General features: G+C 34.6%; 5 protein-coding genes across 16 annotated transcripts; 2 read left to right on the top strand and 3 right to left on the bottom strand.

The window, feature by feature from the left end:
* Positions 1-10,760: 10,760 nt before the first annotated feature.
* Positions 10,761-13,822, bottom strand: LOC123888318 (heat stress transcription factor B-3). The gene is made up of 2 exons (XM_045937329.1): positions 13,135-13,822; positions 10,761-11,557 (listed from the first exon to the last, which is right to left on the bottom strand). Exons 1-2 carry the CDS (start codon positions 13,375-13,377, stop codon positions 11,096-11,098), a joined length of 705 nt encoding a protein of 234 aa, XP_045793285.1. The 5' UTR covers positions 13,378-13,822; the 3' UTR covers positions 10,761-11,095.
* Positions 13,823-25,548: 11,726 nt separating this feature from the next.
* Positions 25,549-28,222, top strand: LOC123888317 (ubiquinol oxidase 1, mitochondrial). The gene is made up of 3 exons (XM_045937328.1): positions 25,549-25,955; positions 27,332-27,654; positions 27,803-28,222. The coding sequence occupies exons 2-3, from the start codon at positions 27,451-27,453 to the stop codon at positions 27,860-27,862; spliced, it is 264 nt and encodes an 87-aa protein (XP_045793284.1). The 5' UTR covers positions 25,549-25,955; positions 27,332-27,450; the 3' UTR covers positions 27,863-28,222.
* Positions 28,223-29,984: 1,762 nt separating this feature from the next.
* LOC123888315 (cysteine-rich receptor-like protein kinase 3) lies at positions 29,985-33,398 on the bottom strand. 11 transcript variants are annotated; one of them, XM_045937319.1, is made up of 9 exons: positions 33,205-33,398; positions 32,873-33,102; positions 32,246-32,368; positions 31,883-32,010; positions 31,239-31,366; positions 31,104-31,207; positions 30,974-31,016; positions 30,460-30,547; positions 29,985-30,340 (listed from the first exon to the last, which is right to left on the bottom strand). In XM_045937319.1, exons 5-9 carry the CDS (start codon positions 31,338-31,340, stop codon positions 30,159-30,161), a joined length of 519 nt encoding a protein of 172 aa, XP_045793275.1. In that variant the 5' UTR covers positions 31,341-31,366; positions 31,883-32,010; positions 32,246-32,368; positions 32,873-33,102; positions 33,205-33,398; the 3' UTR covers positions 29,985-30,158. The 11 variants fall into 11 exon arrangements, 8 of the variants coding, with proteins under 8 accessions (XP_045793275.1, XP_045793279.1, XP_045793276.1 ...); XM_045937323.1 differs by having other exon boundaries at positions 30,460-30,525; positions 30,985-31,016; XM_045937320.1 differs by having other exon boundaries at positions 32,888-33,102.
* Positions 33,399-35,180: 1,782 nt separating this feature from the next.
* Positions 35,181-36,221, top strand: LOC123891818 (pre-mRNA-splicing factor CWC22 homolog). Its single transcript, XM_045941701.1, has one exon. The coding sequence runs from the start codon at positions 35,181-35,183 to the stop codon at positions 36,219-36,221; it is 1,041 nt and encodes a 346-aa protein (XP_045797657.1).
* Positions 36,222-39,497: 3,276 nt separating this feature from the next.
* LOC123888314 (ABC transporter G family member 15-like) lies at positions 39,498-49,617 on the bottom strand. Of its 2 annotated transcripts, none has more exons than XM_045937317.1 (9): positions 49,376-49,617; positions 46,426-46,508; positions 42,981-43,442; positions 42,356-42,469; positions 42,122-42,253; positions 41,248-41,523; positions 40,869-41,141; positions 40,681-40,788; positions 39,498-40,128 (listed from the first exon to the last, which is right to left on the bottom strand). In XM_045937317.1, exons 1-9 carry the CDS (start codon positions 49,593-49,595, stop codon positions 39,781-39,783), a joined length of 2,016 nt encoding a protein of 671 aa, XP_045793273.1. In that variant the 5' UTR covers positions 49,596-49,617; the 3' UTR covers positions 39,498-39,780. The 2 variants fall into 2 exon arrangements, with proteins under 2 accessions (XP_045793273.1, XP_045793274.1); XM_045937318.1 differs by having other exon boundaries at positions 39,498-40,122.
* Positions 49,618-50,551: the final 934 nt, after the last annotated feature.

The following is a 50,551-nucleotide window of genomic DNA, read 5'->3' as shown; positions in this document are numbered from 1 at the left end:
AACGAGGAGGTTTTCTGCGAAGCGCAGCTTTTTGCTTGAAGACTTGCTCGAGTGAAATTCGAGCATCCTCTTTCATTGGGGACGTGAAAGGGTGCATTTACTGCTTTGATTTTTACGAGGGGGTGTAAGGACCATTGGATCAAAGCGTCTCTTCACTTTCCTGGCTTGATCTATATAATAGAGGAGAGTGAACTTCATTTTTACTTTTCACTCTCTCTCTTCACTTGTGGATTTCTCTGAAGTTTAAACATCCTAGTCAAATCGCTCCAGATTTCCCTTACATTCAAGGTAATTCTTCCAAATTTTCTTGCTTAGATCTATCTTTTGTCATTTCTGCCCAGTTTTGGGCGTTTTTTTTTACATGAAGAATGTATGAATTTATGAACATTAGGATGAACGTGCCGGGCACCATATGGATTTAGTGCCGGGGAGCTTTCCTCCCTTTTGAAACTTTAGATTAGACGACTAGTGACGGGGAGCCTATCTCCCCGTTTGAAACTTTGGATAGTTTATTAAGAGCCGGGGAGCCTATCTCCCCGTTTGAAACTTTGGATAGTTTGTTTGGGTGACGGGGAGCCTATCTCCCCGTTTGAAACTTTAGATAGTTTGACTTCGTGACGGGGAGCCTATCTCCCCCCTTTTTAACTTAGAAAATTTTTCATGAAATTTGCTGTTTAAACTTCATGCCGGGGAGCTTACCTCCCCGTTTTTAACTTAGAAATTTTTACATGAAATTTGTTGTCAAAATTTCATGCCGGGGAGCTTACCTCCCCGTCTTTAGAGAAAATTTCACGAAATTTGTTGTTTAAATTTCATGCCGGGGAGCTTATCTCCCCGTCTTTATTTGCCTTATCCTCCTCGGAAACGATTTTGATTGCCATTTGAAAAGGGCTTTGGTCGGGGACAGCGTCCTCGTCCTATCCTGCGCCCTTTCACTTGAATTGCGGTGAAAGGGTGGATTTGATCATCGAATTCACTTTGTTTTTGCTGCATTTCAGGTTGTAAAATGTCAGAGTCCGAGGAGGTTGTGGAAAGCCAGGGTGCGGAGAAGTATACATTGGTCGACTGCATAACCGATCCTGCGCTGGATTGGGTTGCTCCAGAACCCCGGGGAATAGCCTCGGCGCTTAGTTTCCAGGATCCAAGATTATATATGACCGTCGAGCAGCAGAGAGCAGACGGGCTTCAAAATTGGTCGACCCGTATACCCGGGGAGGGTGAACGGGTGTGCTCGTCTTTTGACGGGCATGATTTCGCTATGTACGAATTTGTATTTAAGGAGATGGGGCTCAGGTTGCCGTTCAGCCCCTTTGCGGCCAGCGTACTTAAAGCCTTGCAGGTGGCTCCGTCGCAGCTGCATCCAAACTCGTGGTCTTTTATTATGGGGTTCGAGCACCTCTGTACGTATAAAGGCGTTCTTCCCACTCTTCCCCTTTTCTTTAGAATCTTCAAAATTCAACGTAAGCCGACGAGGGAGGTTGGGCGAGCACCTCGTCAGAATTGGGTTTCATTAAAGCATCACGAGGATGTTAAATTATTCAAAATGTTTGTGGATTCCGTTAAGGATTTCAAGGAGAGGTACTTTGTTGTCCGTCCAGAGTCTCCATCTGCCCGGGAGAGTTTACTGGAGCTGGAGGAAGATAGGGACGAGCAAGGTGTTGCTCGGGCAGTCCCTAAGTTCCCGTTAAGCTGGTCGTACACCCATTTCCTGAAGGAGCCCAAGGAATATACAACCGGGGACGCAGACTTGTCTCCCGAGGACATGGCTGCCTTCGAAAGTCTGAAGACCTTTGTGGCCGGTTTTACTCCCGGGGTCTGGACGACTCGTAAGGGAGTTACCATAAGAGATGAACGCGGGGAGCCTAAGGCCTCTCCTCGTTTTATTAATACTAGGACCCTCCTTAAGTGCAAAAATGCCGGGGAGGTTAAACTGTGCTTGGGTATTGCTTTCTTTCCTTTTAACTTAGAAAAATTTTCTGTTATTTTGGTATGTATTCCTCGTCCTTTACTAATGTGCTCGTTATTTTTTTTTTTTTTTCAGACGAAATGGAATCTATTGCCGAGCGCATGCTGAAGGCCAAGCAGGATGAGAAGGCGAGCAGGTCTGGCCGAGGGAAGAAGAAGGTTGTTACCAGAGCTTCCCAGGAAGTGAGACCGGGGACCCCCTCCGTGCAAGTTATTGGGACGTCGGCGGGCACCCCTTCCTCAGCTCCCCGGCCTCCTCCAGCAAAGAGGATAAGAGAAGGAGATTCCCCGGTTGAAGATGCGGGCATGGGAGGATGCAGCAAGTTTCCTGTTCCTCGGTGCTTTACCGTGGACAGATTTTTTGAGAAGTATCCTCCGGAGGTTTTTGAAGCTGAAAGGGCTGCTATTCTCAACCAAGAGCCTGAGGTCCGTAAGGAGCAGCATGCTCGTGACATGGCTGCTGTGGTGCGAATGATTTCGAGCTCCCTAGTTCTCGATGACGAGCGGGAATCCTTAGTCGAGCAGCTGAACACTGCCCAGGCCAGGCACGAGCGGGCCAAAGGTCGGATCAACCAGCTCAAAATTGCTGTGGATGACCTCAAGGAGAAGCAACAACACTGGGGTGACCAGCTGGATGAGCACCGTAAAAGGGGAGAGGAGTTGGAAGCTGCTCGGGTTGAGATTGAAAGGCTTAATGCTGCCATGGCTCCGGGCGAGAATGAGCACAAAGCCGCTGAGGGATTGACCACCCGAGCAGACTTGGTCAGGGTGATTGCTCAACTGTCCCATGATTTTGTAGAGGGCACTGAGTACGCTTTTGAGAATGCCGTGCAGCAAATTAAGTGTCTTAATCCTGACGTGGAGCTGGTGACCCGGGGGATGCATGTGAACGGGCAGGTCAAGGATGGCCAGATTGTTATCCCGGCTGGCCTGGCCGACTCTGATGAAGAGGAGGAAGATGCTGAGGGGGTGTTCGAGGAGGGTCAAGAAGACGAGCAAGCCGACGGGCATGAGCAGGAGGATAGGTGCGAGGAGTAGATGTCCCCGGCCTTTGTAATTTTGTCTTTTTGAATTTTGGGGCCTTTGAGCCATGGTTTGTAATATTGGAACAAGTGGGCTTTTGTCCCCGTACGATTTTTATGACAATTCCGGGCAGGTGCCCGTTTTATTTATCTATGTTTCTTTATAACTGCTCGTCTATATCTGCTCGCATGTATGTTTACATTTTCTGCTCGCGTGTATGTTTCCTCCTTTTTTAACTTAGAAAATTTTACAAAATTTTGTTGTTTAAAATTTCAACCGGGGAGCCTCCCCGTCTAATGACTTAGAAGAGTTTTGATGAAATTTTATTGTTAAAAATTTCAACCGGGGAGCCTCCCCGTCTAATGACTTAGAAGATTTTTGATGAAATTTTATTGTTAAAAATTTCAACCGGGGAGCCTCCCCGTCTAATGACTTAGAAGATTTTTGATGAAATTTTATTGTTTAAAATTTCAACCGGGGAGCCTACCCGTTTTTTTAACTTAGAAAATTTTTCATGAAATTTGTTGTTAAAAATTTCAACCGGGGAGGTCTGGTCCCTACTTTTAACTTAACCAAATTTTATGCTAATTTATTGCTCAAAATCTGAGCCGGGGAGCTTGTCCCCATTTTAACTTAACGAAATGTGTTGTTTAAATTTCGTGCCGGGGAGGTTACCTCCCCGTTATTGAGGTGCTCGTCTGGCATGCTGGTATGCTCATTCGAGCAAGTTGGTGTGCTAAGTTTTGCCTGTTTATTTTTATGTATACTTATCATATTTTCGCATGTATGAATGCTGCGCTCGTTGTTATTTTGCCGGGGATGTTTCCCCTGCTTGATACTGAGCATGTCTTATTGAGGGTAGTCTCCTCTGTTTTGACTTAAACAGTTTGGGGAACTGTATAAGCACTTAGAGTTGTTTCTAAGTTACGCGAATACAAGCACGCTAGTGTACCCTTCTTCGCAACCTGAACCTCCCATCGCGAGCTGGGTGCTAGGTCGTGGCACGGGGACGATGGGCTCGTTTCGAGAGTTATCCTCGTCTAGCAGGAGTTCCATTTCCCTTATGGCGAATTAGTTCCCCTGCTATGGTTTTAGATGAGCACGTGTGCCATGGTGCCCTCCGTTGTTTAAGGTGCTCGATTCGTTGTGTTCTGAAGTGCGAGCAGCCTTTTAGTGTGGCAATAACTTAGCTGTAATATTGTTTCAACTTCTGGGCATTCCAAGGTCGAGGAAGTTTCTTTCCTCGAAGGTCCTCGAGATAGTATGCACCATTCTCTGTTTTGTCAATGACGCGATATGGTCCTTCCCAATTGGGTGCAAGTTTGCCATCCTGGGAGTCTGCATTGCGTCTTAGGACGAGGCTGCCCACCTCGAATTCTCTTTTGATGACTTTGGTGTCATGTCGGGCAGCTATTTTCTGCTTCAGGGTGGCCTCCTTTAAAGAAGCTCCTGTTCGAATTTCTTCGACGAGGTCAAGCTCCTCTCGAAGTGCTTCGTCATTTTGCTCCTCGTCAAGAGGCTGCTCAGTCCGACGAGATGGTTCCCCAATCTCTACGGGGATAACTGCCTCCGTTCCATATACCATTCGGAAGGGGGTTTCTCCAGTTGTGGAGTGTGGGGTTGTTCGATAGGCCCAGAGTACATTGTCAAGCTCTTCGACCCATTTCTTTTTGTTCTGGTCAAGTCTTCTTCGTAACCCTCTTAGGATTATTCTGTTGGCTGCTTCAGCCTGCCCGTTGGTTTGGGGGTGCTCGACCGATGTGAAGTGCTGCTTGGTGCCCAGGGCAACAAGGAATGCTTGAAAATCTTTGTCTGTAAACTGTGTTCCGTTGTCTGTGACTACCACCTGTGGTATTCCGAATCTAGCTAGCACATTTCTTTTGAAGAAGCGCAGGACTCTGAGTGATGTGATGTCGGAGAGGGGTTCGGCTTCCACCCACTTTGTGAAGTAGTCCACTGCTACTATCAGGTAGCGATTTTGATAAAGTCCTTTGGTAAAAGGACCAAGTAAGTCCATGCCCCACCAGGCGAAGGGCCAGGGGGAAGACAAAGATTTTAGTTCTCGAGGGGGGGCTAAGTGCATATCCCCATGCCTTTGGCATTTGTCACATTTTTTGACGTGGTCTTTGGCGTCCTGTTGCATAGTAGGCCAATAGTACCCTGCTCGTAGAGCTTTCCTGGCAAGTGACCTTCCTCCCAGGTGTTGGGCGTTAATGCCTTCATGGACTTCGCGCAGTATGTAATCTGCTGTGTCCTCGTCCACACATTTTAGGAGAGGAATGGAAAATCCTCTCCTGTATAATTTTCCATCAAGGATGACATAGGAGCAGGCTCTTCGTCTGACTACAGTTGCTTGTTTCTGGTCGTCAGGGAGAGTTCCGTGCTCGAGGAAGTTGTATACTGGAGTCATCCAGCTGTCTTTGTCGCCAATGACGTTTATGTCCACAACCATGCTTGGTTTTTCTATGCTTGGACGAGGGAGTATCTCTTGGATGACAGATTTGTTTCCGCCCTTCCTTTTTGTGCTTGCCAGCTTGGACAGGATATCTGCCCTTTTGTTATGCTCGCGGGGAACATGTAATATTTCAATAGAGTTGAACTTGGTGATCTTTTCCTTTACTAGCACTAGGTATTCAGAGAGGTTATCATTCTTGGTCTGATACTCTCCTAGCACCTGTGAGGCGACCAGTTGCGAATCTGTGTAGATTTTTATCTCCTTGGCTTGCAAGTCCTCGGCCAAACGTAGTCCAGCGAGGAATGCTTCATACTCTGCTTGGTTGTTTGAAGTTGGGAAGGATAGTGCTAGGGAGACCTCGATTAGTAAGCCATTCTCATTTTCAAGAATGATGCCTGCACCTGCTCCTGTAGCGCTTGATGCTCCGTCCACAAAGATTGTCCACTTATCTGCTCCGTCCACTGTAGGGGAGGAGCTCGTCATCTCTGCGACGAAGTCAGCTAGGACTTGGGCTTTTAGAGCTTTTCTGCTCTCGTAACGAATGTCGAATTCTGAGAGTTCGAGGGACCATTTAAGCATCCTGCCCGCCATATCTGGTCGGCCAAGCAAAGACTTGATTGGTTGGTCTGTTCGGACCACAATTGTATGAGCCAAGAAATAATGTCTTAGTCTCCTCGCAGCATAAACTAGTGCAAGTGCTATTTTTTCAATTTGTTGGTATCTTAGTTCAGGACCCTGCAAGGCTTTACTCGTAAAGTATACTGGTTTCTGCCCTTCATTTGTCTCACGAATAAGAGCTGCACTTACAGCCTCTGAGGCGACGGAAAGGTACAGGTATAATACCTCCTCGTCACTTGGTCGTGAGAGGACAGGTGGCTCTGATAAGGCCTTTTTCAGATGTTGGAGAGCTTGCTCGCATTCATCTGTCCATTCGAAGACTGCTTCTTTCTTTAGTAGTTTGAAAAAGGGGAGTGCATGTTGTGCTGATTTGGATACAAATCTGGAAAGCGATGTTAGCATTCCATTAAGAGTTTGTATGGACTTCTTATCGCCCGGAGTGGGGAGCTCGGCAAAAGCTCTGCACTTGTCAGGGTTGGCTTCAATTCCTCGCTCGGTTAGGTAAAATCCCAGGAATTTACCTGCTCGGACCCCGAAGGTGCACTTCTCTGGGTTGAATCTCATGTTGTATTTCCTGGCCTGCTCGAACACCTTTCGAAGGTGCACGACGTGGTCGAGTTCCTCGGGGGATTTTACGATCATGTCGTCCATGTATACCTCGAGCATGTCTCCTATTTGTCCTCGGAAGACTTTGTTCATCATTCGCTGGTATGTAGCTCCTGCATTTTTGAGGCCGAAGGGCATTACGTTGTAGTAATAGTTGCCCGACTCGGTCATGAAAGCTGTTTTTTCTCTATCTGCTACTGCCATTGGAATTTGGTTATAACCTGAATAAGCATCCATAAAAGACAATAATTTAAAGCCAGAAGAATTATCAACAAGTCTATCAATGCAAGGTAAGGGATAAGAGTCCTTAGGGCAAGCCCTGTTAAGATCGGTATAGTCGCAACACATCCTCCACTTTCCATTAGATTTTTTGACGAGTACAACGTTGGACAGCCAGGTTGTATACCTGGCCTCCGAAATAAAATTTGCCTCTAGGAGGTCTTTTACACATTTTTCTGCAGCCTCCGATTTTTCAGGAGACTGCCTACGTCTACGTTGTACAATGGGAAGTGCAGTGGGATCAATAGTCAGCTGGTGACAAGCTATGTTGGGGTCCAAGCCGGGCATCTCAGAAGCGTGCCAGGCGAACAGATCAGCATTTTCCTTCAAGCAGGCTTCAAGTTGCTTCCTAGCAAGTTCGGGGAGCCCAGTCCCAATCTTCACTGCCCTGTTCGGGTCTTCTCCGAAGGGCATCAGCTCGAACTCGCCGTCTGGAACTGGACGACGGTGCTCTTGGCTTGCCTCGTCGTCTTCCTTCTTCTCCTTGCGGAGCTTCTTCTCATCTTTATTTTCCTGTTTGGAAAAGCGGCTGTCGAGGTCAATGGAGCTGATTTCTGGCAAGGGCAGGGAAGTTGTTGCCTTGGACTTCTTGGACTCGGGGAGCTGCCCGATATACTCATTTCCTTTGGAGGATGCATTGAAGACTCTCCTTGCAGCTTCAATGTCTCCATGCAGTGTTGCAACTTGGCCTTTATGAGTATAATACTTCATCTTGAGGTGGGCGGTTGAAGGGACAGCCATTAAATCAGCAATAGCTGTTCGGCCCAGGATGCACTGGTAGAGAGAAGGGCAGTCTACTACCAGGAATTTCACTTTGATAGTTTTTGCAGTTTCTTCAGAGCCAACGGTGACTAGCAGGTCTACATAGCCCCATGGCTTAGTTGTTGCTCCATTAAATCCGGAGAGATCAGATCCAAAATAAGGTGTGAGGTAGGTTTCATCTAGTTGCAGAGTCTTGAAAAGTTGGGAATACATGATATCACAGGAGCTTCCTTGGTCGACCAGTACCCTGCGGACGTCCATATTTGCCATGTCCACTCTGATGAGCAGGGGTATCTGGGAGTTTGCAGTTCCACCGGGCAGCTCTTCCATGTAGAAGGCTAAGGGCTTTGATTGCCCTTTCGGTTTATCTAGAGTTGCGCTCAGGTTGGAGGAGCCATCTATCAATTCTTCAAATTTTCTCTTGATGGACCCCACCGTCTGTTTGTCAAAACCTCCACCAGAGATAACCATAGCGTGGGCAAGTGCGTCCCATTTGCTCAGCGTGGGAGCAACATAGGTGTCGTCCAAGTAGTCAGGGACAAAGAAGTCTTCAGCTCTGGAGATGGCAAGGGCAACTGGCTTGTGCCCGGATCGTTCTGGTGCAGCTTCTTCAGTGTTGCTGGTCTCAGCAGCTTCTGCCCGGGGAGCATTGCTCCTCTTCACGTATTGTTTCATTTGGCCATTTCTAATAAGAATTTCAATGGCGTCTTTAAGTTGTATGCAATCGTCAGTCAGATGGCCGTAACCTTTGTGATACTTGCAGTACCTGCTCTTGTCTTGGCCAGGCTTTGTGGGTTGTTGTCTTGGAAATTTAATTCCTGCTTTAGTGAACTCAGCTGAGTTGCACTCTTTCCAAATTTCTTCCTGGGATTTGCTAAGGGGAGTATAGTTGCTGAACGTGCTAGGAGGTCCACGGGGTTCCCTAGGCCTTTCGCCTCTTCGTCTTCCTCCTCCTCGGCTGGACTGTTCAGCATTCGAACGAGGAGCAGGTTGACTGTTTCCTGCTCGCCCATAACGGGCAGCGTCTGCAGCTTGTTGCTCTTCATATTGGATATAGGGTTGAGATTTGAGAAGGAGGTCGCCAAAGGTGCGCGGTTTTTCGATGCCAACGGCTTTTGCAAAGTCAGAGTTTGGCCTAAGGCCCCTTTGGAGCAGGTATTTCTTCATGTCATCAGTTGTTTCTACCTGGACGGCTTCCTTGTTGAACCTCTCTATGAAACTGCGGAGAGATTCATTATCAGCCTGGAAGATGGCGTCTAGGACTGCTTCAGTCTTTGGTTGCTTGCGGGAAGCAGTGAAGTGCCTGCGGAATTGGTCGGACAGATCCATCCATGAGGTTATGGAGCGAGGAGCTAGGCTGTGGTACCAAGCCATAGCTCCCTTTCTAAGAGTAGTTGGAAATATTCTGCATCTAATTGCTCCACTAACCCTCAAGAAGTTCAGGGTAGCATTGACTGATGCAATGTGTTCATCTGGGTCAGAAAGTCCATCATAAGCTGGGAGAGGAGGTGGTCGCTCACATCCCTTTGGAACGGGTGCTTGAAGTATGTCGTGAGATAAAGGGCAGCGGGGATCGTCCTCGTCACTCTCATGTGAGTTTAGGGGAGGTGAGGCCTCACGATCAGGAGTTGGGCTCCTGGAGAATTGGTCAGTGTGATGGCTGCGGCTTGCTGGCTGCCCTTGTTTGGTCATCAAGCTGAGTCCCTGGGGAGAATGACGACGAGGAGATGTTCGGTCCACAATTTTTCCTTTCTTCACATTCGGAGAAGATATACCCTCGCGGGGAGGGGAGACATGGTCTCTTTTCCTGCCAGGTTGCTCGATCCTCTCAAGGGCAGGTCGTCGTTGTCTGACAGTTTCCTGACGAGGAGGGGATGGAGAAGTAGGAGCTCTCCTTGGGGGAGAGTTATTCCTTGAGAATCGCTGGTTCCTTTCCAAGCGATCAAGTCTCATATTCTGCTCGTCCATTCGGCGATTCTGGCCCTGGAGAGCTTCGGTGGTTTGCTTTAGGGCAGCTATGAGTGCTGCTAGTTCAGCATTGGTAACTGAAGCAGTGGACAAGTCGGTTTCTGCTGATCTGCCCTGCTCGGACTGAGGGCGCTTCCCTGCCTGCTTCTCAGTCAAGACGACCAGGTCGCCGTCCTCAGAAGTCCAGGAAGTTTCCTGCCCGTCTCTAGGGTCAGACTCGGGGAGGGCCTGGAGGTCAGTGATGAGAACAGGAGACAGACGGGGAGAAGAAGGAGGAGCAGCGTCCTCAACGTCATTGTTGAAATGAGATGCACTGGCCATGATGAAAAAGTGATTGATTGGTTTTGTTCTTTGGTTTACTTGCTCGAAACAAAGAAGGGGAGAACTCAGATCCCCACAGTCGGCGCCACTGATCTTAACTGTTGATCAGAACAGGTAGAAGGCCAGCTGGAAGTCCGTTGAGCAGGTGATAGGCAGCAGGTCCGAGCAGATGATCCACGGAGGGGGGGGTTGTACCTGCAGGTGCTCCGATGCCTAAGTCAGTAAAGGTAGAGAGCAAAAGAGATACTAGAGAGAAGTTAGAGAGAGAGAGTAATTGTGATAATGAATAGTGTTCTACCTTGCTCTCCCAAGAGGGAGAGTATTTATAGCCCCCAGCTCTGGGCCAAAGGTCCTCTTAGTGGGCTGGACTAGCCAAGGCCCATTAAGAGGGACTGCCAAGATATCACCCTTAGATAGTGGGTAGAGTAGTAATTTTACCCTATCTTGGTGGAGAGGTTGTGCCATGCTGACATGGAGGTGATTAGGCAAGCCATGTGGACTTTGTGAGGGTCTAGGTGGACTAGCATTAGTCTAGTCCAGAACAGTTATCTTGTTTTATTATGGGGAGTTACATTACATATATCACTGTTGATGTTAATTTGATTAGCGCATGAATCTGCCATACTTTATAGTTTTTCTTTCACTAGAATTTTTTAATTTCCTGATTTTTAAATTACTGTAATTAAACAACTTTTGTCACCATTTCTTATTTGAAATATATAGCAATGAACACATAAACTATACTAAACGCTACAAGATAACATTTCTCACAAGTCACAATTTAGTCAATTTTATTTTACAATACACATCACAATAAACTCAGTAACAATTGAACCTGTTATGAAAAAAACCTTGAAATATAATCTAATTATCCAGCACTAATATAACAGATTGGTATCTAGTTTTATCGGATAACTCTACGGAGACATCCGATAAAATTGGAACGATACATAGATTGGTAGCAGATTGGGAGAGATGGAACTTGCAGGCCTATCTAATTAACCCAATATGTATGATTTCCAAATTTGATTATTACTTTAATTTACAGTAGCTATGTATAAATTTATGTTTTCAGGCTTCTATTTATTATTTATATTTCTATTTGCATGATTGAGACAACAAAATACTTGCGTTTTCACCAATCTCAGCTCTATTCCTCTTTATCCTTCTATCTCCTTGTTGAACATCTAGTCTCACTCCAAACAGCATTGGCCTTTTATCATTCTCATTAGCTTCATCCTCTTCCTTTTTTTGGTTATAAATTGAAACCAAATCAACTAGCTCCTTACACTTCCATTTCATGCTTGTTAGTTCAGAATTCAACACCGCATTCTCCTTCTTCAGTCGCTTATTTTCATCCACCAGATTAATATAACCGGACGATGATGAGGTTGATGATGACCTTTGATCTTCATCAGAATCTTGGTTTTGTACGGTGTGATGTTGCTTGTTGTTGTTCCAAGCTCTTCTTCGCCGAATCTCGGATAGCAATTCTCTTTCACCTTTCTTGAACTTTTCGTTGCAAAATTCCCATCTATTTGTTGCAACTTTACGAAACCCCTATACACATATACCACAAATAAGTATAATAAGTATAATTTTACTAATGAATTAAATATAAAAATTGTCTCTTAAGTACATTATGAAAGAACAAATACCATTAGCATTTTTTAAGGAAGAATTCATATTTGGTGGATCGAAATGCACTAGTAAATTAATCTTAATAATTTTGTTAAATTTAATGTTATCATTAAATTTTAAAGGAGGATTGCAAATCATAGTTTGTACAATTTCACACATCAAAACTTTGTCAAGTTGGTTCATTTGGGGGGAGAGTATACATATTCTCTAATTTTGTCTTTTTAGATTGGTTTTGTACATAGCGTGGAGTACTAATTATTGTCACAAAAAAGGTTAGTTTGTGTTTTTATCGATAAGTCTAACTACCAGAATTCAACTCTTATGCTAAATAATAAGTGAGGTGTCGGAGCTCGAATCTCGATTTATGAATATAAAATACGATGTTCTTTTTTGTCTTAGATGAAATGGTCACCCACTGAAATTAAACTCACATATAATTGTGAAATTCCGGGTTCGAACCTGGGTCACAACGTCCGGCCTAACAATTTCGGCATTTTTACCCGTCCTATGGGACATTAGTGTACTTATATTTAATATTATTGATATAATTTGTTTTTCTTATAAATAAATAAAAACAGATATTTTTCGTTGACTAAGTCATATAGCACACTAACATTGAACTTCTATGTGCTTTGACTTGTAATAGTTTGAATTTAAGGTATGAAACTTGGCCAATTCTTTCCTAGGCACGTACTCAAATAAAAAATATTTGGGCACATATACACAATTGAAAAAAATTAAATGCAAAATAGATTAGTCACATCATATGACATCATTTAATCATCTTTTTTATTATTTTTTATTTATTTTTGTATGTGTGCCTAAATGAAAAATATTTAGGGTTGTGTCTAAGTAAGAGTAAACTAAGATGGTTGGGTATTGAATAGAGGCAACATATTTTACACTATCAATTACTTCATTTATTAAGAAAACCTAAACTAGGTCAAACAGATATTGTTAACCTGTTTCATACTCAAGAAAATGAATGCTTTTTTTCTTCTTCTATCTTTTTCTTAACAAAACTTTACGTCGTCAAACTATCTATTATTTTCTCTATTTATTATTTCAAATTTGGGGAATTCATATTCACACTATTTGCAACATGGTTTTTAAGTAAATTTTATTAAAGTATTAATTTAAATTTCGTCTAAATATACCATAATAAATCGTTCGGGAGAATCTGAGCTCAAGTAGTTAACGAGCTCTCCAAAGGACAAATTATTCGGGAGAATCCGAGTTCAATTTCTGGTGAGAATAATTCTTAATACCAAAAAATTAAATATACCATCAATATGGAATGATATATTTTTCTTCTATTAATAAAAACATGTCCTTAAAATTAATATATATTACTTTTCTTGGTTGTAATTTTTTTTTATAATAAGATGGTTATTTTTATTTTATTACAGGATTAAAGGACAAGAAAAAAAAATGATATCTAGAAAATGAGACAAGTGAATCTAATTAACAAAATCAATAGATGTAAATATACGTACATAGGTATTGAGCTGGCGTACAAAGCTAGAGAAATTGCTATGCTTGAAGAGTGTTGGCAGAAGATCACGAGCAAATTCCGCCGGTTGCCACACCACGAACGCCGTTCCTTCTTCGTTCCATGATATCACATCATCGGTGGCCAGATCCTCCACCAACATATATGTCTTCAACAAGAAAGGTGATGGAGTGCACTTTCTTCCACATTCCAACAATCCCTTCTCACTAATCACTACTCCTTCCATTTTTTTTTTTTTGTATTTGAATTAATATTTCTCTAGCAACTTTGTATATATGTGTAAGAGAAAATTTGTTTCTTATAAGAAATATGAAGATGAGAATATATATATATAAGAGAGTACTAATTAATTAATTAATTAATATAGAAGGTAATGAAAATATTTAAGATTGATAGAAGAAGAGAGAAGAGAAGAGAAGAAGGGCAGTTAAGAACTCCCAACCCCAACAATAGAAACCCAACACGACTCCACAGTTCATGAGAAATGCAAGAGCTAACTATAGATAGATAGCTTAATGTTCCTTCTTTCCTAATTATATTTCTATCATGTAATGAATAATTAGTTGAAACGTAAATACTAAGCTTGTCTCTCTTTTTATATAGTCACAAAAGAATTATTTCAAGGTATTTATGCATGAATTTTCATCACTCTTTTCTTTAATCTATTTTACTTATTATGTTTCAAAACTTTCTATTATCTATACACAACAAAACGACACGTATGATAGCCAAATATAATATTCTTTAAAAAAAGAAGAAGAAGAGAAATACACATGCACGAATGACATAAAGCAACTTGACTAACTTGAATACATAGTTAAGATATTATGAATGTTGAATTGGACAATTAAGTTGAATGATGCACGTGGGAGTGTTTGGTGGGATTGTATAAAATTAATATACAATTTTTCCTAAGAAAATAATATATGTTAGTTTAAGTCATTTAGGTGCTCAGTCAATATTTTCTTGTATATAATATTTTCTTTTGTTTCTAAATCTTTCATGCAACCGATGGTACGTTAGAGTAAAACTAAACTTAAATTGCGAAAGCCTGAAATCACTTAATGGCAGGATCGATCTCCGAACTAAATTAGGTGGTCAAGTGGACCAAATACTAGTGGTGGAAGAAAAAAAAACAAAAATTAAACTCAAATCTTTTAATTTGAAATAAAATTTTTAATTTGCCTCTTGTGAATAAAGAAAAATAGAGATCAAAATATCTCACTAAAAATAGTCAATCAAGCTCCTCGACAGAAATTAATCATTAAAAAATGAGTAAATACGTTGCATCATTAATATATAGATTATACTGTAATTTATAATTTTAAAAAAATTCTTTCATACAAACTCCTCCATCCAAGGCTTTAATTTCACTAGATGTTGAGATTGATTTCTTCCTCTAACATGACCTAATCCTTTTGGAAGGTTTTTTCTATGAAATAAGTAACTTTAGTTGACTTTTTGTGCTATTTTCCAAGTACAAATTTTCTTCCATTCAAATATGACTGTATCTTCTATACATATTATATTACTATTTATAAAACCAACCGCGTGCATATATAATATGATGACATGCATGTTGCTCCAATTAATTATGGAATTATTGGGTAGGTGACATTTTTCTTTTGTCTAACAGTGAAAAATACCATGGCATAATATGCATGAGATTTAATAGTGATGTTTTTTTGTCTGTTTGCTTAAACCATTCTCCACTATGGCAGATAAGAGTGTGCACTGTTCACAGGAACTTTTGAAAATTAAACTTACTTTTCTATTTATTTCTATTTTGATCATCTTGAATGTTTAATTCTGTATTTTGCACCAAAACATAGTTAGTATTTGGAGTTGGGCTTAACTCAACTTTATAAAACGGACTCGTAAGGTGAGACTCTCTATAAATTATAGTAAGGTTTTATCTTTAATCAATATGGGATTTCGTTTTTCCAATATATATATATATATCCTCTCACACCTAACACTATTGGACTTTGTGTGTGTATATAAATAGTGTGTGACCCGAAACAATACACTATGATATCATGTTATAATTGAGAGTTAAGCCTAATTCAACCTTATAAAACCGACTTATAAGATAAGGGGTGTCACTCTTTATAAACTTTAGTTAGACTTTATCTTTAATCAAATTCGGTACTTGATTTTTTCAAACACTAACCTTTTATTAATTTTAGTTGAATTCTTTCACATTTTCTAGCTAAATTTTATGGGATTCAAATTCGGTACAGTCAAAAACCCATAAAGTCGGTGCTCTTAAAGCCTTTCGATCAAGATCAGACGATTCAGATTTCAAACTCAAATTTTATATATTAAATAAAAAATTAAAAACTATCTTATGATATGAACCATCTGAAATTGGTAAAATGGTTTAGGTGCATCGTTCATATACTGAAATAATATGAAAACACTCGACAATTAAAACTTTATCACAAACAAAAATAATCTTCAAACCCCAGTTTTGAGAATTGAAGAAAATCAAACTAGCGGCATTACTATTCTATAGACTGAAGACGTTTGAATGATTGAATGAGTGCATCATCGTCTGTGGCTTTCGAAACTGAATAATACTTGTCAGCATCATCTTCTGCACTTACTTTGGTAAAAATCATGAATAAATAGCATTTCCCCACCATATTTGAAAATGACTCAGGTACATAGGCAGACACTGCATCCTATATATAACAAAAATATTGACGTAATTAGATTAAAAAACAAACAATTGTTTTTAGTGGTATATGTCCAATGCAACTTTTTCATTTTTTATAATTTCTCTCACCTTTCCATCATATTTCAGCATTTGACTACATGACATTCAAAAAAATTCTGCCGCCATACGATCATGCATTACAAATGTAGCCGATCCCGTGGGGTCACTCACACAAAGCCTTATCATATATCTATAAGTAGACAGTACAGAAAACTAATTATAAGTCATGCGCGCAACCATTTAAAATCGCAACTTTGCTATTAGTATGTTTTGAAAAATTACACCATTAAAACATGCCTATTACACCGCTCACAATAATACCTGTGATCGTCAGGAATCACTTTCATATTGCATACACAGGATAGATACCACTTTCGTAAAAAAAATGTATATCACATTAAAAAAATTTAAAAATAAATCTTGACTAAATATATTGAAATTTTTTTCCTATTATGTATGGAGTTACTTATTGCCTAATTTTTAGGATTTGTGTTTGTTGTGCCAGTAGAAATCACGAATAACTATCTTTAATGAAAGGATAAACTTTACTAATGATGGAAATATTACAGCAAATTTGGGAATATTTTAATAATAAATTCCGACAGCAAATTTGGGAATATTACAGCAAATTCTATATGGATGGTTGAGCACATTTTTACAATTGGCACAAATCAATTTTAGGAAGGTAATTAATTGCAAGATTAATGGTCATTCTTGCAGATCACTTGGATATTGATCAAATCAGTTGAGACCTGCTATACATCAATACACTAATGGGCTGTACTGGATAGTTTGTTGCAAAAAAAAATGCAAATGGGTTGGACTGGACAGTTTTTTCTACTTTAATTCATTTTCGTTTTTCAACATCACTTTGGACGGATTTTTTTTTTGTCATTAATTTTATTAATCACAATAAATGTCAAATGCATGAGGAATGAGATTGAATGAGAAGAGGAGAGAGAAAGACAAATAGGTCTGGCTTTAAATCTATAGCTGCGTCGTAATTTGGATTGAATATCAACTTTGTATACTTTCCATAGTTATGAACAGTAGGTATACCTGAGGTTTGTATAGGTTAAGCTTGCGAAAGAAATTAAATTTAAAAATTATGTTAGAAATGGTGTAGTAATACCTTTCCAATAATTCACCTTGCCAAGAAACAAAGCAACACAGACATTGTCTGACGATTCAGATAGTAAAAACCCACTCAGCTGGTCAACAAAAGCTCCATGTAGGATACACTTATAACGATATCTAACCAAAAAGAAAGACAAATATATAATTATTTTGAATCCATTAATTAAATATCTCTATTACAAAATTATAAGTTTTTGAGATAAAAACAAACTCATTATTGGCTAATTTCATTGACACAACTTTTTTCATTTCACCCTCAATGAAATAGTTGTTTTCAAATTCAACTTTAGACAACATCCCAATTACATCTTAAACACACAAGCAAATTCCGTCATATAAACAAACAATATATAAAGTGTATAATTATATTTATAATTTAATTGATACTTACTGACCAAATTTCTAATCTATAATTCTTTGAAAGGAATGACGCAAGGTAAGAATGACAGTTTATCTTTCGCCATATCTTTTACATACCAAAGACGGATGACTCTGACGATTAGGTTCCAATTCTCCTTAGCATGTGAGATTTCAGAAATTGTATCTAGTTTTGGTGTCATTGGAAATTGCAAAATGAAAAAAAAAGTAGCAAGCTTAAGAATAAAAATCGTAATAAAAAACGTAAGTAAATAAAAAACGTATGTGATATCAATTCTAGTGTTCTAGCAGATGTAGAATGTTTGTTAAGTCTTCACGTTTATATAGAGTTAAGGATTGAGCAATTCTAGTGTCTGCATAACTTATTGCTTAATTTTTAGGATCCGGATTTGTTGTGATATCAATTAGTTTATTGTGAAAATTATTTAATATTATTTAATATTGTCAAAATTTTAGGATGTGTGGTAGAAATCAGTTTAGGAAGGAAATTATTGAATATTGTAAAAAAAAAAACGTGTACGAATAATTTTTTAACTTTCTCTGTTAAAAATCATTTTATTATATTATATTTAAAATATGAGTATATATATTGAATTTTTCGTAAAAAAAATGTATATCACCTTAAAAAATATTTAAAATAATTCTTGACTAAATATATTGAATTTTTTCCTATTGTGTATGGAGTTACTTATTGCCTAATTTTTAGGATCTGTGTTTGTTTTGCCAATAGAAATCTGGAATAACTATCTTTAATGAAAGGATAAACTCTACTAATGATGGAAATATTACAGCAAATTTGGGAATATTTTAATAATCAATTCCGACAACAAATTTGGGAATATTACAGGAAATTCTATATGGATGGTTGAGCACATATTTACAGTTGGCACAAATCAATTTTATGAAGGTAATTAATTGCAAGATTAATGGTCATTCTTGCAGATCATTTGGATATCAATCAAATCAGTTGAGACCTGCTATACATCCATACGCTAATGGGCTGTACTGGATAGTTTGTTGCCAAAAAAATATGCAAATGGACTAGATAGTTTTTATACCTACTGTTCATAACTATGGGAAGTATACAAAGTTGGTATTCGATCCAAATTACGACGCAACTATAAATTTAAAGCTAGACTTATTTATCTTTCTCTCTCCTCTTTTCATTCAATCTCATTCCTCATGCATTTGGCATTTATTGTGATTAATAAAATTAATGGAAAAAGAATACGTCCAAAGTGTTGTTGAAAAACTAAAATGAGTTATGGTAGAAAAAACTGTCCAGTCCAGCCCATTTGCATATTTTTTTGGCAACAAACTATTCAATCCAGCACATTAGCGTATTGATGTATAGCAGGTCTCAACTGATTTGATCGATATCCAAATGATCTGCAAGAATGACCATTAATCTTACAATTAATTACATGCCTAAAATTGATTTGTGCCAACCGTAAAAATGTGTTCAACCATCCATATAGAATTTGCTGTAATATTCCCAAATTTGCTGTCCGAATTGATTATTAAAATATTCCCAAATTTGCTGTAATATATTCCATCATAAGTAGAGTTTATCCTTTCATTAAAGATAGTTATTCCAGATTTCTATTGGCAAAACAAACACAGATCCTAAAAATTAGGCAATAAGTAACTCCAAACACAATAGGAAAAATTTTCAATATATTTAGTCAAGAATTATTTTAATTTTTTTTTAATGTGATATACATTTTTTTTATGAAAAATTCAATATATATACTCATATTTTAAATATAATATAGTAAAATGATTTTTAACAGAGAAAGTTAAAAAATTATTCTTACATTTTTTTTTTTACAATATTCAATAATTTCCTTCCTAAACTGATTTCTACCACACATCCTAAAAGTTTGACGATATTAAATAACATAAATAATTTTCACAATAAACTGATTGATATCACAACAAATCCGGATCCTAAAAATTAGGCAATAAGTTATGCAGACACTAGAATTGCTCAACCCTCAACTCTATATAAACGTGAAGACTTAACAAACATTCTACATCTGCTAGAACACTAGAATTGATATCACATACGTTTCTTATTTACTTACGCTTTTTATTCTTAAGCTTGCTACTTTTTTTTTTTTTTTTTTTTTCATTTTCCAATTTCCAATGGCACCAAAAAACGATACAATTTCTGAAATCTCACCTGCTAAGGAGAATTAGAACCTAATTGCCAGAGTCGTCCGTCTTTGGTATGCCAAAGATATGGCGAAAGATAAACTGCCATTCTCACCTTGCGTCATTCCTTTCAAAGAATTATAGATCAGAAAATTTGGTCGGTAAGTACCAATTAAATTATAAATATAATTATACACTTTATATACTATTTGTTTATATGAAGGAATTTTCTTGTGTGTTTAAGATGTAATTGGGATGTTAAATTTGAAGACGACTATTTCATTGAGGGTGAAATGAAAAAAGTTGTGTCAATGGAATTAGCCAATAATAAGTTTGTTTTTATCACAAAAACTGATAATTTTGTAATAGAGATATTTAATTAATGGATTCAAAATAATTATATATTTGTCTGTCTTTTTTATTAAATATCGTTATAAGTGTATCCTACATGGAGCTTTTGTTGACCAGCTGAGTGAGTTTTTACTAACTGAATCGTCAGACAATGTCTGTGTTACATTGTTTCTTGGAAAAATGAATTATTGGAAAGGTATTACTACACAATTTCAAACATAATTATTAAATTAAATTTTTTTCGCAAGCCTAACCTATACAAACCTCAGACCTACTATTCATAACTATGGGAAGTATACAAAGTTAGTATTCAATCCAAATTACGACGCAACTATAGATTTAAAGCCAGACTTATTTGTCTTTCTCTCTCCTCTTCTCATTCAATCTCATTCATCATGCATTTGACATTTATTGTGATTAATAAAATTAATGACAAAAAAAATCCGTCCAAAGTGTTGTTGAAAAACGAAAATGAATTAAGGTAGAAAAAACTATCCAGTCCAGCCCATTTGCATATTTTTTTGGCAACAAACTATCCAGTACAACCCATTAGTGTATTGATGTATAGCAGGTCTCAACTGATTTGCTCGATATCCAAATGATCTGCAAGAATGACCATTAATCTTGCAATTAATTACCTTCCTAAAATTGATTTTTGTCAACTGTAAAAATGTGTTCAACCATCCATATAGAATTTGCTGTAATATTCCCAAATTTGCTGTCGGAATTGATTATTAAAATATTCCCAAATTTGAATCATAAGTAGAGTTTATCCTTTCATTAAAGATAGTTATTCCAGATTTCTATTGGCACAACAAACACAGATCCTAAAAATTAGGCAATAAGTAACTCCATACACAATAGGAAAAATTTTCAATATATTTAGTCAAGAATTATTTTAATTTTTTTTAATGTGATATACATTTTTTTTTTACGAAGAATTCAATATATATACTCATATTTTAAATATAATATAATAAAATGATTTTTAGCAGAGAAAGTTAAAAAATTATTCTTACACTTTTTTTTTACAATATTCTATAATTTCATTCCTAAACTAATTTTTACCACACATCCTAAAAGTTTGACGATATTAAATAATATTAAATAATTTTCACAATAAACTGATTGATATCACAACAAATCCGGATCCTAAAAATTAGGCAATAAGTTATGCAGACACTAGAATTGCTCAACCCTTAACTCTATATAAATGTGAAGACTTAACAAACATTCTACATCTGCTAGAACACCAGAATTTATATCACATACGTTTTTTATTTACTTACGCTTTTTATTCTTAAGCTTGCTACTTTTTTTTTTTTTTTTTCATTTTCCAATTTCCAATGGCACCAAAAAACGATACAATTTCTGAAATCTCACCTGCTAAGGAGAATTGGAACCTAATCGTCAGAGTCGTCCGTCTTTGGTATGTCAAAGATATGGCGAAAGATAAACTGCCATGCTCACCTTGCGTCATTCCTTTCAAAGAATTATAGATCAGAAAATTTGGTCGGTAAGTATCAATTAAATTATAAATATAATTATACACTTTATATACTATTTGTTTATATAAAGGAGTTTTCTTGTGTGTTTAAGATGTAATTAGGATGTTAAATTTGAAGACGACTATTTCATTGAGGGTGAAATGAAAAAAGTTGTGTCAATGGAATTAGCCAATAATAAGTTTGTTTTTATCACAAAAACTGATAATTTTGTAATAGAGATATTTAATTAATGGATTCAAAATAATTATATATTTGTTTGTCTTTTTGATTAAATATCGTTATAAGTGTATCCTACATGGAGCTTTTGTTGACCAGCTGAGTGAGTTTTTACTAACTGAATCGTCAGACAATGTCTGTGTTACATTGTTTCTTGGAAAGATGAATTATTAGAAAGGTATTACTACACAATTTCAAACATAATTATTAAATTAAATTTTTTTCGCAAGCCTAACCTATACAAACCTCAGGTATACCTACTATTCATAGCTATGAGAAGTATACAAAGTTAGTATTCAATCCAAATTACGACGCAACTATAGATTTAAAGCCAGACTTATTTGTCTTTCTCTCTCCTCTTCTCATTCAATCTCATTCATCATGCATTTGACATTTATTGTGATTAATAAAATTAATGACAAAAAAAAAATCCGTCCAAAGTGTTGTTGAAAAACGAAAATGAATTAAGCCAGACTGGACGGATTTTCTACCTTAATTCATTTTCGTTTTTCAACAACACTTTGGACGGATGTTTTTGTTGTCATTAATTTTATTAATCACAATAAATGCTAAATGCATGAGGAATGAGATTGAATTAGAAGATGAGAGAGAAAAACAAATAAGTCTGGCTTTAAACCTATAGCTGCGTCGTAATTGGATTGAATACCAACTTTGTATACTTCCCATAGTTATGAATAATAGGTATACCTGAGGTTTGTATACGTTAGGCTTGTGAAAGAAATTAAATTTAAAAATTATGTTTGAAATGGTGTAGTAATACCTTTCCAATAATTCACCTTGCCAAGAACAATGCAACACAGACATTGTCTGATGATTCAGATAGTAAAAACTCACTCAGCTGGTCAACAAAATCTCCATGTAGGATACACTTATAACGATATCTAACCAAAAAGACAGACAAATATATAATTATTTTGAATCCATTAATTAAATATCTATATTACAAAATTATAAGTTTTTGAGATAAAAACAAACTCATTATTTGCTAATTCCATTGACACAACTTTTTTCATTTCACCCTCAATGAAATAGTCGTCTTCAAATTCAACTTTAGACAACATCCCAATTACATCTTAAACACACAAGCAAATTCCGTCATATAAACAAATTGTATATAAAGTGTATAATTATATTTATAATTTAATTGATACTTACCGACCAAATTTTCTGATCTATAATTCTTTGAAAGGAATGACGCAGGGTGAGAATTACAGTTTATCTTTCGCCATATCTTTGACATACCAAAGACGAATGACTTTGACGATTAGGTTCCAATTCTTCTTAGCAGGTGAGATTTCAGAAATTGTATCATGTTTTTGTGCATTGGAAATTGGAAAATGAAAAAAAAAAAAAAAGTAGCAAGCTTAAGAATAAAAAACGTAAGTAAATAAAAAACGTATGTGATATCAATTCTAGTGTTCTAGCATATGTAGAATGTTTGTTAACTCTTCACGTTTATATAGAGTTAAAGGTTGAGCAATTCTAGTGTCTGCATAACTTATTGCCTAATTTTTAGGATCCAGATTTGTTGTGATATCAATCAGTTTATTGTGAAAATTATTTAATATTATTTAATATTGTCAAACTTTTAGGATGTGTGGTAGAAACCAGTTTAAGAAGGAAATTATTGAATATTGTAAAAAAAAAAAACGTGTACGAATAATTTTTTAACTTTCTATGTTAAAAGTCATTTTATTATATTATATTTAAAATATGATTATATATATTGAATTTTACGTAAAAAAAATGTATATCACATTAAAAAAATTTAAAAATAATTCTTGACTAACTATATTGAAATTTTTTCTTATTGTGTATGGAGTTACTTATTGCCAAATTTTTAGGATCTGCGTTTGTTGTGCCAGTAGACATCTGGAATAACTATCTTTAATGAAAGGATAAACTCTACTAATGATGGAAATATTACAGCAAATTTGAGAATATTTTAATAATCAATTCCGACAGCAAATTTGGGAATATTACAGCAAATTCTATATGGATGGTTGAACACATTTTTACAGTTGGTACAAATCAATTTTAGGAAGGTAATTAATTGTAAGATTAATGATCATTCTTGCAGATCACTTGGATATCGATCAAATCAGTTGAGACCTGCTATACATCAATACGCTAATGGGCTAGACTGGATAGTTTGTTGCCAAAAAAATATGCAAATGGGTTGGACTGGACAATTTTTTCTACCTTAATTCATTTTCGTTTTTCAACAACACTTTGGACATTTTTTTTTTGTCATTAATTTTATTAATCACAATAAATGTCAAATGCATGAGGAATGATATTGAATGAGAAGATGAGAGAGAAAGACAAATAAGTCTGTCTTTATCATATTTATAGATTAAGTTTCACCAATTTAATGTATCAAAAAAAAAAGTTTCACCAATTTAATTTAAACCATCATAAATTGAATCCTAATGTATCTTATTTTTTAGTTGAATTGTATATGTATGTATAGTTATCTGATCGGAAGGAAAAAAAAAAAAAGAAAAAAAAAGGATATGTATGTATAGTTAATTTTTGAGATATCATTATATTGATACAAAACTGTTTAATTTGCGATACATTAGTGTTAATTTCAAAGGGAATGAGTCAAGTAATTTCCTCTGATTATGCTGCTTCTGTACACTATTATTAGTCACTTACAGTGTTGCATTTGGAACTTGCTTCCTCACCAACTGACCAACAGTGTTTTGAATAAAGACCGAGCCAAATTGCCCCACACAGTATATGTGACAAATATTGATTTTTTTTATCTCACTAAAGACTTCAGCTGGACCAATTGAAAATAAACATAATTTAGAGATCATTTTTTTATGAAATTTCCATGTCACTCATCCATATCGATCTATGTCATTAAGTATATTTGATGTGGTGGTTTCCGGGGTTCCGTCATGTAATACGTCAGTGACGACAGCTACGATGGTCTCATTATTGATGTATTAGGTGGACCAGATTGTAAAGTTGAAATTTAAAGATAAATATCATTCGGGTGCGCGCCGAAAGAAAAATGATATAAGTATTATGATATATAGCCCAAGTGGGAGATGGTTGGAATATTTTATTAAATTCCAATAATATTATGTGGACAAATATCTTTATATAATTATATTAGATATTTATCAATAAAGAGCCTTAATTGATTAGTGGTCAAATTAAGTAATAAAGCTAATTAGACTTCTAATTAGATAATTAATTAAACATTTAATTAATTGATATGGACTCAATATGAGTAGATGTCAGGATGACCCATTTGAGAATAATGGGTACCTTAATGGGTCATCAAATTATATATAGACTATGATCCCAAATATACCGGACAGACTGCATATCGCCTCTTCTCCCTATCTGAAGAGTGCTTAAGGCATAAGGAAGAACTACAAGCCAACGAATACTCGTTGTTTGTCTCTCTCGTTACGGTTTGTTCTACTTCTATCTAACGGTTCATCTATTCAGGTATTCCTATAATCCTTGATAAATTAACATGTCGTAGATCCTTTACATACATGCTCATATATTTAGTTTCCGCACTTCAGTTATAAGATTATATGTTTAATCTTTATTAGTGAGAGCATGTTTATAATTAATATTAAATTAATTCCAACAACCAATTCTTATTATTCCTGATGAAATCCTTCACAGTAGCTGCAAGTAATGTGTTTCCTCTGAGATATCAAGATGACCGACCATAGGAATGTTATGCCAATGATCCTTCCAAAAATTAATTTTATTCCTTTGCCCAAGTTTCCTTCAAAAAATTATCTTTTAACGGAGTGAACTTTCTGTTTGATTATATTCAAAATGCTAATAAATTAATTATAATTGAATTATTCTTTACATATATACCTTTGGTTTGGGAATTTTTTTTTTCCGATTGCTTCCAGTTGGCAGGAGTTAATATGCATAAGGGTGTATTTATGCACAGTGCATAAGGTGATGACAACCATCCGATCATGATTTTTTGATGACACGTGTAATGATCTGAAGGTCTCACTCTCTGACCCTGAGTCACACAGGATCACACTATTCTCTCAAGCTCACCGTCGCGATTCTCTCAAGCTTTCTGGCGCGATTCTCTCTGAATCTCGTCGTCGTCTTCTCCATCTCAAATCGTGTTCTTGTATCGTGTTCAGGATCTTCGCAAACGTAGTAGATTACCTCAAGCTCACCGTCGCAATTCTCTCAAGCTCTCCGGCACGATTCTCTCTGAATCTCGCCGTCGTCTTCTCCATCTCAAATCTTGTTCTTGTATCGTGTTCAGGATCTTCGTAAACGTAGTAGATTATCCCAGCTCTCCAAGTTTGAACTTTCTCCACCTTCTATAATTTAGGAATTGAATAATTGCAAAATCAAACCCTAAATTGATTTTGAATCACAATTGTGTTTTCTGCATATGATATTCTACTTTTATTTTGATTTTGATTCTCATATGCATGGATTCTGATATTATACTAGTTTGTAGATTTTGATTTTTCATTAGTGTTGATCATTTTTCAATCCATGCATGAATGTTGTTTTTGTCTGAAACCATTAGGCAAGTATTTTGGTTTCACATTGTTTGATAGAATGTATCAAAGAAAATTGTACAAATTGCTTTCACTTGAAGCTAATGTGGAGCCACTTCTTATCATTTTGATTTTGGTTATTGATATTATTGTTTGAGTTTGGCAAGAGAATGAAGCTAAAAAGCTCTTGAATTTCTTAAAAGAATTGCATTGTGAATCTGGAAAAGTTTTCAAAATTGATGTTGTTATTGTTGTTGTTGTATATACAAGCTTTTGCAAGTGATCAAAAGAGTTCCATTTTGGGACTCATATGCAAGTTTTCAAAAGAGTCCCATTTTGGGTACAAATTGTAATATAGATACATATTAATTGTGTATTATTTGAATTTTGGAAAGTCAACAAATTAAGGATATTCCAAAATGTCCAGTTGTTCTTTGATTGAAAACCATTAGATTGAAAAAATGGTTTCCAACTGTTTGTCAATTAATATATGTGATGTCTGAAAATCAAAATTATTTTTATTGATTCGGTTGTGTTTTTGTATAGGTTTTGATTCAAACCTATACAAAAACACAAGTTAGCGTTGGTAGATTCTCTCTCTGCATTGTTCGACGATTATCTATCTGCATTATTTGTGATCTTCGCAAACGTAGTAGATTCTCCCAAGCTCTCCAGGTTTGAACTTTCTCCACCTTCTATAATTTAGGAATTTAGGTTTGAGCTAATTTTGAATCACAAGTGTGTTTTTCTGCATCTGATTATCATGTCTGTATGTTGACTAATGTTTTTAAATTTTTGTGTTTATGAATCACAATTGTGTTTATGCATTGATCAAAGAACAACTGGACTGTTTTTTTAATCTTTGTGTTTATGGATCACGATTGTGTTTATGCATTGATCAAAGTACAACTGGACTGTTTTTTTAATCTTTATGTTTATGAATCACAATTGTGTTTATGCATTAATAAAAGAACAACTGGACTGTTAAACATTTTGAGGTTTGAACTGTGTTTGTCTGCTGTGAAACCATTTAATAAGACTAATGGTTTCAGTGTATAACTTATTGAAACCATTCCACTGAAAAAATGGTTTCAGACTGCTTGTCAATTAAGATATGTAATGTCTGAAAACCAAAATGATTTTTATTGATTCAGTTGTGTTTTTGTATAGGTTTTGATTCATTTGTGTTGGTGTTTTTGTATGAGCGTGCTCTTGTCATAACTGTCCAAGGTGTTTTCTTCAATGCTTATTTCTTAGGCTATTTGCTCTCACCAAAATTTGTACACCGTATGGTTGGTTATCTTGAGGAAGAAGCTATTCACTCATACACTGAGTTTCTCAAGGAGCTTGATAAAGGAAACATAGAAAATGTTCCTGCTCCAGCCATTGCTATTGACTATTGGCAGCTTCCCCCGAACTCTACTTTAAGGGATGTTGTTATGGTTGTCAGAGCTGATGAAGCACATCATCGCGATGTCAACCACTTTGCATCAGTAAGTCGTCTCTCTTTATCCTCTCAATTTTTCAAAAGAAGTTGAGTTTTATTGTTATGATTAAGGGTGTATTAAAGAACACACTTCATGTGATTATGTTGAATTGGATTCAAGAGTACTGATTGTATTATAATGATATGAATTGCAGGATATCCATTACCAAGGAAGAGAGTTAAGAGAGGCTGCTGCTCCAATTGGTTATCACTAGAGATCAAGTAGTTTCACAGGTAGATGGTTCTGCAATGTTTGCTAGACCCCAAGTCAAGCCTATTGGAGGCAATATTATGGCTCGTGCAACCACAACAAGGTTAGCTCTCAGGAAAGGAAGAGGGGAAGAGCGAATCTGTAAAGTGATTAGTTCTCCTTGTTTGGCTGAAGCCGAAGCAAGGTTTCAGATTTTAGGTGAAGGTGTTTCTGATGTTAAAGACTGACCAATTCGAGCATTGTCTGAAACCTTGAATGCTTTTTTTTTTTGTTTTTTATTTGTGTCCTTTAGCTAGCTGTAAAAGATGATTTGAAACTATCTATTGTGTAATTTTGCAATAATGTTCAGTTTTGTTGGCCCCTATTTTCTTACAACTGTTCTTTTGGAATTCTCTTTGCATTTTGCGATAGCGATAATTGTTGCAGTATTGTAGCCAAGATAGATTGTTTTAGAAGAGACCCACTAGCCATTCAAAAAAAAAAAAGACCCACTTATTGAACTTTTTGCAGACTACTACTTATGATATATTTGAAGAGTCTTGGTTTTTCTTCTTCAGCTCAAGTCAAACTGTACAGATCATACTGGTTCAATAAGATAGGGGTGATGGTAGTGCTTGGTTATTGATCACATTTGTTCTATAGTTTAAGGCGAAAATGGAAATGCATTTGTGAATAAGTGCGTACTATAGGTTATGAATAATGGTTTGAATATTCAGGATTTAAAAAATCTATTTTACTCTCATAGTCAATATTAATGGGTTCACAACACTGAAACCATTTAACAAGACTAATGGTTTCAGTGTATAACATGTTGAAACCATTTTACAAGAGTAATGGTTTCAGTGTACAATTTTTATTCAAAGCCATTTAACAATAATGATGTTATACTACATTCACTTATAATCTGCCAATATTAAGGATTTTAAAAATCTATTTTACCAATATTAATGGGTTAACAAAACTGAAACCATTTAGCAAGAGTAATGGTTTCAGTGTATAACCTACTGAAACCATTAGTCTTGTTAAATGGTTTCAGTTACATTTTAATCTTTCCAAACTTAATTATAAATGCATTTGAACAACATTAACTATTAAGCAAACCCATTTGAAAATTATCTCAATTTAATTTTGAAAAAACCTTTCGTCACTTTCGAAATTTAATTTTTTTTGTTAAATGGTTCCAGTTACATAACACTTTTGATAAAAGGTTCAATACATTAACTCTCAATTTAATTATAAATGTTTGAACGACATTAACTATTAATCAGATCCATTTGAAAATTATCTCAATTTTGAAAAAACCTCTCGCCACTTTCGAAATTTAATTTTTCTTTTGTGTGCCTCTAGCCACTCTTGGTGAAAGGAAATAACTCTTGATTTTGGTTTTCATACTTATGATTTTCAATATTATAACCTTGATTTTGAATATTATTAACCCATAATGGATTTGTACACTGAAACAATTACTCTTGTTAAATGATTTCAGTAAGTTATACACTGAAATCATTATGCTTGATAAATGGTTTCAGTTACATATACACTTTTGATAAAAGGTTCAGGTTTGAAGGACGTGCATTTGAATCCAACACATCACCTCTCTTCCGAGGTTTAGGTTCATGGGTTGATTCGAAGACAATTCTCCTCTATTCGAATCCAATACATTTTAATCTTTCTTAACTTAATTATAAATGCATTTGAACGACATTAACTATTAAGCAGACCCATTTGAAAATTATCTCAATTTTGAAAAAACTCTTGATTTTGGTTTTCATACTTATGATTTTCAATATTATAACCTTGATTTTGAATATTATTAACCCATGATGGATTTGTACACTGAAACCATTACTCTTGTTAAATGGTTTCAGTAAGTTTTACACTGAAACCATTATGCTTGATAAATGGTTTCAGTACGTTATACACTGAAACCATTAGTCTTGTTAAATGGTTTCAGTTACATATACACTTTTGATAAAAGGTTCAGGAACTTTCATTAGTTGAAACTTCCATTAGTCTTCCACCAGTCTTGTTAAAAGTGCAAGAGGAAAGTAACAAATGGCTAAATATAATCATAATAATGGACTAGAAGAATTGCATAACTAGTAGAAACTATAGGAAGGATATTGAAACCAGAAAAATGATATTGCAAAATCATTATAAATCTAATTGCATTAATCGATAGTACATAAATATAGGTCTAAATTCTTTACAATATGTATGTGGTGATATTACAATTTCTACCCAAGATGACACATAAAATAACTTAAAATATATAAATACATCCAAAGGTCTACAACAATTTATACAACAAGAATAACATCAATTCTGAGAACTTTTCTAAATTTACTATCCAACTCTTTTAAGAGCTTCAATGGTCTTTTCAGTTTCAACAACATTGTTCTCTTGCCAAACTCCAACAACATCAATTGTTTTAACATAGTTTCCTCGCATTCGCTTCCAAGAGATGCAAGTAGCATCAAGCCTACAAGTAAAAACAACCTATATCAATCCCTTTGCGCAAAATTGTCAAAAATAAATCATACTTTAAGAAGAAGTGCATTATTAAGAAGCATTGTCCATGACAAAATGAAGTTAACATACTTGATATTTTCTCTTTGATGTTTGTAGGTTTCAAGAGGCAATCTAGCAGCTCTCCAAACACAGCACCTTGCATATTATCTCCAACAATCTATAAGTTTTACAAAAAAAGATAATCATAATTGATTGATAAGATAAATGAACTGATGTTAATTTTGTAGTTCCTCCAAATGGCCTAAACTAAGGATGTAACTGGAACATAATCATTTGAAATCATTCTACAAGCAAAATGGTTTAGGAAGCAACAATTAAACATCAACTACCTGAAACCATTCTACCAGCAAAATGGTTTCAGAGTACAACTCTCTGAAACCATTCTACCAACTAAATGGTTTTAGAGTACAACTCTCTGAAACCATTCTAAAATCAATTTTAAACACCTCAATAAAAAAAGCATAACATACACAGTGATTAGAAACAGAAAATGGATCATGTGCCTTTCTAAAGGTGAGATTTGTTAAGGTCCAACTCAAAAATGGATCATTTAAGCAACAAAAAATTCATAGAAGAAACATACATTTAACTTACCATGTATTGCATATTCTGGTGCAGTGTATCCCCTAGCATAGTTGATAAAGAATGTAACATTAAAATTAGATTCTTTTTATGTCAGCTACATCTTTATAAAAGTAATCATTTGGACTTACAATGTTCCTGCAAATCTTGTGCTAAGATGAGATTGATCTTCTGGTAAAAGCCTTGCCAACCCAAAATCAGCAATTTTAGGCTGAAGATCATCGTCTAAGAGAATGTTTTTTTTTGAAACGGTCGTCTAAGAGAATGTTGCCAGTCTTTATATCCCTATGTATAATACAAACATGGAAATCCTCGTGCAGATAGGCCAAACCTCTTGTCGTGCCTAAAATTATATCATACCTTTGCATCTAGTTCAGGGAACCCTTCTTTTCACCTGTTACCAAAATTAAATGGATTTAATTTGTATACACTGTCGGTGTAAAATAAAATTACACATTCATTAGTTGATTCAATAGGAAGATTGACATGATCTTGTACCAAATAAGAATTTGTCAAGGCTGTTGTTTGCCATGTATTCATAAACAAGGATTCTCTCTTGGCCTTTACTACAACATCCAAGAAGTCGAACTAAATTCCTGTGATGAACATTACTTATAAGCTTCACTTCACTTTCAAATTGTTCATCCATCTTGCTGGAATGGCCTAAAATCAATTTCTTGACAGCTACTACGTTACCATTTTTTAAAGTGCCCCGTACCATAATTGTCGAATCATCAATACAAATGACGATTAATAATTATTTTCTTAATCTTAAAAGCAATATTTATGTAAAAGAGATAATACCTATAACAAATTTTTTCTGCAGTTATCATCAATTCAGACAAAATCATGCTTATATGTAAATATGTATTATACCAAAAAAATGTTCAAAATTAACTAAGTATAGTACCTTGTATACATCTCCAAAACCTCCTTCTCCTAATTTATTTTCATCACTAAAATTTTTCGTTGCAGACTTCAAATCATTATACCGGTAAGTAACTGGACCTCTTAACTCAGTTGCTCCCAATATGTCACCTGATAAGGGAAACATAATTAGGAATCTCATGACTCTCTTGAAAAGTAAATGAACTATGATGTTAATTTATTCACATTCATTGTATAGTCATTGAACTAAAATTTGCAAACTAGGGGTTTGAAAATCTTGTAAACATTAAATAGAAAAGTCTCTTGAAAATCGTAGTTTGAAAATCTTGTGTTCTTGTGGAAGAAATCATGATCATGGATTGAAAGATTTTCCAAAATATTTCACCTCTAGGATGTCGCTTCGGTTTCTTCGTGAGCTTAAGCCAAAGAAATAGTGCAAGGAGGATCAGAACAAGGACTACACCTCCAACACCACCACCAATAATTGCTCCCTTCTTACTTGAACTTGCTGCAAGATAAGAAAACACACTTAGGAATGGCATCAACCTTCACTGATAACTCTCTGAAATCATTCTACCAGCAAAATGGTTTCAGAGTACAACTCTCTGAAACCATTCTACCAGCAAAATGGTTTCACACTAATCTTACTGTCACATTGTTAACTCAGCAGGAAAATCAGAATCTTTTAGCAGAAATAAAAGATATAAACAATCGATTGTTTGACTGCGAGGTGGTTATCGCTGAAAAGGAAAATGTTGAAACTGCGGTTGGACTAGCTGCTGAGCTAAGTGAAGGATTACTTGTTCAAATCATGTACAATGCAGTGACTATCAATCAGAACCTTGTATCTAAATTCACTTCTGATAAAAAGGTTTCAAGTATCATTTTCAAAAACCAAAGCCTCAAGAACAACAACAACAGCAAAAACCTTTTCCAAACCTAATTCCCAAAATCAAAACACACTGCAATTACTTGAATACAGAAGAAATTAGAGGAAGAAAATATCTCGAACCTCTTTTGGTTTTACCATTTTGAGGATGATTCCGGCGACGTTGTTGTTGGCGACGGTGATGATGAGTGAGTATCGAGAGTTAGATTCAAAAACACGAACCTTTTCCGTCACTGTTACTTCTTAATTTTGGATCACGTAACTTCCAAAGCTTCGATGATCCTGTTGAGTTACTCTCACCGCTTTCAAAATCAAAAGTTCTTATTCTCGTTCTGTGAGGCTTGCAGCAGAGACTAGAACAAACAAGAATTAACCAATATCATCAATTTTCTTAAGCAAATCTTCATAAATTCAACAAGGAAGGAACGAAATCAAAACAACGAAATCAAATCGACCTTAGAATTGGTACGAACGCAGACGGCGGAGTTGGAAGCGACGGCGGAGTTGGAGTGGAGATATTTTGTCGGAAAGATTTTGTCTATTGGTACGAAGTGGGGGTGTATGAAGCAAGGACATGGGGGTGTATTCAGCAGTTTACTGTAGCTTATGGACGGTGCATAAGCTTTGGCTTATGCACAGTAACCGGACCCCTTCCAGTTCACTAATATATATTTTTTGCATAAATCCACTTCACTAATATAAGAAATAACAATTAGTATATTTTTGTGAACATAATTAACAATTAACTACTAATAGATCCGTGCGGTTACGACGATATTTTTTTAAGTTATAGTTTTGTAATCAAAGTTGGTTGCAATTCTAAATATTTAAATTGAAAGAAATAATTACATAGAATATATTTATATATCAGTTAGAATTTATGTCGTGTAAAATAGTTTTTTCAAAATTTTTATTTTAGTAAGAACTTATCTCACATATGATAATTATTTTGAATTTTTTATCAGTGATAATTTATCCCATATATGATAGTTAAAACTTATATATCAGTTTGTACCAAAAAATAATAATTATACATTAGTTAGAATTTACCCTGTGTAAAATAGTTTTTTTTGAAATTTTTATTAGTAAGAACTTGTATCACATATGATAATTATTTTAAATTTTTTATCAGTGATAATTTGTCCCGTATATGATAGTTAAAATTTATATCAGTTAAAATTTATCCGGTGTAAAATATAGATTTTGTTTTGGGTCATGCTAACCGGTGCCCCCGGGGCACTGGTTAAGGAAACCAAAAAAGGAAATTTTAAAATTAAAAATAACACTTTTTAGACTTTCGAGGCGTTGACTGCCCAAACTTCAATATGATATTACTATATTTGGTTCCTTAAACAGTGCCCCGGGGGCACTGTTTAGCATTTTCCTTTTGTTTTTTACTTTTGAAATTTGAATATCATAGTTTGCCTCCAAAAGATAACTCATGACAACTTGCAAAACAAAAGACATTGTCACATGCATTTGTTTTCAAAAGTAACTAAGTGGGTTGTAGCTTGTTAAAATGCAACTATGTCTTTCAATAAAGTAACGTTTTCACTCACAAGATGAAATATGACTTAGATGGCTTGATTACTTGACAAATGGTGTGTACTTTTAGTTCAGTTATCAAATTTTTGGACATCAATTATTCTCATTTGGGACACATGACAACAAATTAAGTAAAGGTGTTTTGGATTTAACCAGAAAAATCAACTTTCTTATATATATTAGATTCATTGAGATAATTGGGTCAAGGCGGAGACACCAAAAATGACATGTTTCACTTTTAAATACCATATCCTAAGTGAAAAATTAATCAAACTTAATAGGTAGTAATCTCATCTAAGCTCAAATTCAAGGTACAAAATGTGTGGGTTGTTAATTTAAGCACTTAATATATTCATATATTCGAAAAGAATAGTAGTTAAAGAATAAGGCGAAAGTAATAACATTTTTTTAAGGGAAAAGTTACATTTCTAGATACAAATAACCAGATAAAATTTGATTTTTTTCGTAAGCTTATTATATCCTTCGTGTATAACCGCAGAGACTAATTATGTTATCAAAATAAATTATAAACTAGTAAAATCAAAGTTATAAACTCAAAAAAATAATGTCAATTTTTTTTTATTTTATTTTGAATAATGAAATTTTTTTTTTTTGAATAATGATAAGTTTGAAGTGGCATTTATTGTTACTTGCTAAAAAAGAAAAAAAAGATAGATATGAAAAAGATTTGATAGCTGTCATAAAAGATTTAACCGTAACTTACGGATTACGCTAGATTGAAAATTTATCCGTTGAACACAGCACTATATAAGAACTAAAAGATCACTTTGTAAGATTAACGCTACTTTGAAAACCCTAATTCCCAATTCACTTTCACAGCTTTGTTTCTGTTTTCTTCTTTCATTTCATCATCATCTCTCCGATCATGTCTCCGCTGATCACAAGTTCATATTTTTCTGATTTCATGTCTCCGGTTTCACCTTCTAATCACAACGTTCATGACAAGACTTCACCATTCTATCAGATATCAACTTGGGACTCTTTGAGAAACAACATTACAACAATCATCAACAAGATTAACAGTAACAGCAATGCAAAGATCAAAGATATAATTCTCGATTTGTTGGAATTAAACTTGATCCGCGGAAGAGGAATCTTTTGCAGATCGGTTTTGACATCGCAGATGTCTCGTCCTGAGTTTACCCATGTCTTCGCTGCGCTCGTTGCGTTGGTAAATTCTATATTTTTTGAAGTTGGTCAACTTTTTATCAGAAGAATTGTTTGGCAATTCAAAAGTGCTTATAAGAGGAATGATAACCCTCAATTGCTTAATACTGTTAGGTTTATAGCACATTTGGTGAATCAAAAAGTTGTTCATGGGATTATTGCTATAGAGATACTCACTGTTTTGCTTGAAAAACCTAGTGAATTTAGGGTTACAACCGCCGTTCGTTTTCTTGTAGAATGTGGTTCAATGTTGCAGGATGTTTTACCTAATAAGCTTTATGGTGTATTTGATCTTTTCTGCGGAATTCTTTATGAAGGTAGATTCGGTAAAAACGCTGAATTCATGATTAAAAAGTTATTGGCTATAAGAAAACGTGATTTTCAAGTTTATCCTGCCAATCGGCAGCCTGAATTAGACTTTGTGGAAGACGAAGATAAGTTAACTCATGAAGTCTCGTTGGACGAGGACATTGATCCAGAGTTTTCGCTTGATGTATTTAAACTTGATCCGTATTTTGCCATGAACGAAAAGTTTTATGAGGGGATGAAGAAAGACCTAATATTTGACGATGAAGAAAGCGATGAAGATCAAGAAAGTGGCTCAGACATTGAATCAGATGAAGAAAGCGAGGGTGATCAAGCATCATCAGGAAAAGTTTCAAATTCTGACACTAGGAGCTCTCATTCATCAGATTCAGCTAATTCTGATGAAAATGGTAGAAAACGTAAAAGAAATTAAAGCTATTGTATTGTAAGGCCCTTGCACGGACAGACCTTTTTATTCAGAATCCATGGTTTCACAATATGTATATAAGGGTCAAGTCTATGATGCACAAGTTAGACAAGTCTTTCGATCTGCTTATGTAAACGGATGTTGAGTTTGTTTTGAATGTAGTTTTTACCTCGGATTAACATATCTATCTGTTTTTGTTTAATTTCGTTATTGAGATCATATTTTCATTTAACTAGTTCTGCGCCCTTGAATTTCTGTTTCTAACAACTCCAGCATAAAGACTGCAAATTTTTTGAAAATTAGATTTACAACTACTAATCTTAGGAATCGATGTCACAATATGTTCATAATCGATGTTACAATATGTTGATAATATAAAATCAACACAGTCGTCGATTACTTCAATAAATCTAAAACAGCTAGCTAGTATGTTCTGTAAATGCATTAAAAAATTTACAAAGTAGTACTTTGTAGAAACAAACTTGTGTGTGAAGTACTTCTGAGACTTGTGGAACTTGCATTTAATCAACATGTATCTAAGTATCTTTCAATTCTGATGAAACTTACAAACCAATTTCTTCACAACTCTCGTATATGTGCTATTGCTAAAGGCAACAATTTAGCAACTTCCTCCAACCTGAACGGTTACTTCTTACCTGCAAACATTAAGAATGTGGCATAAATATATTTTTGTGTGTACCAAAAACCATGCAGTCTCATGAAATTAAGAAGTAAAAAGTCCTAAATACAAAGCACTAGGGTTCGTTTGGATTGTGGCTTATTTTGGAGTCAATCCAATCGGACCCGTAGTGGAGTTGAATTGAACTTACTGATTCTATTCTTCTGGCTGTTTGATCATAGAATTCAGGTACGAAATTGTCGACTTGATAGTTGACTTAATTCATCAGAAAGAAGAGTCATTTTATCGGGCTGCTAAGTCCCACCATTTTGAATAATCTGTTGGAATTCCAAATGTTTCTTGCAGCATCACTTCTCCCTTTAGCTTAGCATCCCCTGCCACTAGTGGTTCGAATTCAAGTCCAATCATGTCATTCTCCAATCATATCCTCCAGAGACAAGCACATATATAAATAAAAGCAGAGCATTGCAGAAGTGAAAACAAAAATTTCACACATACATAAAAGGAGTCGGAACAAAATCAGAACAATGAAATATGGTACAATATAAGGACAGATTTTGGCAACAAAAGATGTAGTACCAGTGAGTAGCTCTGGAAGTTCTTCCAGATAAGGATCCCTGACAGTGCTGCAAAATAAAGAAACGAGATTAAAGAACAACTATCCAAATAAATCATGATGTAGTACCAACAGGGTCTGTTTGGATTGACTTATTTGAGTTTATCTATTGGCATAAGTTTTGTGAGGCTGCACGGGAGAACTTATAAAAACAGCTAATGATAATTTTCACACGGTGTTTTCAGCTTATTTTCATAAGTTCTCCAATATAGCTTATAAAACAGCTCATAACATAAATTAAAACAATTTAACTTCATTTCATCTATTGCTATATACATAGTGAAAGAGATGAGGAAAATGTTGCACTTGCAGGTAGGTGTAGAATGGGAAAAACGTTGCACTACACGTTACCCTTTTTTATTTTTAGGAAAATACTATTCAATTTAATTATCCGGTGAAAATTAATTTTTGAGTGAATTGATGATTTAATTCTATAAAATTGAGTTAAAGATAAAATTATTTATATTTTGATACATTTATGTAAAAGTAATTTGAACAAAAAAATTTGAATGTAAAAATTAATTATAAAATTAGAAGTTATAATTTATAATTTCAAGTAAAATTAATTCTAAACACAAAATTAATTCAATTTTTAAAAAGCTACAATATATAACGTCAAGTAGAACCATACATTTTTAGCTAAAATAAATGTTAATTTTTTATATTTTTTTATTTTCACCGTTTAATCTGATTCGGGGGTCCGAATAAATATTAATTCTGGTGTGAAGTTACATGTGCTTAATTCACACCACATTTAACATTCATAAAGTAGTAAAATTATTCTCATAGAAGGTACTCCCACCGGACACTGCTATAAGCAAAAAAATCACTTTTTAGATTAATTGGAGATACTGATATATTTGGTTCATAATGTCAAATACATCAATTTTTCGATGAACAATCTAGCACACACTCCAACTCCAACTCCTACAGCAATAGATATTGGATTACAATCCAAACTAAACATGAATTTAACAATTGTCTCTTGATGAGAGTTGTAGACATATCATGATGTGATCTTCAACTAACAATCCTTAATTATAAGCAAAAGTTCACTTTTCAGATTCATCGATAGAAACACCTTTCAATGCTTTCTAGATTTCAAATGCCTTATCCATCCAAAGGATACTTTGAGAAATTTCTGGATCCACAGAGTTGTTGATCCAAGCCATGATCATCGTGTTAAACCCGTCCCATGCTAGAGAGTCGCAATCTTTTGTGTCATTGATGAAGTGAAGCTTATTCTTGGAGCGTAAACATACAATCATTGAACGTAACCAAGAATAATAATTACCACCATTGAACAAGGGAGTGATAAGAACCAATGCAGGGTTTTCATTGGGGTGCATGAAATAGGGGTTTAAGGTATCATTTTGATAACCTTTGTGAGGGATGCAGCGGAGAAGATGAAGCTTTGATCATAGATCGATGATACCATATGAAAACCAGAAATCTAGCACCATGAAACAGAAAATGGGCGCAGAATAGGTGCGGCGCCGGCAAGGCAAAAGTTTCATTGATCACAAATCTAAGTTTACAAAACAACCATACACGCTTATATAGACTATGTGTGTCACCAATGATCTCCTAATACATCTTAACTACCTTCTAACCATTTCGGTTGGCTAACAACTGTCATAAACCAACTTAGCTTGTAACAAAGTGATTGGCTTAATCTTTATTTTCACTATTCTTAACATGTCATGGAAAGCTTATGAAAATAAGCTGAAAATAGTTTATGGACATGTCATAAGCTATTTTCAAGAGTTCTCCGAAACACTGACACCAATGCTTATGCCAGTAGATAAACTAAGCTCAAATAAGCCAATCACAGCAGGCCTGCGAAAGTTGACTGGAGCGAAAATTACCTACACAACTGCGATAGATCGATCAGCTTTGTATAAAAGTCAGGTTTAGCTCATAGTATAGCAATCCACTGGTCCAGAGTTTACAAAAATTATTAAACATACATGACTTGTAGCATTCAAATAATTTGGATTTAAGCACACTCACAAATAATAAAAGCTAGAAAAGAAAAATTATTATATCAATAATAATAATAATAAATTTTAATTATTTCCTCTTATACTATGCAAATAAGCAGAATGGAAACTTTGCGTTGTTGCTAACACATATGGCACTATGTAAGTGACAATGTATAGTCACTCTATCTGCAATAATTTACTATCATAATTCTAATACATTTGATACAACTGCGAAAGATCTTTTACTTACTGCGAAAGATCGATGCGTTGTTGCTAACACATATGGCACTATGTAAGTGTAAATAGGAAGAGGAAAAGCAAGAGCTAAGACATGGGAGAGGAAAGACCCTCCTGAGCTGACAAAGGATAGAGGGGTTGGTGTCTCCTAGAAGAAACATTGGTGTCCTTCAAAGGGGTTCTTGTGAGTAAAATGTCCAAGTAAGCCCTTGTGGTTTGTAATAGTGAAGAAGCTCTCTCCTTGTGCTTAAGAGCCAAGAAAAACAGAAATCTATAAGATATTAATAAGAAGACAAGAGCTGCTAAGTCCCACCATTTTGAATAATCTGTTTGAATTCCAAATGTATCTTGAAGCATCACTTCTCCCTTTAGCTTAGCATCCCCTGCCACTAGTGGTTCAAATTCTAGTCCAATCATGTCATTCTTCAACTGCCCCTAAGTTTCATGTTAAAAAAAACATCATTAACATCTAGTCCAAATAGTTCATGTCAAACATATGAAATGATGCATTTTACCTTTGTAGAGTTAATACAGATAAATTCCCTAAAATTGGCATTTCTTGTGATACACTAAACCATTTACCCTCATTTAGCCGAATTTAATTCTACAAATCTGTCTTGTAAGGTGAGAGATCTTTCGCACTTATATAAACACATTTGGAGTGTGACCCAAGCGACCCAATATCGGATGGTTCAACGGATCTTTGATAGACTCTGATGCATATTCTAATTTGTGTTGAACTTACAGTTGATAATATAATTAGTTTTTTTTTTTTTAAAAGCAAGAATTAGTTTTTTTTAAAGCAAGAATATAATTAGTTAGGATTAGTTGTTAGTCTAGAAAGTTGGCTCAACACTTAACTTACCCCTAAAAACTGACTTGTAAAGTGAAGGACGACTCCTGCTTATAAACATATTTTAAAATCATATCTCATTCAATACGAGACACTCAAAATTATATTCTCATCAGAAGTAGCTAATATTTTACCTGTACTGACCATGCAATGTAGCTAATGTAAGACATCGGGTAGCGCCAGAAGAATTTTGGAAGGTCAGTTAGCCTTCTGAATATACTAGATGGCATCAACATAAATACCTGTATGAAATGCATCATAAGATTTCTACTTTATGCTAATAAGATTATGTAAGGAGTATTTTAAATGAATATTTGCTTACAGTTACACCAGCAGCTGTTACTATGGTTACTAATTGATTGGACACAAGTGCTGCAACAAATAACATGCAGCCTTCTGCCACAGAAATGCATAAGAACAGGTTCATGCTAAAATAGCAGTAATGAGAGAATCCTTCATGAAATTTCACCATATAGAAAAGTATTGTTCCTGAAGAGAGTGAAGTTGCAAGGACAAAAGGTAATGATGAGAGGAAATGTGACAGTACATACATGTCCTCCCCATAATGCCTCCCAAATCTTTCACGTTTGAAGACCTGGTTTTACAGAGACTAAAATCAAAATTCGCTATATTTGCAAGGACTATATGTGTAACTAAACCTTAAATAGCATGCAAAAGCATCACTATGATGCTCTGCGTACCTTCAATTCCTCGAGGTAAAAGGGTAAGGCTCCTACACAGATGAAAATCATGAAGCCATAGACAAATCCATAAAACTTGCCTTTTGATAAGATTGCTGCATTACTTGATCCTATGTTGTAATAAATATAACCAGCATTTACTGATGCCAAGATAAAGAATAAAATTCGCAACCAGTAGTAACCAATGTCTCTGATCATATTTAGGAATGATCTACTTGTCAGTATGCATAATTGCTTCAACCTACTTGTATGTGTCCTTCCAATGAAAATTTCTTCCTGCAAACATATACGTCTTAAATCAATATAATCGAGCTAAATTTTAGTGATCCAAATGAGTGAATTATCAATTTAATCCCTGAAATTGTAAGCATTGGATATTCTGGTATCTATAATATATAAAATTGAAAATCTTCAATCATATTAGTCTTTTTGGGTGGACCATGAACTTTTCTAAAAGAAACTACTATGATAGAAGATTTCAATTTCAATGATTATTTCAGGAATTTCAAGTACTAAGATGACGATTCACTCAATTCTAAATGGACTCATGTTCATGAAATGAGCCTAATATCTCATAATTGCAACAGAAATTTGATATGGTTAATATGTAGCACTTTTGGGAAGTGAATCCCATGTCAACCACGTCAATATGGACAATGATTCACATACCACGTCAACATATGTGGCAAGACATGCTGACCTGGCATGTGAATCACTGTCCACGTGTGCGATGATTTGATTTGGTCAAAATCAGTGGGGGCCAACATTTTGCAAAATGGGTTAAAGTTAGGGGCCAAAACTGCTATAATTAAAGTTATGAGGTCGAAAGTGCAACTTAGCCCTTTTTTTTAAGGCATGTAATAAATTGACTTACCCTTAATTTGATTTGTCTTATTTTTTTCTTTGTATTTGCTGAATGCATGGAGTTCTTGTAGTTCTGTAGAAGCTTAAATTTAATCTTTTCTGTTGTCATATTAATTTGGGAATTCCATGATGACGAGGCTTCCTAAATACAAATTTGCAACCAATATCTCAAAATGAAAATAAAAGAAAAATATTGAAACAAATTTGGATGAGTTATATATGTAATTAATCAACTAACACTGACATTTTTAGATTGTATAAAGGTTGCAACACTATCAAACTCTGGGCGAACACAGCGAAGGAAGTGCTCGGGAGGGTTTTTTCTTGTTGGACAAGGAAACCCTGCATCAGCAAAGAACTGGATTGGAAGAAGAGAGTTAAGCAATATCATAAAATACCACCACTACAAAATATTATCTAGGCTAAATTGCACTTTTGACCCCTAACTTTCACAAACTTGCGATTTTATCCCCATAACTTTCACAATAGCACTATTGGCCTCCTAATTTTAGTCCATTTTGCAAAAGATTGACCCCGCATTGATTTTAACCAATTCAACACACGTAGGGACAATGACTCATATACCACGTCAACATGTCTTGCCACGTATGCTGACGTGCCATGCAAGTCATTGTCCATGTGTCAAGACATGCTAAAATTGTTAAAGTTCGTGGGCTAAAAGTGCTATTATGAAGGTTAGAGGTCTAAAAGTGCTATTATGAAAATTATGGGTAAAATCACAAGTTTGTGAAAATTAGGGGGTCAAAAAATATTTGTCTCTAAATCAAAAATTAAATGGTGATTTTGTACAGTTAGCTAGCTTTTTATTGAAAGTAGTGGTAAATTTTAGAAATTATTTTTAATTTCACCTTTAGTGCCATGGTGATTTCTCCAAAATAAACAGTTTCACCTCCTGCAAGAATAATGAGATCATCAAAGAGATTGAAAACTTCATCACTTGGTTGATGAATAGAAAAGATAACAATTCTTCCATCATGAGCTATTCTTCTAAGAGATGAAACAACATAGAAAGCAGCTGCACTGTCCAATCCACTAGTTGGTTCATCAAGAAACATTATTTGAGGTTGTGTTAATAGCTCAATTCCTATGCTAAGTCTTCTTTTCTCTCCATTACTTATGCCTCTCAAATGCCAATTCCCAATTCTACTATCTTCAATGTCTTCCAAACCCATTTCAGCTATTGTTTTTGTTACCACATTATCAATTTCAAATTTGGTCATGTTTGCAGGAAGTCTCAAATGTGCAGAGTATGTGAGGGTTTCTCTCACTGTTAGAGTTCCTAAGAAACAATCTTCTTGAGCAAGGTATGACTGCAATAAGATAAATAATACTAGTAAATAGTAATTTAGGTACATTTATGGTAAAAATGGATATACCAATACATGATAAGAGTAATTTAAGGGTCTATTTGATCTGCAAAAGATAATTACTTGATAGAACATCACAGGGTAGAACAACACCGAACAAATTTTTAAGTATTGATTATTTTGAAACGAAGAGTATTAATTATAGTTGTAGTTGAGATTATATAAAATTTTGCAATATTTTAGCAATGGATGTAAACTATCAAGGTTTTTTTCCCCAATTAGAAGATGTGCGTATTGCTAATTTACACCTTATTTGCAATTGCTAAAACCCTCTTCTAATTGGACAAAAAAACCTTAATAGTGTGCATCCATTGCTAAAAACCTGAAGGTAGATTGGTGAATTTAATTAATTAAATAGTGTGCACAATTTAAAGAAACCAATAACAACCTTATAAAACAAAAATGACCACCTAACAAAACATGTCCGATTCAAATTTCAACTTTAATTTTTTTCTCTCTTTGATCAAAACAAATCACTGTGAGAACAAAAAAATCATTGCGCTTTATTTTAATCCAAAAAATCACCGTGTTCATATAAATGTTACATTGGCTTCTTTTTTTTTCCTTTGGAATTTATAGTTGTTGTAATTATATAATTAATAATATTCACCATGCAAGGTGCCAATGGTGCTAGAGTTTGCAACTCCCTCTACCAAAAAAAAGTGTTTGCAAATCCCCAGTTTGAAAACAAAAAACGGAGAAAGTACTAGGTTAATTTTGGGGCAATTAAGAAAACCATTAGCTAATGTTTTTTATTTTAAAATTAAATTACCAAACTATCATTTATCTAGTATTTGTATACGATAAGATACTCATTGCTAATTTATACCTTAATGTTTTTAGGTAAGTGTAAATTAGCAACTCCTTTGAATAAATAATAGGCTTAAATGCAGTTTTGGCCCCTCAAGTTTCACAATTGCTTGATTTTGGCCCCCTACGTTTCAATTGCTTGATTTTAACCCCCTAAGTTTCACAATTACTTGTTTTAGCCCTCCAAGTTTCAATTGCTCGATTTTGGCCCCCCAAGTTTAATTAACCCCTTTTGTATTTGCTAGCCCCCCGTTGAATATTTTGATTAAAAATTGGTTATGTAGCATTTTAAAATAAATAAGTATTTAAAAATAAATAAATAAATTACAAATTGTTTTTTAAAACTAAATTATAAAATATTTTTCTTATTATATGTAGTTTTTAAAATAATTTTGTTATATAAAAAAGTAAAAAAAAAAAACATTTTATGAACTATTTTTTAAAAACTTTGTAAACTTTTTTTAAAATAAAAAATAATTATTAAACCTTTTATTAAAAAAAACAATTTTTAATACATTTTTATAAAAGCAAATATTATTATTTTTTAATTTTTTTAATTAAAACATATTTTTAATTTTTTTTAAAATGTCACATAAGCAAATTTTAGTCAAAAAAGTCAACGGGGGATTAGGAAATGCAAAATGGGGTAAACTTGGGGGCCAAAATCGAGCAATTGAAACTTGGAGGGCTAAAATCAAGCAATTGTGAAACTTATAGGGTTAAAATCAAGCAATTGAAATGTGGGGGGCCAAAATCAAGCAATTGTGAAACTTGGGGGCCAAAACTGCATTTAAGCCTAAATAATATATTTAATTATTTGTTGTCGTATATCTACTACTATTTCTTAGTCAAAAAAAAAACTACTACTATTTCATTTTGCGGGCCCGTGTCAACGGGGGACTAGGAAATGCAAAATGGGGTAAACTTGGGGCCAAAATCGAGCAATTGAAATTTGGAGGGCTAAAATCAAGCAATTGTGAAACTTATAGGGTTAAAATCAAGCAATTGAAATGTGGGGGCCAAAATCAAGCAATTGTGAAACTTGGGGGCCAAAACTGTATTTAAGCCTAAATAATATATTTAATTATTTGTTGTCGTATATCTACTACTATTTCTTAGTCAAAAAAAAAAACTACTACTATTTCATTTTGCGGGCCCGTGTCATAAATTCTTACATCTGTCTAGGGGAAAATTACTCTCAGGCCTTCCGTCTTGACCATTCTGTCCTAGTCAAAAAAGTCAACGGGGGACTAGGAAATGCAAAATGGGGTAAACTTGGGGGCCAAAATCGAGCAATTGAAACTTGGAGGGCTAAAATCAAGCAATTGTGAAACTTATAGGGTTAAAATCAAGCAATTGAAATGTGGGGGGCCAAAATCAAGCAATTGTGAAACTTGGGGGCCAAAACTGCATTTAAGCCTAAATAATATATTTAATTATTTGTTGTCGTATATCTACTACTATTTCTTAGTCAAAAAAAAAAACTACTACTATTTCATTTTGCGGGCCCGTGTCAACGGGGGACTAGGAAATGCAAAATGGGGTAAACTTGGGGCCAAAATCGAGCAATTGAAATTTGGAGGGCTAAAATCAAGCAATTGTGAAACTTATAGGGTTAAAATCAAGCAATTGAAATGTGGGGGGCCAAAATCAAGCAATTGTGAAACTTGGGGGCCAAAACTGTATTTAAGCCTAAATAATATATTTAATTATTTGTTGTCGTATATCTACTACTATTTCTTAGTAAAAAAAAAACTACTACTATTTCATTTTGCGGGCCCGTGTCATAAATTCTTACATCTGTCTAGGGAAAAATTACTCTCAGGCCTTCCGTCTTGACCATTTTGTCCTAGTTACTAATTTTGAACTGTTCAGGGATATTTTGCGATTTTCGAGGGTTAAAAATCAACATGGGGATCTAAAAAACAATTTTCCTATCTAGGAGCATAAACATATGTTCCTCAAATAATGAGAATTATAAAAGCCCCAGATGATTGGAAGTTTTTTTTTTACTTAAAATAAATCATTATATTTTTTCATTCAAATTGATAGAATACATCGATACAATACAAATTTAAATTCGCTAAAAGTTATACTACGTAATGTGTACACTCACAATATCCCTGCAGCCTGCTCTACTTTTCTTAGCCCCATTGATTAGTACATTTCCAGTCATGCTAACATTGGTGGGAAGTATTCCTGTTGGTCATCATAAAAAATATTAAAAGGGGAAAGAATATATAGTCATTAACATATATGGAAACACATGGTCTCCGATCACATTTCTGTCCAATTAAATTCAAACCATTCACAAGCATATATAGTGTGATAGATATTTGAACTCTTTAATCATTTGGTTTTATACGTTCGGTCATTGGTCGGTGCATATAAAAAACATTTGTTGGGATAAGTCAATTTCTTAAATGAATATCAGTTATTTCGAGAAAATTAGTCTATGCAGTTGCATGCAGATAATACCTTTAATTTAACAAAAAAATTGGCAAGTGTTTTCAATCATAAAAATAAATAAATAATTGTGTAAAATAAATAAATAAATAATAAATGCGATATCAACACTAAATTCCCTCCGGTGATATATAAATAGGTTATAATTTCTACTTTTTATGATGTTTATCAGTTTTCATCATTAATCGAAACTATTTTTAAAGTCACGTATATTTGCTTTAATTTATTGGAAATGTATTGAACCAAAGAATTTATATTGTTGTGTTTGGAATTGATTTGGATGTCTCAAGCCTCAAGGCTTTTCAGAAGCCAAAATTAATAGTAGCCAAAATTGGCAAGTATTTAGCCAAAATCTTGCCTGGTTCGAAATGAGCTATAAGTGTAGTATTATAAATTAGTAGCTTCATGCATTCTAAACGTGTGGGATATACTTCATTCGGTCCTATAAGAAAGAAAACACTTTTTAAATACATTAAAAAGAAAACATTTATTTTTCACATGCAGTTCACATATGGTACTTTGGGCTCTTTATGGTCCTAGGTTCGCCTCTAGATTGGTTTTTCGTCGATGGAACCTCAAAATCAATCTGATCATCTTATTCAGTTCGTTGACGCAACAAGTGGTCGTCGAGCACGACAGTCTTTTTGGCAGCTCATATGACTTTTTTGTGTGTGTTCTGTGGAATGAGAGAAATCATCGTCTATTGAGTAATTCAGCACAAATGTTATCTCAACTGTTGGACAAAGTCAAAATTTACTTTTTTTGGTGGTTGAAGACGACGAATGTAACCTTAGTTGCAAACTTACATAGTTGGTGGTCGAACCCTTTGTTAAGTCCGGGAGTCGACTAATGTTGTTATGTTGCTCTTCTGATTGATATTTTGTATAACTCTTTGTAGTCTCTCTCGGCACACCTTGTGCTGAAAAAACTATTTGTTTATATATATGATCCATTTTTGTTTGTTCGAAAAAAAAACATTGAATTAGATACATCAATATTTTAATGTATCTAAAAAGTTAAAAATAAATAAATTATATTTAGGGCCAAACACATTTTTAATAAAGCTCTTAACTATAAAAAGTAACTTTTTTCGATGTGTAAAATTGAATAAAATAAGATTTTAGGAAATGTTCAAACCTAACTTTTGAAAAAAAATCCGGAGCTTATTTTCCCTTTGACTCCCTTCGATCCCCTGTGGCTACATTTCTTTCTTTTTTTCTGAATTGTTTATATATTATTGCGCTCACAATTAGCACAATATTTGTTTGCCACCAACAATAAACTCATATTGTCCTTAAAGTCAGCCACTTTTTCTTTTAACTAAAAAAATTGATACATTCACACAATTGTCTTTTTTTTTTTTCTTCGATAATTCACACAATTGTTTTTTCAAAATGAGGAGGGATCCGTTGACTCTAGGAGTAAGTTTCCATTGACTTACTCTACTTAATAACTCGATATCGGTATTATGTTTATCCAATCCAACCGTTGAATTCAAATATCTCATTGAGTAGATCAACTCAACAAATTTTTATAAAAATTCAAAACCGTTTGATACTTTTTCTGATAACTTCAATTGAAAGTGTGACACTTTTAAAAAAACCGTTGAATTTCAATAGTCTGAATACATAACTATATTTTTTGAATTTTTATAAAAAATTGTGGAGTTGATCTACTCAATGAAATCTTTGAATTTAACGGTTGGATTGAAGAAATATAATGCCGATATCGAGTTATTAAGCGGAGTAAGTCAATGGAGACTTACTCCTAGAATCAACATATCCCTAAAATATATTATGAACTTTATTTACATGCTATACATGGTTTTTGTTTTCGTTTCTATAATACACTAATTTTCTTTAATTCTTTCAAAAATAATTTCTTTAATTCTATTAAACTAATATTTTATAATATATATATATATATATATATATATATATATATATATATATGTGAAGCATATTCTGCATCATGTATAAATTGATTTTTATCGTTAGATAAAAAATCACATTGTTTTAAAAACAAAAAATTAATGATGTAGGAGGACCGATTGCACCTATCAAAGAAAAAATTAGTTGTTATTATTTTTTTAAGTTTGTTTTAATTGCAGTATTCGTTGTTATTATTTTTTTTTTATATTTGTTAATATTATCTTTTTAATCAGGAATGATTTGTTAAAGTATTTAATGTTATTTTAATGTTAAGTAAACTCTTTTTAGATAATTTCTCTTTGATAAAATATTTTTCGAAATCCTTTTTATACGATAGTTTATGAATTCAGATATCTTCTAAGACCTAAAAAAGTCAGGCCAAACGAACCATTAATCAAGAACTTATGCATCTAATTCAAGAATAAAGCCGCTAAGGCAATCAACTTATTTAAGAGAGCAGACTAGAGTATTCGGGAAGGGGGGAGAAGATTGTCTCCCATGACATTTTTACACGGTGAAATCCTGACCATTGTTTTATTTTAGCAACTTTTAATTGTAATTAAAAAAAAAGAAAGAATGAAAGGTGTGGATGCATCAATTGGACACCCTCCATTGATTTTTCCACCATCTCTAGGGAAGGGATAAATCTAGAAATATAAGTAAACTAACCTGCGAGTGCATGAAGTAAAGTGGATTTGCCAGATCCTGAAGGACCAATGATTGCCATAATTCTGTTGGACTCTGCATAACCACTTGAACCATTTATCAGTACTTTTCTTTTTGGTCCAACATTGCTGCTAGGATTTGTTGCTACGTACATTGTCAAATCTTCCCAAACCAGACATAGCGATCCCCTCTTCTCATCATCCATCTTTAACTTTAACTCCATTGATCATGGACATATAGAGTACGTATAGATCATATGTTACATATGTATATATAGCAAGTGTGCATGTACGGAACCGAAAATATAGATGGAATTAATTGTTGCATATTAATCTGTAGAGCATGGTAATCAATAATCATAACTCTGACTAATCATTGAACCGGTATATTTATCGGTTTAATGTTCAATTAGTTGGACTCAGATTAAACTGAATCCGATTGTTTTTAATTAAAAATAGGGTTAAATATGTTTTTAGTCCTGTAAATATCTTAAATTTTGTTTTTAGTCTCTAAAAAATTTCAGCAAGTTTTAGTCCTCAAATATTTCCTATTATGATTTTTTGTCTCTATTTTCAGTCAAATTATGTATATCATTCAAAAAAAAAATTTCTGCAGTCATGTTTAGTACATTATAAGAATATCTCTTGCAAAAGTTTAATTTTTTTTTAACAATAGATGAATTAAATAGGAAAACACAGGTTCGCAAGCGACAAACCTATTAGATAAAGCTCTAGAATCCACCAGAAAGAGTAAATAATTTGGAATCCACCAAACTTGAGAGAAATCTTTGTATTTTTATTGAATCAGAATGTTGTCTTCAAGGCTACAATAGTTTAGCTTAAATAGTAGTGAAAAATAAAAATAACAAATCTCCTAAAAAATTGTAAAAGAAAATAACATATCTAACTAAAGGAAAATAACTGTTCTGGTAAAAAACAAAGGGGGTTTGTATTATTGATTAAATGGTGTGATTACACTCAGTTCAATCCCAACAACCCTGGGAGTTTTATAAGTCAGAATTCGATCTCTTTACAAATGAAAGTATGGAGCTATTTATAGAGCCTCTAGTCTTCTTCTCCAAGTTAGGGTTCCTAGAAATTCGGTCCGCAGCGCCTTTTCCGGTGATGCAGCGTGAAAGTAGGAATAAAACCTTGGTCTCCAAGCCATGGCAGTTTCAAG

This window comes from Trifolium pratense, linkage group LG6, assembly GCF_020283565.1.
Source record: "Trifolium pratense cultivar HEN17-A07 linkage group LG6, ARS_RC_1.1, whole genome shotgun sequence".
NCBI classification, from domain to species: Eukaryota; Viridiplantae; Streptophyta; class Magnoliopsida; order Fabales; family Fabaceae; genus Trifolium; species Trifolium pratense.
The sequence above is the reverse complement of the archived record's forward strand: the minus strand, read 5'-3'. Positions and strand labels throughout refer to the sequence as shown.

Excerpts from the sequence above, each read along its gene's own strand:
- LOC123888318 (XM_045937329.1), bottom strand. The coding sequence starts at position 13,377 with ATGGAAGGAGTAGTGATTAGTGAGAAGGGATTGTTGGAATGTGGAAGA. Across the intron at positions 11,558-13,134 it reads TACGCCAGCTCAATACCTAT|GGGTTTCGTAAAGTTGCAAC; the intron begins GTACGTATATTT and ends ATATGTGTATAG.
- LOC123888317 (XM_045937328.1), top strand. The coding sequence starts at position 27,451 with ATGGTTGGTTATCTTGAGGAAGAAGCTATTCACTCATACACTGAGTTT. Across the intron at positions 27,655-27,802 it reads ATGTCAACCACTTTGCATCA|GATATCCATTACCAAGGAAG; the intron begins GTAAGTCGTCTC and ends TATGAATTGCAG.
- LOC123888315 (XM_045937319.1), bottom strand. The coding sequence starts at position 31,340 with ATGCAAAGGTATGATATAATTTTAGGCACGACAAGAGGTTTGGCCTAT. Across the intron at positions 31,208-31,238 it reads GGGATATAAAGACTGGCAAC|ATTCTCTTAGACGATGATCT; the intron begins ATTCTCTTAGAC and ends TCAAAAAAAAAC. Across the intron at positions 30,341-30,459 it reads CATCAAAGAGAAAATATCAA|GCTTGATGCTACTTGCATCT; the intron begins GTATGTTAACTT and ends TTTTACTTGTAG.
- LOC123891818 (XM_045941701.1), top strand. The coding sequence starts at position 35,181 with ATGTCTCCGCTGATCACAAGTTCATATTTTTCTGATTTCATGTCTCCG.
- LOC123888314 (XM_045937317.1), bottom strand. The coding sequence starts at position 49,595 with ATGGAGTTAAAGTTAAAGATGGATGATGAGAAGAGGGGATCGCTATGT. Across the intron at positions 41,142-41,247 it reads TTTACCTCGAGGAATTGAAG|GTCTTCAAACGTGAAAGATT; the intron begins GTACGCAGAGCA and ends CTGTAAAACCAG. Across the intron at positions 40,129-40,680 it reads ACATTGCATGGTCAGTACAG|GGGCAGTTGAAGAATGACAT; the intron begins GTAAAATATTAG and ends CATGAAACTTAG.